This window comes from Mauremys mutica, chromosome 2 (assembly GCF_020497125.1).
Source record: "Mauremys mutica isolate MM-2020 ecotype Southern chromosome 2, ASM2049712v1, whole genome shotgun sequence".
Lineage (NCBI taxonomy): Eukaryota > Metazoa > Chordata > Testudines > Geoemydidae > Mauremys > Mauremys mutica.
In genome coordinates this window covers 24,714,066-24,780,788 of record NC_059073.1, presented here as the reverse complement: position 1 = coordinate 24,780,788, position 66,723 = coordinate 24,714,066, and the positions used below count along the sequence as shown (strand labels likewise).

The window sequence follows — 66,723 nt, the reverse complement described above, 5'->3', positions numbered from 1 at the left end:
TAGCAGTACTGTTATACCGGATGTTGTTAATGGCTTCCATGGAGTCTTCGGTCCAAAGACAATCATGGACCTGGCCAAAGCCAGTGGGTGTGCTAATCACCATTCATTCAGGGTAAATTGAAGGAACAATTAAGCTCTTTCATGTAGTGAGATAGCTGAAACAATACAGGGTACTGCCCAAGTCACTGAGCAGCATGGTGAGGCCTGAGCAAAGCTGAGCTTTGTAGTCTGAATTGAAGCTGTGTGTGTCTGTGTGTTAGAAGCAGAGAGCTAGCAGAAAGAAAGAAGAAGCAGTTGTGAGCATGACTCCAAGAACAGAGATACACAGTTTCTTGGGCTTTGGCTACACTTACACTTCAAAGCGCTGCCGCGGCAGCGCTTTGAAGCACTAAGTGTAGTCAAAGCGCCAGCGCTGGGAGAAAGCTCTCCCAGCGCTGTCCGTACTCCACCTCCCTGTGGGGAATAACGGACAGCGCTGGGAGCACGGAGCGCGGCGGCTTTGACCACACTGGCGCTTTGCAGCGCCGCAATTTGCAGCGCTGGAGAGGGTGTGGTTTCACACCCTGCTGCAGCGCTGCAAATTTGTAAGTGTAGCCAAGCCCTTGGGCACAGAACTCACTAAAGAGACAGGCTTAGGGATTTCTGAGCAAGGAAAATGCCTGCTGCTGTTTGTTTCTACTGTATTTAGAGGAACATGACTATGTATGATTTTTTTGTTAATTAACAGGATTGTACCAAAGAATATATTTGACACGTGTAATCAATTTCTCCTCCTAATGGAAACAACCTTGCAAGGCCCTGAATATTGGCTAACTGCACAGGCAAAATGATCAACATTAGCATGACAGTGGCATAGAGTTTCCAAGGACAGAAATTGTGAGCTGGTATTCCTGTTCAACCCTGGAGGAAAAAATAATGGAGGTGCTTGCAGAAATCAAAGACGGCCAAAATGATTTTAAACAAGAGATGGAGACTTTGCAAGAGGAATGAAAACATAATCTGGAAACTCCCCGGAAGGGACTGGGAGATGTTCTATGGTGGGAGAGAAAATCTTTGTTGGGAAGCAGCTACAAATTCTCCTGGTGGATTGGGAATTCCCAGTCTGGGCTGGCAAGATGGATCAATGAGGTGACCAACAACCTGATGTCATGCATTAGAAGATTTTTCAGGAAATAGAGGAGGAAATAGAGGAGACAAGAAAACTTTGGCCCACTTGGAACTTGCTAGTAGAAATGAGCTGCAGCAAGGGCTTATGGAGCTAAAAATTCTGCTTGAGAAGGAATTCAGAGGATTTCAGATTACAGTGGAAGTCAGCTGTTTCCATGGGGAATTAGGCCAGCTAGAGAACTTGGGTAAATTAGGACATTTACAACACTTTTCTACCCTGTTTGTAACCCATAGAGGCCCAGAGGGAAGAGGTTGGATTGTCCCAGCTCAGGTAATACAAAAAGCCATTATCTTTGAGGGAAAAACTCCATGGGAGGCTTATTTGGCTTAATATAACATCATAGCCCTAATGAACTATGGTTGGAGAGATGAACAGAGATGTGAGTTTCCAGCAGTCATCTTGAGTGGCCCAGCTCTGGTGGTGCTGTATAGCTTACCCCCAGAAAAGAGACTGAGTTATCCCCACGTGGGACTAGGTCTTGATATATGGTTTGGAGACAGCCATCAATCTGAGCAGGCCAGCAAATAGCTAAGGACTAAAAGGAGAGGGAAAAAAGAGACACCACCTGAATTGTCAGAGGACCCATGGAGACTTGTGTTCCTGGCATATCCCTATACCAATGAGCACTTCCAGTAAAAATTAGCAGTGGACCAGTTTATAGATACTTAGCTAGACTTGGACTTGCTGGTCAAGATCAGTCGCATATCCCTATGCCAATGACACTTCAGGAAGCTGTGAAATTTGCCACAGAACTTGAATCCTTTCTTGCAGTTACATAGCAGAGAAAGAAACAGCTGCTAGTGAAAAACATGAAGCTGATCGCCAGGAGCCCTGTCAGTACAGCTTTGTGTCTTGTATGCATGATGGAAAAGAGGATTCAGTGTGGTTCATGGCATTTTTGAATGATTGGAGAAATTGTTAAATTTGGTTTGTAAAACAAGAGAGATTGGCAATCATACAAAAATTAGGGGAAGCCGTTAAGTTAAATGCTGATACTGTGGGGAAAATGGCTAGAACAAGGATTGTTATACATTTAAAGTAGATAGACCATCACAAGTGCCTAGTGAAGACAGGCAGTTTGGGAAATGGGGGGGATCCCAAGCGGAAGGCTCAGAGCTTGGAGGTACAAGAATCAGCTCCACTGTTTTTGTTTAGATCTGGCTAAATAGATCCAGATATACAACAATTATGGTAGTTTGGCTATTAAATGTGTAATCAAAGCTGTGAAATTCACAGGAATACTGTCTCAGACATATCAGTTGGTAGACCAGACATGCTAATAATTAGGGCTGTCAAACGATTAAAAAAAACTCATCACAATTAATTGTGAGATTAAAAAAATAGCGTTAATTGCTTGGGTTAACTGTGATTAATTGACAGCCCTACTAATAGTGCTAGGGAATAGGGGATCCAAAACTAAACTGGCTAGTTGGTCTCAATGGAGACAGTGACTGGGGATCACATACCCATCCGAAAAGTGGGTTTGAAAATTGGACCTCTGGAATTTGAGAAAAACTCTGGGTAGTTTAGATAGCGGATGATGGGTTGGCTTTCATTTTGGCTAATGACTGTATAATAAATACCAGGAAAGGTGTCTTACAAATTTAGTCTGTAGAAATTCCTTCAAAAGGTGTGGCCCAGGAGAAACAAATGGTTATACACAATTGATTTGCAAGTGAACAGGCTGTTCTATCTCCTAGGGCAGAATCCATAATAATAGCTATATGCTATGCTAGCTTTCCAGCAAGGAAAAACTGGGGAGTGACTGATAGTGATTTTGAGACCGAAGGTCTTGGGGAAATTTTATCTGTTAAAGTTCTTGCAGAGCTGAAACAGGAGCAGATTCCTGTTTATTTTCTCAATATTTTAGCAAACAGCCAATAGTAAAAAAGGGAACCACAGTTGCAAATGTGAACAAACAGATCTAATAAGTGTCAATATAAAAGGAAACTACAGGGGAGAAAGGGGTGATGGCGAGATCCCAGCATTTCTGCTGGAGCAGTTCCAAAAAAATTGATAAAACACATTGGGCACGCAATCAGTGAGGAGGAAGTTTCCACTGAGAAAAAGAAAATTGAGGCTGTCTAGCACTGGCCGACTCCTCAGACACTCACAGATGTACAGAGTTTTGTAGAGCTCAGGTCCTGCTATAGAAAGTTTATTTGTGTGTTTGTCAAAATTGTGAATTCATTGGACAAGTTGGACAAGAAAAGGAAACAATTTCAGTGATCGACAGAAAATTATTTAGCATTTTCAGAGTTGAAAAGTGCCTGTCATAAACAGATAGTTAAGGGTTAAGGTCTCTTTTACCTGTAAAGGGTTAACAAGCTCAGTAAACCTGACGGACACCTGACCAGAGGACCAATCAAGGGACAAGATAATTTCAAATCTCTGTGGAGGGAAGTCTTTGTTTGTGTTCTTTGTTTTGGGGGCTGTTCTCTCTTTGGATCTAAGAGGGACCAGACGTATATCCAGGCTCTCCAAGCTTCCTGAAGTATTTTCTTCTATTCAGTCTAGTGAGTATTAGAAAGGCGGATTAGTCTTCTAATTAATTTCTGTATTTGCAAATGTGTGTTTGCTGGAACCCTATTTTATTTTTGGTTGCTGTATTTGTACTGATGCTAGCTTTTTAGTTTCATAAGCTGTACCCTGTAAACTTCCATCCGGATTTTACAGAGCTAAATTTTACCTTTTCTTTTTTTCTTTAATTAAAAGCTTTTTCTTTTTAAGAACCTGTTTAATTTTTCCCTTGTTTGAAACCTCAGGGGATTAGTTTGACTCACCAGGGACAGGTTGGGGGAGGTGAATCCCTCTTTGTTTAGATTCAAGGAGTTGAATCAAGGTAATCTCTCCCAACGACTAGGGGAGGGGGAAGAAGGTGGGGGAATGGTTTATTTTCCTTTGTGTTAAGATCCAAAGAGTTTGGATCTGTGTTCCCCAGGGAAAGGTTTGGGGGAACAGAGAGTGTGCCAGACACTGAAACCTGGCTGGTGGCAGCAAGAACCAGATCTAAGCTAGGATTTAAGCTTAGAAGGATCCATGCAGGTCCCCATCTTTTGGACGCTAAAGTTCAAAGTGGGGAATAAACCTATGACAGGGCCCTAGTGACAGCTCCTGTCTTAGCTTACATGTTTCAACCCCCTTTCACGCCCCCCAATCATATTAGATATAGATGCTAGTGCTTACAGACTGGGGGCAGTATTAACATAGGAACATCAGGACTGCCTGAGAAGGTACCAGAGGGACATAATCTCAGCTTGGCTGCCCCCAGAACCTGAGAATGTAGCTGTGGAAGCTCAGGCTGAAAGAATTGTGACAGTGATGAACTCAACAGAGCAGAATGGATGAGGACTCTCCCATCTAGCAGACTCCACAGAATCAATGCACTCTCTTCAGGAGCTCACTGAAAGCAGCCACTCCCAGTTGGAAAGGAAATTGGACAGGGAATAGAAAGCTCCAAGATATGGATGAGAGTAAAATTGATTTGGTTTGGCGATATGAAAGTGTCCTGACAGAAAATCATTATGTAAATAGTTAAGTGTACATAATTTTTAACTTTTTAAATTACTTATTTTCTTTCTGTCTGGGATGTTACTCAGGGTATCAACATTTTAAACTCCATTGGGATGATGGGGCAGGGCTGAGATGCAGGGTTTTATGCTGAAAGTTGTTAATGGCTGCCATGAAGTGAGTCTTTGATTCAAAGGAAACTTGCACAACACTTTCAAAAGACGAGTTTGGGATATTAAATTCATAACTTTGCTAGACACTTAAAATCATGGTTTTAATAAAGACCCTGGGTGTATGGCTCATTATAACAACCTGTAACCCACTAACCCCACATTTTGTCCTATGACTACAGGGGTGTTAACGGGCCACTCTGCCTTGATTGATCCCTAGGAATATGCACTAACTACTTATGCAAAAATATCTGTTTGTTCTTGTATTTAGCTGTGACACTCTTAGTATCTTTCCCAGAGATGAAGAAGAGCTCCATGTAGCTCAAGAGCTTGTCTCTCAACAACAGAAGTTAGTCTAATATAAGATATTACCTCCCACCATGTCTCTTTGATGCAAAGACAAGCACGGACCTGATTAAAGCTGGTGGGTGTACTAAATACTCTTCTTTCTGAATAAATTGAAAGACCAGTTAAGCCCTTCCATGTAGAAACAATAGAGGGTCCCACTGCAGCAGGGGTGAAAAGTAAGGCGGTACGGGCCGGTATGGCGTACCGGTAAAAAGTGGCCGCCGGTACCAGCCCCTACCACCTTACTTTAAAGTGCTGCCGCTTTTGTGCCCCCCTGGCTGCCAATGGGGGGGCAAAAGGAGCAGCTGCCTCGGGGCTGGTGATTTAAAAGGGTCTAGGGCTCTGGCCGCTGCTGTGATAGCGGCAGCAGCGGCTGGAGCCCCAGGCCCTTTAAATTGCTGCTGGAGCCCCGGGCAGCGCAGGCCAGGCAGCCTGGAAGGGCTGGCTGGGGATGCTGATGCCCCGCCCCTTCTGCCCGAGCCCCCACCCCTTCCGGAGGGGCCAGAGCCAGCCCCTGTACCGGTAAATTTTCAATTTTACTTTCACCTCTACACTCCAGACAATATGCTGCATGTTGAGGCGTGAGGAGAGGTGAACTGTGTGGTTGGAAACAGAAGGGCTAGGATACTGATGGCAGTGTGTGTGTTTGTCACTTGTTCCTGATGCAGTCTCTCTAGGGATTCCAGCTTTTTCCTAATGATCCCCTTCAATTCATCTGCAGTTAGGCTAGTCCATAAACTCTTAGACTCAATTTAAGTTATCAGCCCTTAAACTCCAGGGCTTACCATCTTCTTTTGTTTCCTTACTGGTTTCTCAGAGGCAACCTGGAGTAGGGCTGTTGAGCTCTGCTATCCCAGGCCTTTCTGCTTCCCTTTCCCTCTCTGTTCTCCCTCTTTTAATGAGCTCCTTCTTTTCCTATCACATATTTAGTGGGGTTTGTCTTTAACCCGGCTTCCCTCAGTGATCAGAGAACGGCAGTGACTTTATCCAGAGTGGAATCTCAATCCTTGCTATAGATAATGACATTGTCCAAGTATGCCACCGTGTATTGATTATGCTGTTGGAGTAATCAGTCTATCAAATGTTGAAAAGTAGCCATGGCCCCATGTAACTCAAAGGGCATTGTCTTAAAATGAAATAGGCCGAGTGTAGGGATGTAAATATCCATTAAAAAAATTAACCGTTTATGTCATGTTATTGATTTGAACTGGGACAATATAGAACATGGTTGCAACCAAAGTCCTATAGTGGCACCAAATCTTGTATAAAGGGGGTCAAATAGGGTATCTAAGGCAAGGTTATGGGTTGCTGGTTATGATTATGCTATCTGTATGCATATATAATTTTTGTATTTAAAGTTATAAGTATTGGCTCTATACTGTCTGTATTTCAAAATTGTGCTGTGTTTCTGGGTGACACCCCAGACAAGTTGGTGTTAGCTCTGCCTAGCCTGCTTGATGGCCCATTAAGGAACAACAGCTATACAATTGACCCATTGAAGGAAGGCAGATACGCCTTGTAACTCAGCAAAGTATGCAGAAACTTGCCCATGCGACTCCAGACTCCATTTTTGCTGTAATTTTCCACAGTAAGAACAAAGAGGTGTTCTTACACCTGGAAAAGACTATAAAAGGCTGATGCTTCATCTTCATCTTGTCTTCAATCCTGCTTCTTACCTCTGGAGGGACTTTGCTACAAAGGGAAGCTCTACACAAAGGACTGAATGACCCATCCCAGCTGTGGATGTACTCCAGAGATTTGATTTGAACCTGCAGTTTATTCTATCACTGCTACAAGCCTGAACCAAGACTTTGCCATTACTGTATGTAATTGATTCCATTTATCCAATTCTGGCTCTCATCTATATATTTTCCTTTTATGAATAAACCTTTAGATTTTAGATTCTAAAGGACTGGCAACAGCGTGATTTGTGGGTAAGATCTGATGTGTATATTGACCTGGGTCTGGGGCTTGGCCCTTTGGGATCGAGAGAACCTTTTTTCTTTTACTGGGGTATTGGTTTTCATAACCATTTGTCCACATAACTAGTGGCACTGGTGGTGATACTGGGAAATGGGAGTGTATAAGGGAATTGCTTGCGTGACTTGTGGTTAGCCAGTGGGGTAAAACCAAAGTCCTCCCTCTCTGGCTGGTTTGATTTGCCTTAGAGGTGGAAACCCCCCAGCCTTGGGCTGTAACTGCCCTGCTCTAAGCAATTTGTCCTGCATTGACTCTCTCAGTTGTGTCCCGCCAGAACCAGCATCGTTACAGTTTAAATGATTAAAATTATGTCATTTAATCAGTTAACCAATTAAAGGGAGGGGGCTGGGACTGCTGTGGCTGAGGCTGCTTTGGCTGGCTGGCATGGCTGGAGTTGGCAGGTGGCCCAGGGCTGGGGTTGGTGGGCTGGTGCGGCTGCAGCTGCTCTGGCTGGAGCCTCCCCTGGTCTATTATACCCATGGCCCATGAGCACAATAGGACTCCTCCAGTCACCTTGGGATTCCTCCATTACCCTGAGTTCTAACATGGTCCTTTTTCAACCGTCCCCCTCAATTAGTTGGGCATTGGTCACAGCCCTTCCTTTGTTACTTTACCAGGTTCCATATCAATTTGATGGTGGGCCAGGGACATCTTCCCAGGGAGAGCTGAGAATACCTTTGGAAAATACCAGTTGGAATTCCTGTTCCTTTTGTTTCTGGTTTAGGTTCTCTCTGAGGGGCACTAAGCTTTCTTTCAGGCAGTTGTTAATTTGAGGCCCCAATTCTAGTTCCTCAGGATACGGCATGACAAAGTTTTCCCTTGTTTTCAGAACTCCAGCAAATGTATGTGGTAAATTTGTTGTTCCTTTCCCCCCGGCAGTTGTCTGATTAAGCAGTCCATGGTACCTACTTTCTTAACCACTTCATAAGGTCCTTGCCACTTGGCCATTAGCTTTGATTCAGAGTATGGAAGAAGTAGGAGAACCTGTCACCTGGCTGAAAGATGCACATTCATGCCCCTTTATTATAATGTCGTTGTTGTTGTTCCAGTGCTTCTTTGATATTTTCCTCCCATGTACCCCTTCATAGTCTCTAGTCTCCCACGTAACTTTAAAACATATTGTACTGTTTTCAGCTTTTGGCTCCTAGCTTTCCCATGTTTCCCATACCAGCTCTGGTATGTCTCTTGGCTGTCGCTCGCTCGTATAGCAGTTTGAATGATGAAAACCCCGTTGATGCTTGTGGTACTTCCCTGATGCGAAGAGAAGGGTTGGGAGTAGTTGGTCTTAATATTGAGGGTCCTGGGTAGTGAATTTCTTGATCATTCTCTTGAGTGTCTGATTGAATCTTTCCATTAGGCCATCCAGACAGTACACATATGTAAGTAATACTTTGACTTTCAATAGCTCAGACTTCTCTCATCAGCCAGGATGTGAAATTTGTCTCCTAGTCTGTCAGGATTTTTGGGAATTCCTACCCATATGAAGACTTTCAGCAGCTCATTAGCAATAGTCCTGGCATTTGCTGACTGGAGTGCCATGGCTTCCAGGTATCAGGTGGCACAGTCCACGATAACAAGTATATGCTCATGTCCAGATGCGCTCTTCTCTTAGGGGGCTTATAAGGTCGATTCCTATTCATTCAAAGGGGATCTCTGCCTAGGGAAGGGGTACTAGTGGGCCCCACAAAACCCCCATAGGGGCCACTAATTGGCATGCAGGTCATGATGCACAGAAATTCTCAGCTTTTTAAAGGACCCCGGCCAAAAGTGTCAGGCCAGGATCTTTGACTGTGTTTTGTCCTTCCCAACATGTCCAGCATGTGGAGCTGCATGTGCTAGATGCAGGAGCTTGCAATGATATAGCCAGAATACTAGTAGTTATGTCCATGTGTCCTGTGTCTGCTTGTCCTGGTCTATGTGATATAACAAGTCCATGTTAAGGGCAAAATGAGGGCGCTGCCATGCTCTCGGGAGCTGCCATGCTTTGTCATCTATCACTGCTACTTGTTCAAAGAATCTAATGAATGCTAAGACATCTTTCATATGGTACAATCCAAAAAGTGTGAAGACAAAACAGAAATAATATGCTACAAGAATGCTGAATTCTTGGTCTCAAGAAGAGCAAACAGATGATTACTGGATGGCTTAAATTACCTACTTGCAACAAGCTGAATAACAAGGTCACAAGGCACAACATCACATCTGTAGACAGTAAAACAGAGAAATGAGGAGCACAGCTGGGCAGAGAAAGGTAATTCTGTTTTGAAGAGGGTCTCCACAATTTTTAAATTCTCTGTGAAAGACAATGCAACCCTGGCTCCACGGCACCTGACGGGGCTGCCCTGGAGCTGTGGACCCTGGAAGCTCCAAGTCAGAGGCAGGCTGGCAGATGGGCAGCCAAAGAGCCGGGTTCTGATGGAACTTCATCAAAATCTAAACCTCTCGCAGAGACGATTTGATTTCAACAAATTGGTAAATGTTGACAAAAAATGTTTCATCGGAATTTTCCGACCAGCTCTAATATGTCTCCAGCCTGGCCTTCACATGGGGACTATGGCGGCACCGCCTTCCCTAAGGCCAGCCTGGCTTCAGCCCCGCTGGAAGTGTAACCCGTTCTGCAATGAGAGGTGATGTTCGTCTTTGCTGAGGGAAGCTTCACTTTCATGTATAAAGGTTAAAGTGACATGGTAGCCATTTTGCTGAGCCTGTGGCTGCAGTCTCCTTCACAGTCATGGGAGATGGCGGCCATTTAGGATAAAACCTTATAAGCTGTAAGGCAGAAATCAGAAAGTCAAGAGAACTGAAAACTCTCTTCAAAAACTCCAAATATTGTGTGACTCATGATAAAATTACAAGAGTTTTACAACACTGTCAAATTATTTATTCTTCTTCTGAGGGTCTCTAAGCTATAGCTGCTCCTGCTGTCTTGAGTCTTTGGCTCCACTATGAGTTTCCATTACCTCCCTCAAGCTCACATGGCTGGGAAAGGGATGGGACCACCTGAGGCCTGCTACCCCAAAAGAGTGTGTGTCTGAGGTGTGGGGGGGAGTGAATCTCACAGTTTCTGCATTGGGCCCAAGCAGAGGGCAGGGCCCTCCCTACCCATACGCAAAGTAATCTGCTGCGTAGGGCACCAGGAAATTTGGGGCACCAAATTTCCCGGTGCCCTATGTGTGCTGCTCCAGCCCCTGCTCTGCCTCTTCCCCATGGCTCCTGCCCCTGCTCCGCCTCTTCCCGTCCCTGCTCCACCCCATCCCCGCCCCCACTCCCCTGAGGACTGCAGCAGGGGGCGGGCCTGCACTCATGGGGCAGCGGTAAGTGGACCGACCCAGCCCCAGCCTGCTCTGTGCCACTGGTGAGTGTTGGGGGGCGGTTCCCCCCTGCCCCTCAGTCCCAAGGCTGGGAGCCAGGGGAGCAGAGTGGAGCGGGCTGGGGCCGGGTCACTCCACTTCCTGCCACCACATGCGTGCGGGGTTAGGCCTATCCTGCACTCACGGGGCGGCAGAAAGTGGAGCGACCTGGCCCAACCCGCTTCACTGGCTCGTGCTGGGGGGCAGTTTCCCCTCCTCCGCGGAGGCCTGGGCCCCACAAAGCCCCCCTATGGGGGGGGGCTGTGTAGGGCACCAAAATTGCCCTACACAGGTAATATTTTTACATGTGATAAAACATCTCAGTTACTCCACATTTAAAATATATATCTAACAAATCAAACAAAGTGCAGTATCATTAGGAGAAGTTATTTTAATGGGAGAAAACTTAGGCTGTATATGAGTAATATGTTCCAGACAATGAGATTGATCAGGCTATGGAATAGGCAAGAGAAGAAAAGTGATAGAACCCATGCTTGAGTCATTTAAAATTGGACTGGTCAAACCATTATTTATTCTTATGTATATTGCAGGAGCAGCTACAAGGTAGGATTGAGAGCCTACAAAATATCCAGCTGTGCTAGGTGCTATGCAAACACACATACAAATACAGAGGCCCTGACTAGAGGGGCTTACAGTCTAAGAAGACAAGTGACATTCACAGGTCTGGAGAAAGGGATACAATGATATAATTTGCATTTTAGAAAGTATAAATAGCTATAAGCATCAAATTTGCGCAGTGAAGCACAAGTAGAGAGGGGATTGTTCTGTTAGGTATGCTGTTATGGCAAGCTTGTGTAATTCACAAGGAAAATAGTTGTAAAAGTTAGTGTTGTCCAAAGAAACATAAATTTACCTTTGACACTCCCTCAGAGGGGTCATGCATGCACACCCAGGGAGGAGCAAGCCAACAGTAGTTCAGCAACATAGCAGGCTGTGCTGTCAAAGCTGAGGGAGAAGATTGGAAACATGTAGGCATATACCCTGTAGGCCTGATCCTTGGAAGTGCTGAGCATCTGGAACTCCCAACATGTCTGCTTCTGAACTCATATTGTTTTTACACATCTGATTTACATCTGTGTAACTAAAATTAGTGTGACGTTGCAGTTTATATAATTGTATAAACATATGCTAATGAGTTAATATAATATAACTAGAATATACTTCGTGCAAAAGGTCTCTTGTAAGGTATCATTACAAAGCTTATAATCTACTGAGTGTGATCACGCTATTTGTATAAATGTGTCACTCTTGTATCTGAAACTAGAAATATGAAATATAACTCTGAGGCCTTATTGTAATTATGCAAAGTGTGGGCCATTAATGGTGGTTTGGAATCTTGATGACTCCCATTAACCAGGACAATTCTCTGCAGATGGCTGTGTTTACCTGTAAGTCTTCCTGTATACTTGTGTGTTGGCAAGTGGGCAATGAAGTCTTGCAGTGACATGTGATCATGTCACCTGAACTGGAATCCATCTTTAACCTGGTGTCTTTCCATTGAGAAGGAGAGGGTGGGAACCCAGAGAGAGACAAAGGATTCCCACCTTATGCAAAAGATATATAAAGGGGTGGAACAGAATAAAGGAGAGGAGCCATCATGAAGAATCCCCTAGCTACCACCTGAGCTAGAACAAGAGCTGTACCAGGGGAAAGAATTGTGCCCAGGCCTGGAAGGTGTCCAGTCTGAGGAAAAAACTTACTGAAGCATCTCTGAGGGTGAGATTATCTGTTTTCAGTTTGATTAGACATAGATTTGCACATTTTATTTTGCTTGGTGACTTACTTTGTTCTGTCTGTTACTACTTGGAACCACTTAAATCCTACTTTCTGTATTTAATAAAATCACTTTTTACTTATTAACTCAGAGTATGTATTAATACCTGGGGGAGCAAACAACTGTGCATATCTCTCTATCAGTGTTATAGAGGGCGAACAATTTATGAGTTTACCCTGCATAAGCTTTATACAGAGTAAAACGGATTTATTTGGGTTTAGACCCCATTGGGAGTTGGGCATCTGAGTGTTATAGACAAGCACACTTCAGTTAACCTCTTTCAGGTAAACCTGCAGCTTTGGGGCAAGTAATTCAGACCCTGGGTCTGTGTTGGAGCAGATGGGAGTGTCTGGCTCAGCAAGACAGGGTGCTGGGGCTCCGAGCTGGCAGAGTAGGCAGGGGTGGAAGTAGTTTTGGTACATCAGGTGGCAGCTCCCAAGGGGGTTTCTGTGATCCAACCCATCACAATTAGAATCAGGGCTGATTGACTTCAATCTGAGCTGAAGGAATTCAGCATGTTTGAAAATCAGACAACTTTTATTTAGGAACCTAATTTTAGGCTCCCATCTCCATCAGGGTATCAAAGTCCATGATAGAAGCTGGTTCCTACAGCTTAAAAAGATCCCGTAGGAAGCAAGCAGCTCCCAAGCAAGATACATATATTTGCAATAACTGCCAAAGATCATGCAAATCTCGGATTGGACTATTCAGTCACATGACACATTGCAAACCATCTACATCAGAGGCTGCAGTTCCCACCGTCTCTCATAGATGAAAGGATACCAACAACTGTTTGAAAACCTTGACCAAAAATATTAAACAGCTAAATGATTCAATTTCTTTATATAATGCTTTATTCTTGCAACAGGTTAAAATCTCATTTATGTTCAAGTAAATCCATTTTTGGATTCTAATCATGGCTTTGATAGCCCAAAAACACTTTTCAGAGTAAAGCTTGAAAATTAGTCCCAATCAATGGAACACAAGGCTTCTAAGCAATCTAAGGGCCAGTCTACACTGGCAATGCTAAAGCCACCTCCATGGCACTGGTGCACTGTCTACTCTGGAAACTTGCTGTGCTCAGGAGGGTGTTTAACACCCGAGTGAGAAAGCTGCAGTGCTGTGAAGTGCCAGTGTAGACAAGCCCTAAGAGGTTTTTGTACTGTGCCCACTGTTGTGATGTCTGAGTGCTTGAGCTTCTAGCTTGCTGATTTTGCAGTCTGTGTCTTACTAGTTATTTTCAAAGGAATAACTCACTGATGTTGATTCGCTAACATGAGAATTTGGCCCCAAATCAAAAGCTTAAAATTGCCATGCCCTATCAATAGGTGTGGCCTATTGCTGTTATCAATAGCAAACAGACAGTACCAGCTTAAGACTTGTACCAGGTGATGATTTATATAGCAGGCAAGATATAAAGGGTTTCAGACGAATTACTTTTCATAGTTTACTTATATACTATATAAGGGTGTGATAGGATATGACACATTGAAAAATGATAGCCTCGATTACAAGCTTTGAAGAATTGCTTTGGAAGGATGAGTGTGTATAAATGAATTTATTGTAGGGACAAGGCAAGAAAGCAAGCCAATAAGGTGTTGAGTTTCTTTCTACTGTTATGGCTTTCATTTTCTTGCCAATATTATCATTGACCGAATATTATTATTCATGTGAGACAATAGACACATTAAATTGAACAAGTAATCAGGCGTTCACTTTCTTTCAGCAGGTATTACTTTCATGTTCTGATTGCTCGTGACATTTCAAACAGCAATCTCTTAAATATATTTTAGTAGTAATATAGTGCAGCTAAAGCAAAAATTAAATAACCCTATACTTTTATTTTCAAGAAGTTCAAAATAAGAGTAAAGGGCTATTTAAACAATGTGCAACCCGCTTGAGAAAAATACTACTGAATAGAAAGTTGGTGTCAGTCTCAATATCAGTATCTATAAAATTCTAAAGGACTGACAAAACCTTACATCTAAACCAGATGCAATGCAGCAGTTAAGAGTTTTATTTCAATTGACTTCCATATTTTCACTGATCCAGTGGCTCACTCTGTGTGACAATGCACAATGGAATGCTCACCAACATCAGTGGGTTTGTATAGAGATTAACAGGAGAATATTCTGGTTTTATGGATTAACTACGGGGTTAGTTATCAGTCATTATTTGTTCAGTGCCCTGTTGTCAGACAGACAGATGAATGGCCTTTAGGCCATGATTATTTCTGCCCTTTTTCCTTTCTCTCCCATTTCAGTCTTTGTGAGTCTCTTGTTTTCCCCCCCTGCAATTATCAGCCCATTGGGACTTCACTTCCACCCTCCCCAGCCATTCCATCCATTCCAATGGTCCGTGATTAAATAGTTAATGCTGACACTCCAATCAGAGAGACCAATGAGATACCATCAGTTGATTTTAAAGTTGACACTCCAATCAGATTAATAGCATACTGGAAATTTCCCATTGCCGAGTCATTGTTTTAAGCTATCTGCAGACTCAGGCAGACATTTTGATTACAAATCTTTCACGTTTGGAAAGTTAGGCTTTGTCTACACTGTACTTTCATCAGTAAAACTTTTGTCGTTCAAAGGTGTGAAAAAAACACCCCCCTGAACAACTAAAGTTGATGCAAATGCTGGTGTGAACAGCGCTTTGTCAGCACGAGAGCTCTCCCGACAAAGCTACTGCCTCTCATTGGGGGTGGAATTTTTTTGTCGGTGGGAGAACTCTCTCCTGCTGATATAGAACAACTACACTGCACACTTTTTAGCAGCACAGCTGTGTCGTTAAAAGGTGCATAGTGCAGACATAGCTTTATTTTGGCAGCCATGAGGCTGCCAAACTTTTTTTTTTTTTTAAAGATAGCTTAAGTTATGGAGAATCTGAATACATCACACAGGACATATGGTTGACACCCCTAATTTATACCAAATGTAAGCTTATGCTCAAATAAATGTGTTAGTCTCTATGGTGCCACAAGTACTCCTGTTCTTTTTACTGGAGGACCTGTACACTCTTCACAACTACAACTCAATTCAAATAATGGAGACCCCTCCAGAGTCCTGTGGGAGTGGGCAGCTGGGGGCAGCGACAGGAGGCACCTGCACAGAGAGGGAGCTGAGACTTAACCTGAGGCATTGGAGGGCGGGGCTCGGGACTCAGTTCTGCAGCACTATTGGGGAGGGGGGGGCGGCAGGGCTGTAGGCTGGAGCCCAGGAGCATTTGGGGGGAGGGGTGGCTGGAGGGTCAGGCTCAGGGAGGCACGACGGAGACTGAGGACAGGCTCAGGCTGACGCTGTTTGGGGCAGGGGACCAGGGAGCGCAGCCGCGCGGGGGCTGGGCAGGAAGGGGCCGGAGGCTGGTGGAGCGGAGTCTGGTCTCGGCCCTAACCACTGCGCCAGTGGCTCCGTGCCTCGGCGGCGCTCTGCACCGGCCCTGCGCGGCCAGGAGGCGGCGCCCAGGCACCAGGCCGCAGCCAGAGGCAAACGCTCGGAGAGCCGCGGGGACGAGGCTGGCGCAGGCGCCTGAGCGCTTACAGACAGGGCAAGGGAGGGGACTCAACGGAAACGCCCCCGGTCTGCGTCACACACTGCGTGCGCATCCGCAGCCCCTCCCCCCTAAGGGGCCAGTCCCGCCTTTCCCACTGTGCACGAGCCCTGTGAGGCAGCCGGGCGCCCGTGGAACTGTCGGAGCGTTCAAGCCCAGCTGCCGGAAGTGACGTAGGGGCCGGGTGTCGCTTCCGGGGGGGCGTAACGCGGAAGTGGATTGGGGTGGGGGGAGCGAGGCGGCGGCGGTGGTGGAGGCTGCGCGGCGGGAGGGAGGGAGGAGCCCGTGCTGCAGCGCCCCCCTGCGTTGGGGCTGTGCGGAGCGGGTGGCCGTAGCCCGTCCCGGCCCCTCGCCATGAACATAGACGTGGAGTTCCACATCCGCCACAACTACCCCTGGGCCCGCCTGCCTGCCAGCGTCCGACAGGTACCGGCGTGGCGGGGGAGGGGCACCGGGCCAGTACCAACCCCCTCCCGCCAGCGCCCCACGGGCCGGGGGGGGCGGCTGGGTGGGTACCAACCCCCCTCTTGCCAGGGGTGGGCAGGGCAGCCGGGCCGGTACCAGCTCCCGGTACTCGTCTGGGCCGGTACCGTCCCCCTCCCGTCAGCGTCTGACCGACACCGGGCTGGGGGGAGGGGTGGCTGTACCAAAGCCCCTCCCCCAGCATCAGCCCGTGACCAGACACCAGCCTCCTTGTGCCCACAGTGTTGGACAGGTGCCATGGACAGCGCTGATCCCTCCCCTGCCCGTGCTACACAGCGACTGGCACGGCGGGGATCGTCAGCCACCCGCTGGGCTGCCGGTGTCAGCTAGAGACGGGAGAGGTGAAAGCATCGTCCTGCCTCCCGGTGCCGGGCGGGGCTTCTGGGGCAACACCGTTCCCTTCTCTCGGGTCTCCGCTGCCCCTTCCAGTGACTCTCTCATTCCCATTATCAGGCCCTCTCGCTACACCTGCAACTGGGGGGCTTACCGACCTCCGTGCTCCACCTATCTTCATCTTCCCCATGAAGGGGGCGCCTTGTGCCACAATCACCTTCTTTTGCCCCTTCATCTCTCTTATTGGTATCTGTCTTTTGTCGCCTGTGCCATCTTACAGAATTAACACATCCTCTCTTCTTCATCACCTCCAGCAGGAGCCTTTATCACCTCTTATCACCCTCAGGTCCTTGGCAAAGGGTAATTGGGGTCCCCATCCTTCTAGGACTATGGGTCTCATCTGCCTCCTGTCTTGACACTGGGGAGTTGTTATCAGACAGACTCCAGAGCGTCATGGAGAAAAAAACTGCTATTTAAGCATGTGATCTTAGTGCTGTAAGTGTCCTGTGTGCTTCTAAAACATCTCAGCTTTCAGTAAGTGAACAGAGAGAGACTGGCCTGTCCCCATCCCATGTGGTGCTTGATCACTAGGTGCTCCTGGAAACAATCATAACATGGAAGTGTGGTTCATAGTGAAGCTTTAAACGACTAGGGATTATTTTCTGGGGATGTTCAGATCCAGGGGAGGACTCCCCAGTAAACACTGTACTGCGTACACTAAAGCAGGAGAGGTTTCAAGAATTAAGGATTATGCTGCTCTAGTTTTCAGCAATAAGGTAAATGTCACAATAAGCGTTAATGAAAATGGAAACCCCATGAAATTTTGATGAGTGCCACGTTCAATGGGCTTCTGACAGCCCAAGTGATACATTCTTTAAAGTCAAGAAGGAAAGTCTTTTTTCATCTTAGGAATCGTATGCTACTTCAAAGCAGAAACTGAAAAAAAATTCCTTCCCTTACACAGGAGAAAGGGAGAAAGGGTGTTGGAAGAAAGATGGACATTGACTGTAGATCCTGGTATATGAATTATTGAGCTCTTTAGTGATACTTCAAGAGTTAGGGCAGGTCTACACTATGGGGGAAAATCGATATAAGATACACAACTTCAGCTACGTGAATAACGTAGCTTAGTTTGTAGCAGGAACATAAGTGATTTTATTTCTCTTTGCCTGTAAGCCTGAAAATGCACTGCTAATGCTTATGTAAATCAGCCTAAAATAGTTAATTTAAGTCTTGCTACTAGATAAAACATCTGTTAAATGTAACTCCTACAATGCTTTCCGAAGAACGCTTTAAAAAAAAGGAAGTTTGAGTAAAAGTATCTTTTCCTGTTAGTGAGAGTGGCAGTAGTTACACATTCTCTTCTATCTGGACATCTAACAGGATGTGGAAACTGTCTGCAACATCATCCATTTCTTTTCCAGCAGCTGATGCTTTGAAGCTGAGCGTGAATTTGCCTGCTTTAAGGTTGGATCTGAGCACACTGTGCAATTATATGTTACATTTTATCTAAGGATTTTAAAGCATTATATAAGACAAAAACAACGAGGATTCTGGTGGCACCAAAGTGGGTTTTTTACCCATGAAAGCTTGTGACCAAATAAATCTTTTAGTTTTTAAGGTGCCACTGGACTCCTCATTGTTTTTGTGAATACAGACTAACATGGCTACCCCTCTGATATAAGACTTAAGACTCTAAGTGCCACAGCAAGGTATTACCTGATAATGAAATTTCACTGCTGCACAGCTAAACTGTAGAAGAAAAATAATTGAAGGGTCTCTAGGGCAAACATGTTTAATGCTTGGCCTCAAGTAGTTGAAACAAATGTATTTTTGAAACGACAGTTTATACCGTATTATATCCTCTCTTGAAATGGTTACTTACTGTTGGACTTCACAAAATATTCAGTGAATGAATATTTGAAAGTCAAATTGATTTGACATTAACGTTTCTGTGGCAACACCAGATAAAATTTCTGGTGCCACACATATTGAGACGTGTGTGATATTAGTATCAGGTATTTATTCTGTTCATGCATTAAAATTGTTTGATTAGCTCAGTCAGTTCATGATAATAGCCTTTGAAGACTAGTAAATATACTGTCCCGCAGAAGTAGTGACTGGGCATTATTCTTTCCTTTGAGCTTCAAGTTGTTATACTTAAGACTATTCCTCAGATTGTTCAGTTCTGTTATTAAGGATTATGTAGTTCAGTCTTCAGCAAGACCAGTTATACAACTATAGTGGATGAAGAATTAACTCTTACAGAAAATGGGCTTGAACTGAATAACTTTTCCTAAAATGTAATGTCTGTTCACCTTCTGTAACAGTAGTAAAAGCCTCAAATCATTTTTACCTGTTTTATTTTTTTCTTTTATAAAACTTTTTCTTCTAGTAAAATTATAGATAAAATATCTGAAAATATGCTCACAACAATGTTTTCGTTGTGTGCAGTATTTGGAAGGCAACAATACATCAGTTTAAACTTGGGTCACTTTTGGAAAATTATGTTCAATCATAAGGGATAGAAACGTGGGTCCTGTTTTTTGCAATTGTGTGTGTATGTACATATACCTGTTGCCCAAGCAGTGTCCCATTAAAGTCTTTGGTGTGCCAGACATATAGATTGGATTGCAAGATTGGGACCTTCCTTCCTTCATTAAACAAATTAAGCCTTAATTTTTATTTTTTAATTAATTGGTGCTTTTGTCCTCCAGGCTTGTTAGGAAAAGCTTCTTGTTCACTAATGGCTGGTTGATTTCCCGCCCCCCCCCCCAATGCCCAGACTAGAGTCCATATGAGATTTACTTCTGACATCGGAGTTATTCAAGGAGCCCTATAATGCAGTCTGTAGCTCTTCTCCTTATTAAGTGCTTGCTTCTGCTCAGAGTTGCACTGGTTTAACTTAAGATGTGATTTTTAAAAAATTTCTAAAAATTTTCTTTAAAATCCAGTTTGCAGAGGGTTTTGGGGACACTTATTTTGATTTCACTTAAACCTGTTTCTAATAGCAGATGTAGGCTAAATCAAAATAAGCCACTGTGATAGGGCCACTCACCTCACGTGAGCGCCTCCTATCAGGTGTGTGTGTGCCTGCTCTCTCTCAGCTCTTGCGGTGTTCTCTGTCGGCAGCATTACTTTTCAGGTGGGTTTTCAGTGGCTCAACCCTCTGGCAGAGTCTCATACAGTCCATGTGTGAAACAAAATAGACTTCTTGTGACATAAACAGTCCAGTGGGGCCTATCACAGTACCCTTGTTCATCTTCTGCAGGCCTCCCTGGGCTCAAACCTTCATCAGTCCAAAAAGGCCTATCCCAGTACCATGGTTGGTGTCCACAGCCATTCCAGGGCTAGATCTCAAATAGTTTCTTCTCTGGAATGGGGCAGTGCCCCCAGGCTTCCTCCCTGGAGACTCTTCATTCTGTAGCGAGCCTCTACCGACCCTAGCTCTCCAGCTGAGTTGCTTTTTCAGTTCAGTTCATCCCCCATCTGAGGTATTAAAGTTCAATACATACTGATCCCTTTCGCGTCTTCAGCCCCTTCCCAGGGCGTATGTAAACTCCCTTCTCAAGGCACTTAGTCACTTCCCCTCTGGCTGGTGCTGGGGGACCTGGGCCCACCCACTACACCAGGTCCCAACCCAGGGACCCTGCGAATAGCAGCCACCTGCTGCATCCCTTTAACCTGTTGCTGCTACTGTTCCGTGGGCCACTTCCCCATTGTCCCAGCATGTTCAGCTTCACCCTTACCTTGGGCTGAAGTCTTGCTTGAGTCTCAGCAGCCAGCCAGGAGCATCTTCCTTGCTCCCCCAGTCCCTTCCGGCAACTGCTCTGTCCAGGTCCTGGAACTGCTGCAACGAGCCGGGAGCACCATCCATGCTCTTCTGACTCCAGCCAGCAACTGAATCTACTTAGGCTCAGCAGCTCCTTTCATATGAGTTTGCTAGGCTCTGGTTCCTTCCCTGCAGCCTCTCTGTTCTAATTGACTGCTTCCCAGGCAGTCCTTCTCTCAGCCTCATGGAGGACTCACCTCTTCTTTTTTGGGGCAGGGTGTGGTAGAACTGTGAGGCCTCCAGTAGTGGGCCTTTGGGTTTAGTACATCTCATCACAGCCATTCTTAAATTCTAGTATCTACACTAGACTTTGCACTGGTTTAACTAAGGGCTTGTCTAAACATACAAGTTTTGCACCAGTTTAACTTAAGTTGTGATGTTGAACCAGCTGAGTTAAACTGGTGTAATTTTGGCCATGTCTTTACTAAGGAAAAAAGACATTGGCTAATTCGTTAAAATCCTAATGTGGACAAGGCAAATTGTAGTTTTAATATGTATTAGTTGGTCAAAGTGAAGCCTAAGGGGAAGCCAAGGGTACACTTTAACCAGCTAGCACATGTTAAAACTACAGCCTGGTCTACACTAGGCTTTTTACATATTAGCAAACATAAGTGGAAAAACACACCTCTTTTCTGAGTGTAAACCTTAATGTGGTCATTCTTACATTCAGGTTTAAACCAGGCTTATAAACTACGTCTGTACCCAAAGTTGCATTAGTTTAACTAAATCAGTTTGATATCACACTTTAGTAAACCCTATGCGACTTTGTGTAGATATGGCCTAAGAAGTTGATCCTGCAAGGTGCTGACCACCCTTCACTCAAGCACTCAGCGCTTTATGAGATGCTTGACACTTTGCATGATTGGGTCCTAATGAGTATATGTAGCCCATACAGACTTATTTTCAGGATTTGATTTTTTTTTCTCGTGATCAGTATAGTGGTGTAAGAACACTTAAGCTTGTCTGCATTTAAAACTCATGTTAGCATATAGCTGTTTTGGTCAGGGATGTGAAAAAAACATATCCCTGACTGACTTAGCTATGCCAGCAAAACTCAGTGTAGATTCATCAGTTATGCTTTTGTTTGGGGAGGTAATGTTCTTACACCAACAGAAAGTTTTTCTGCCAGTGTATGCCGGTTTGCAGTGGGGGCTATGCCAGTATAGGTTCTGTAGTGTAGACATAGCCTTAGAAAAGTATGGTTCAAAGGTACCCTGCATTAATTCAGGTAGTAGAATATACCTGTCTGTGGTACAAGTCACACTGATTTAATTAAAGGACTATACAATTCAACTACAATAACGTTTTATATTTCGTTTCATAGGGTCTTGGAAACTCTCAGAGGGAGTATGAAAAGCAGGTTGTACTCTATAGTATCCGCAATCAGCTACGATACCGAAATAACTTAGGTGAGTGTGGAAGACTGATAACTTCAGTTTGATAACTGACTCTACTTATAAAGCCTTCGTTTGAGTGTACTGTGATCTTTAATAGCTTACAAAAGTATGTCACTGAAATTACTACAAACCTGTCAGAACCAACTCAGTCCTCCAAATTTCCACCAAAAAAGACCCCAGCAAAACCCCCTTTTAATGCTAGAACCCCAAAAGTAAATTAACTTTGAAATCCACTTAATTGCAGTGGCTTCTTTGTGGAATGCACCCTTCAGACCCTGCAGGTTTCCAGGTGAAGCTTACTGATAGCCGACTTAGTCTCCTGTGTGTCATGTGAGCCTCTCAAACAAGGTTAGGGCTTGTTAATGGAGGACTTAACTAATTTACAGCCATGATGTCAAAGGAAGTGTCCCTCTAGAAGGAGCCCAGACAGGTACAAAGAATGAGACCTTGGGTCCAAGCTGTTTGACATAGAATTCTCATTGGATTCACACTGGTTGTATTCACTTTCTCTTCTGCATTGGACAGAGCTCTCACTGCTTGAAAAGGAGGTTTGCTGGTAACTTCAGGCGTTCTAAATCATGAACATGAGCGTATATTTCATTCTCCTTTCGTGTCTGTTTATGCCAGAATGGCATGTCTCATTTAGTAATGAGATGCATAATAAACCAAACAATAGGATTATTCTATCATTGCTGACAATGCAGGATTGTGCTGTACAATATATTCTTCAGTGCTATGTTCTAGTTAGCTTTAAATTACTCTCATTGATTTTTCACTACACCTCTACCTCGATATAACGCGACCTGATATAACGCAGTAAAGCAGCGCTCTGCGGGGGCGGGGCTGTGCACTCCGGTGGATCAAAGCAAATTCAATATAACGCGGTTTCACCTATAATATGGTAAGATTTTTTGGCTCCCAAGGACAGCGTTATATCGAGGTAGAGGTGTATTTCCTTGGGAGATTATTCAGTAGCTTAATAGCTAATCTTATCATGAGTAATCTTTCTGATTTCCAACCTGATCCTGAGAGGCTCTGAGAACCTGCATCTCCTATAGAAGTTAATAGCAGAAGTTGGTGTTCAACATCTTTGGATCAACTCACCCTTTTATTTCTTAAGTCAATTTCATACCATTTTACTACTAACCTTTTTTGTGTGTTGCCATGCAGTTTAAATGTAAAAATATAATCTCTGCACCATTTTGAGAGAGCAGTGTAACAGAATATTGGCCTGACCTTTTTTTCCCCCCAGTTAAGCATGTCAAGAAAGAAGAACGAAAATACTATGAGGAACTGTTAAAATACAGTAGAGATCATCTCATGCTGTACCCTTACCATTTGTCTGACATCATGGTAAAAGGCCTGAGGATAACACCATTTTCGTATTACACAGGAATAATGGAGGTGAGTTTGGGAACAGAATTAAAACAAAACATGTCATGCTCTGTACTTCTAGAAGTGCTTTTTGTAGCATTGTAATGTCTGCCAGCCAGTCAAATGATTTATTGTTTGCTCTTGGAGAGACTGCTGCTGCTAATGAGCAGCATAAAGAAAAGCTTCTTCAGAATTGTGCTGATAATCACAACTCGGCCTACCCATAAATGCCTCTCTGCAGAGCTAGGGATTGGCAACAGCAGTTGGATGGGAAATGGTTTTCCAGTCCTGAATCAATTGAAAACTGAGAATTTTTTGCAAACCAAAAATCCCAAAAATTTCAGATTGAATCAAAACATTTTATTTCAATTATGACCTTTTAAACTTTTTTTTTTACTACAGATTAACTTGCATTTCAAAACAGTCATGCTGACCTGAAAAAAATGGAACTTTTTCATTCTGAAAATGTCAAAACAGTCCTTTTTGACAACTTTGAAACATCTAAAAAAATGTTCAGAATGAGAAATTTGTCATAACTGACTCTTTTACAGTTTTGGTAAATTGGCATTTTTCATCAAAAGTGCCCAACCAGCTCTGCTGGTAACTTTCTGTCATTTCTCTTGGGTACAGTACATGTAATATTTTGTCATTTTGAGTAAAAGATGCATACAGTTTAATATACAGTAAATTGATAATTGTTACTGTGATTACTATTAGATACTTTCATTAGTGCCTTTTTCTTCCTCTGTTTGGATGAACATCTCCAGTTTTACTACAGACTTTAATGGAAATAGACTTAGACCCTTAGTAATTTGCTTGTCAGGCTTTCTGGGGTTTTTATAATATAACTTTAAGGGAGCTGATCATCATTAATAGTAAGCATATAATTTTTGGTACAGTTCTTGCATCACATTTACACGTTTACAGTAAGCCAGATCTCTCAGAAGTGCTAATTGATTTTGGCAGGCTAGATTTTCTTTGTCAAATTCTTATCTTCAATTTGAGGGGTAGATTTTTATATAGAAAATGTATGCGTTATTTTAGGTTTTAAATGCTCATTGATATCAAAGAAATGTCCTTTTCTCAAATAGTGGACTACATTGGTCCAAAAATGTGTTTCTTGCTACAAATTAAGCTTTTTTTCTTTTCTGTGTGTTGCTTTTTAAAGGATATAATGAACAGTGAAAAAAGCTACGATTCATTGCCTAACTTTACTGCTGCTGACTGTAAGTATTATCTGGCTGCATTCTTCTGTTTAGCGAGGTAGATAAATTCAGCTTCTGAAAACAGTTTGAAGGCTTCAGTTGCATCACAGCTTCTTTTTAAAGGTGTAGAACCTGTAAGTAGTAGTTTTGAAGTAGTGGTGTGTCTTCATGTAGAGTTATCCTGTGCGGTGTCTTAATTGGTACTGCATTCTTGCATTAATAGGACTTCTGGGGACATAATCCATGGTTCTTTGTGCTGCAGTCGTCTGGGCTGCTCTGTGATTTTTCCCAGTGAATTGTGGGAGAACTTGTCCTTCTTTTGGGCACATGGTGTGTGAGAATTGTAGGAAGGAACTGCAGGAGTATCAGCACCCAAGTTAGCTTGTATCCTCACCATAGGCACCGACTTCCCCTCTGCCCAGTGGGTGCTTGACCCCCCTGGCCCCGCCCTTCACCACCTCTTCCAGCCCCTGCACCATCCTCGCCCCACCCCCACTCCACCCCTTTCCCAAAGTCCCTGCCTCATCCCGCCTTTTCCCACCCAGCCACGCCTCCTTCTCACCCCAATTCCACCACCTTCCCCCAAATCCCCACCGCTGCCCTGCCTCTTCTCCACCTCCTCCCCAAGTGTGACCCCTTCCCGCTCCTCTCCCTCCCTCCCTCCCGGAAAGTCCTAAGTGCCACCAAACAGCTGTTAGTTGGTTGGGGGAGGGAAGTACTGGGGGGGAGGGGGAGGAGCGGGGACGTGGTGTGCTTGGGGTGGGGGGAGAAGGAGGCGAGAAGCGGGGAGCTTGGCTGCCGGTGGGAGTGGAGCACCCACAAATTTTTCCCTGTGGGTGCCTATGATCCTCACTGTAAAGTCAGCCCAAGTGAAAGCAGAGCCCAAGCTCTAACCCATACTGCTAGTCTTGCCAGCTAGCCTGGGTTGAAAGCACTAAACTCAGGTGAGAGGTTTTGTGTGTGGATGAGAGAAGGGCTAAGGGCAACACCTGAGTAAGCATCAGACTTAACTCTGCAGTGAACACATACCCTAAGGGTCACATTTTTAGGGAAGGGGAGTGAAATGAAGGGTGATCCTTGGCAGACTAAGGAAAGCCCTGGTGAACAAGACAATTGACGTGTTTTGGGTGCTAAAATCTAACTTGAGAAATTTCCCTACTAGTTTAATTTGCCTTCTTCCCTGTTGTACCTCTATACGTTTCCTCTGTGGGTGGGTGGAGGGGGGAGATTTCACAATTCGATAACACAGTAATAATGGGTGACTTCAACTATCTCATTAACTGCACATATGTCACATAGGGAGATAGTTGAGAGAAGCCATTTTTCAGCGCTACTGAATTGCTTGGAGTTCAAAAACAGAAGTGACTCCTGATTAGTCTCAAACCAACAACTGTGTATTACTTGAGAAACAATTGTAGTTCAGCCACCAAGTGACTAATATGTGATAAAGTTAAATTTCTTCATTGGAGTTTTGTAACAAAAGCTAGCACTGAGACACTAAACTTTAGAAAGACGAATTTAAGAAAAGTGAGAGACCATGGAGGTTACTTAAACATAAACATATTGTATTTGAGGCCCAAAAGGTGTATAGTATGCATATACCTAAATAAAAAGGAAGCCAGAAGGCAAGAAAAATACCAAATATGGTTAAATTGTAAGGTACAAGAAACTATTTGGGTCCACTGGATATCCATTTAAAAAAATCCAAACTGGAAATCCAGCCCTAGCAAAGCCAGTAAATGAGAACATAATTATGGCAGGTAAAATAGAAGATGGCAATTTTGAGGCCTGAGAGAATTTCAAAATCAAATCCAGCCTATATATGCACTTTAGATAAACAAGGGGAGAATGGAGAGGCACACTTGTATGCAGCAAGAGCAGAACATTGACTGGGGCAAACCATGTAGCTGCTGAAATTAAAATATATTTCAAGAAGTATTTACAGAGCATAACGTGTTTTGAAAAAGCAAAATTTTTCAGGAAGTAAATTCTAAGTCACTACCTTCTTGGAATTATTTTTAATTTTTATGTGTTAAATTTTTGTCCTCCTCTGGGACAGGGGAACCCACACTTGAGAGTTAGGGCACTGTTTTGTGGTTATGACACGCTTCAGGAAACCCTGTCCTGTGTGTGGGGAGTGTGCCCGCCTCGTTTAGGGGAAAAAAGGGGGGAGGGGGACATACATATCTTACCTGTATGTGCCTCCCAGCCTGAGTCCATACGCTTGCCCTTAGCAGGGCAGTACGGCCTAGTGGCTGGAGTCCATAAATTCGCCCTTGTCACTGGGCAGTAAGGCCCAGGGGCCAGTGTCCATCAATCCTCCCCTTTTCACAGAGCAGTAAGGCCCAGTGGCCCAAGTCAATAACTTTGCCCCTTTTTGCAGAGCAGTTAAGAATAGACTTTTCCTAAGGAAAATCAAACATTTACTTTTCAGGTCTACGGCTTCTTGGTATAGGAAGAAACCAGTACATTGATCTAATGAACCAGTGTAGGTCATCAAAAGTAAGTTTTGTTTTTAATTTTCTTACCATCTATTCTAAGTGTCGGTCCTGGCTCCATTTTGACAAAACTGTTCTAGATGGGGATAGGATGCCATATGCTTTGTTAGTAAAATTATGATTAATCAAACAATACTACATTAATATATGTATGTTTCTTCAAAGCTATTAAAATATCTTAGTTAACTGTGGTAAAAAGCAAAAAAAAAAAAATTAGAAAAAATTAAAATTTCTCCAGCTTTGTGTTATCTTATTACTACTTATTCAGTGCTACATTTTGTCTAAGGCAGTGGTTCTCAAAGCCGGTCCTCTGCTTGTTCAGGGAAAGCCCCTGCAGGCCGGGTCAGTTTGTTTACCTCCCGCGTCCACAGGTTCCGCCAATCGCAGCTCCCGCTGGCCGCGGTTCGCTGCTCCAGGACAATGGGGGCTGCAGGAAGGGCAGCCAGCACATACCTTGGCCCGCGCCGCTTCCCGCAGCCCCCATTGGCCAGGAGTGCGAACCGTGGCCAGTGGGAACCGCGATTGGCCAAACCTGCGGATGTGGCAGGTAAACAAACCATCCCAGCCCGCCAGGGGCTTTTCCTGACCAGCTTTGAGAACCACTGGTCTAAAGCCATCTCTAGACAAAGACAAGGGGCTAAATTCTCCTTTGACTAGTATGAATCTGAAGTAATTCCATTGGTGTTGGTGGAGTTATTCCATATTTATACTGGTATAATTGAGGGCAGTATTTGCTCTGGTGTATGCCTCCAAAAGCTTATAATCAGAGTAGTTATTGTAAATTCTATTTAGTTTGTATACTACTCATGTTGTTTGAGGATGCAGCGTTGGGTCTGATCATGCAGCTCTTTTTTTGTGTATGATCAGTTTCATTGACGACATTGAGATTAATCTTATTATTGATGTCTGCTTGATCTGGCCCTTTTACAAGCTCAGTTTACAACAATAATTTCCTTTTTAAGAATGTAGTAAGTAATTCATAAGTGCTCTGTCTTCATTACAGCATTGCGCCTTCGGCCAAAGGATTGTGTATCCAAGTTAAAAGAGATTTAGTGTAGGCTAAGGGAAACAAAAAGGATAGGGGCCTGCTTTATAGAATGTGAGAAGAGTAATCTTAACCATATCAATACAACAGTACCCTCTAGCTGTTCTTTCATGAACTGAAGTTTATAGTAGCTCGTAGCATGATGCTCACCTGGAACACAGTGTAATCGCTTGTCGATAGAAATAAACAGAATACGTGTTCTTACAATACATTGCTTATTAATTTTGTAACGAATTCTGCCTACAAAAGCACTCCATTTGATATGTTGTATGCTATCCTGTATCTTCAGGCTCTGCTTTTTTGCTAATAAAATGCTAGTGTGCTTTTAATAGTTCAGGCCTGGACTTCATGCTCACAGACTTGAGTACACAAATGGATTGTTTTCATTTTCCCATTTTTATTTGGTTTGGGGTGGAGAGAGAGTATTTTTTTTTTTAAAAGCAAGTCCATAACCCTGTGTGCTATATACATGTGCATTCAGTGACCTTAGGGGATTAGGAATAAAAACCATCAGCTTTCCCATATCCCAAGGTATCCTGCAGTGTTTGTTTAATGCCTGAGTATGAAGTACTTGGAGCGTTAGCATTTACAAGTAGCTGTTTTTATGGTGTAAAGGAAACTGGTAACATTAACATTTAATATGTTAAATCTCAAATGGACTGTACCACTGCAGAAATTTTTCAGAAGGAAAACTGCTCGTGATCTGCTACCAGTAAAGCCAGTGGAGATTGCTGTAGAGGCCTGGTGGGTGGTGCAGGCTGGCTACATCACAGAGGATGACATAAAGGTATTGTGTGTGTTTAACCAAATTTTGACACTGCTAATTACTGAAAAAATGGGGGAAAATTACAAATCTGTACTGTTTAGCTCTTAAGGTAGTAGAACAGGGATCGGCAACCTTTGGCGCTAAGCTTGCCAGGGAAAGCCCCTGGCGAGCCGGGCCGGTTTGTTTACCTGCAGCATCCACAGGTTCGTCCGACCGCAGCTCTCACTGGCCAAAGTTTGCCGTCCCAGGCCAATGGCGGCAGTGGGTAGGGTGGCCAGCATATCCCTCGGCCTGTGCCGCTTCCCGTAGCCTCCATTGGCCGGGAGTGGTGAACTGTGGCCAGTGGGAGCTGCGATCGGCTGAACCTGTGGATACTGCAGGTAAACAAACTGGCCTGGGCTGCGTGACAAAGATTGCCGATCCCTGTAGTAGAATCTCTTATGGAAATAGTGATAAGGTGGTGGTTGTGGGTTGTTTTTTTTTTTTTTTTTTAATTGGTATACTTTCTCTTTTTTCCTGTGAATTCTGACTTCTGGGTTATGTGGTATTAGGAAACTTATTTCAGCATGACTGCGAAATACATTTTTCCCTGAAGGAATATCCATGAGTTGTATAACGCATATGTCTTAAGAAACAACTATATTATGTTGCTGGTCTCATTTAGATTGTCAGTTGTTCAAAGCAGAAATTGAGTGTTTGGATGGAATCTAGTACATTTGAGATACAGTTTATTTGTATTCCAAAATTCCATAACTATAAATTGATTTAAATAGAGGTGTTGTATTTAGATCTGAAACTTAACCTATTTTAGAACTGTTATAGTTAAATAACTTGTATTGAAAATACACAACCCTACTTAAAAGCTGAGCACTGTAACATCAGTGAATTTTGAAAACTCTATTTTAATCTGAACTTCACTAGCTAAATATTCAGCAAGCAGTAAACTACATACAGCTTCCAGAGGTGTGCGTAATCTTGTGATGAGGTTACTTCTGCAGAGATAAGAGTAACAAACTAGACAACTATGGCAAGCTTAAATCTGTGGTTCATATACTGACTTCCTTGTGTAAAGATACCTTTATTAGTTTTCACTGTCTTAAAGCTGAAAACTTTTCATTCTGAATGATTGTAGGTAAAATGCGTAGACAGATCTTACTAGAAATTAACATGTTTTCTTTTACATAGATTTGTACTACATCTGAGAAATCTGTTATTGATAAGATAATTGATTCAGGTCCTCAGCTTGCTGGATCACTAGACTACAATATAGTTCACAGTAAGTGTCTAACAAATGTGGCATTTCTGTCTACTGTAGAATTTATTGAGGAAAAATTTGAGGACCAGTATTTCAGACTAGGGGTATGTCTACACTACGAAATTAAATAGATTTTATACAGTCGATTGTGTATGTCCCCACTAAGTGCATTAAGTCGATGGAGTGCATCCTCACTACAGTGACTAGCATCGACTTACGGAGCATTGCACTGTGGGTAGCTATCCCACAGTTCCTGCAGTCTCCGCCGCCCATTGGAATTCTGGGTTAAGCTCCCAATGCCTGATGGGGCAAAAAACATTGTTGCGGGTGGTTTTGGGTACATGTCGTCAGTTGTCCCTCCCTCTGTGAAAGCAACAGCAGTCAATCATTTCGCGCCTTTTTTCCTGGGTTACCCATGCAGACGCCATACCACGGCAAACATGGAGCCCACTCAGCTTACTGTCACACACTTTAAAAGCTCGCTGACTCTGTTTGCTGACTAGGTCAGACCTCAGCGCAACCAGCATTCCCATTGTTATTGCTGCTTGCTGTGTGCTCCATAATATCTGTGAGAATAATAGGGAGACATTTATGGCAGGGTGGGAGGTTGAGGCAAATCGCCTGGTGTCCAATTTTGAGCAGCCAGACACCAGGGCGATTAGAAGAGCACAGCAAGGCATGCTGCGCATCAGAGAGGCTTTGAAAACCAGTTTCATGACAGGCCAGGCTACAGTGTGACAGTTGTGTGTGTTTCTCGTTGATGCAAACCCGCCCCCTTTGTTGATTTTAATTCCCTGTAAGCCGGGGTAGGCAACCTATGGCACGCGTGCCGAAGGCGGCATGCAAGCTGATTTTCAGTGGCACTCACACTGCCCAGGTCCAGGCCACTGGTCAGGGGTGCTCTGCATTTTAATTTAATTTTAACGGAAGCTTCTTAAACATTTTAAAAACCTTATTTACTTTACATACTCAAAAGTTTAGTTACATATTATAGACAGAAAAAGAGACCTTCTAAAACGTTAAAATGTATTACTGGCACGCAAAACCTTAAATTAGCGTGAAGACTCGGCACACCACTTCTGAAAGGTTGCCGACTCCTGCTGTAAGCCAACCACTCTCCCTCCTTTGAAATAAAGTAACTATTGTTTTGAAACCATGCATTCTTTCTTTCTTAATTAAAAAAAAAAAAAAGAAGAAAGAGATAACGGACAAGATAGACCGGGTGAGGTGGGGGAGGAGGGAAGGACACAGCCACATGGCTTATTGTAGCCACACTAAAAATCAAACTCTTAGAATGACAGCCTTCTGTTGCTTGGGCCATCCTCTGGAGTGGAGTGGCTGGGTGCCTGGAGCCTCCCCCCTACGTTCTTGGGCTCTTCGTGCTCACTTAATTCCTTCCTGGCCTCTGCCACTGAATGCTTCCGTGCATTAAGCTGTGCCCTATCAGTGCAGGAGGACTGCATGAGCTCGGAAAACATGTCATTGTGAGTGTGTTTTTTCACCTTCTAATCTGCGATAACCTCAGGGATGAAGATGATAGGGGGAGCGTAGAAACATTCTGCGCTCTGTGATTTTGGGGGGACTGCATGGTCACCTGTACTGCTGAGTGCTGCTGAGTTTGCCACGCTGACCAAACAGGAAATTAAATTCAAAAGTTCCTGGAGCTTTTCCTGTGTACCTGGCTAGTGCATCGGAGTTCAAAGTGCTGTCCAGAGCGGTCACATTGGAGCACTCTGGGTAGCTCCTGGAGGCCACTACTGTCGATTGGTGTCCGCACTACCCCAAATTTGACCCAGCAAGGTCGATTTTAGCGCTAATCCCCTCGTCGGGGGAGGAGTACAGAAGTCGATTTTAAGAGCCCTTTAAGTCGATGGAATGGGGTTGGTTGTGTGGACACATTCATTTTAAAATCGACCTAATGCGGCTAAATTCGACCTAACCCCGTAGTGTAGACCAGGCCTAGGAACATAGGAGGCTGAAGCATTTAGTACAGATAAGAGTTGAAGGAAAATATTATGGAATAAAACAAAAGTGGAGGAAATCACCTATAAAGTTTCCTAAATAGTATAACACTGATTCTTAGCGGTATATATTTATTTTGGCAGCTGTCGCTCTATTTCTATTTGAAATGATACAGTGATTTTCCCACAGAGACATCTTAAAAAAAAGTCATACGTATGCAGTTTTTAGACATCAAGGTTGTATTGACCCAAATGAGAGAGACATTGTTTCAATTTGAGAGAGACATTGTTTCAATTTACTATTGTTCGTCAAGTGTATACTATTTGGGGAGGGCAGAGCTTTTAAAATAGTAGTTGATTCTGTTCTGAAGAGCACTATTAGATAGCAAACATGGGACTCTTAAGAATATTATGATCTGGTGAGGACAATCTCTTGTTGATTTCCCAAAGATCTACCACTCTATTGCTGAGAACCTGTGTGTGTGTATGTCTCCATTGTTCTTGTAGAAACAACGATATTTTGAGTCAAGTCATGCCAGCAAAGGAAGCCCAAGCTGACTAACAAACCCTCTTCCCTGGGCTGTCTGTACCCAAATCATTGGTGGCATTCACGCTGCTGATGGGAAACAAGATAGCAAATGAAGCAGATCTGTACTGTATATTCCCCATAAGAAGAGCAGGAAGAAATTAAGTGTTTGCTAAATGGAACAGGACAAAACCTGTAGAAAGAGTGAGGGAGATTAATTTCAAGCTTCTGAGTGGATGTAAGAACAGTAGAGGGTTTAAGAAAAACAAAAAAATATTAAAATGCTTGACAGTGACCCTTCAAGGTATTTAGGGCTAAATGCTGCCTGTACCTGAGGAAAGAAAAGGGTGCAAACTCAATGTACAAATAGCAGTGTGCCCAATGTGGGTGTGCAGAGGGATCCTGCCCTGTCTCATGGGTGGAAAAAGCAGATGTAGACCACCAATGGGATGGGCTTTTATGAGGAAAAGGGTTTGGTTGGCCTAAAATCTGTTGTGTATATGCTGCGTATGGCAGCATATACACAAGTGAGAGCCTGCACCAGCAATGAACATGGCACCTGAAGAAAGGAGTAAAAAGCACGCCACTTTGGGTTATGTCAGCTTGCCATGTGTCTTCCTGGCCTATGACAACAGGCTGTCTTGTACTACATGCGCTTAACAGTCTGTCTGGGTATGTGTTGCTACCTGCTCTGTGCAGGCTTGTCAGTGTGTAGTCCATTATATATTGTGTGTATCTTTATTTTTAGAAGGCAGTGCAATTCCTAACATAGCCAGGAGTCCAGTCTGAACTCAATTAGTTAAGTCTGTATTACTAAAATATGATGTACAGTTGCAACTCAAATCCCTACTGTGCTAAAACTGTATCTTATCAAGCTTGCTTGCCTGGTTGGCTGTTGACTTGGCAATTTACTTGTGAAAATTTATACTGTTTCTCATAATATTTTCAGTGCCAAATAGTTAAGAGTAACTCTTGGAGGTGTTAACTTGTGAGGTAGTTAGCCTCAAATATCCTATCCTGGGCTAAATAAAACACTTTGACACAAGAATATGGAGTTAAATAAAAACACACACACTTAAAAATTGAGTGCTGATAGTGTCATTTCTGCTATACTGAACAGGGAGTAGATAAGCTCTCTGGCCTAAGGTCAGAGATAAACAAAAGGCAATAAATCAGACACCTAATACACTGGGTGATCAAGGGTTGTGCTTTATTTGCGCATGATACAATTCTTAGAGTTAACGGTCAAGGCTGTCAAGTTATGTTGAAATGTACTCTCTGGGTCTTGCCTTTTGAAATCCCTCTCCATAGTTATGTTTATGCTACACAATTAACTGGGTGATTGGCACCAAGATTGAGCACTCAGGTTAGCTTAGTCTTGGTGTGAGGATCCCCACTACAAAGGCATACCTTCATTACTGTGTCCTCAATATTTATTCATGCCCATGTATATTGGGGGCATATGCCATGGCTCTCTGTGCTGAGGGATTGGTTCCCAGTCATTTGTGAGAGAACTTGTCTGTCCTTTAGGTGGGGGTGGATTGTGGGAAGGCACTGGAGTACTATCAGCACTTGAGTGAGTTAAGTCTGCATCTTCACTGTGGGTTCCTGCTCAGTTAAAAGTAGAGCCCAGCCACTAACCCACACCCCCAGCCAGGAAAACCTTGGTCAGAGGTCTTTCTGTGTGGATGATAGAGGGTAAACGCTAAAACTCAAATAAGAGTCCAGATTAACTGTCATATAGATATACCCCAGGTTTCTGCAATAAACCTGGTTACCTCAATTTCTGATCACCCTTCTTTCCATGCCCTGTTACCTTCCTAGTCCCTATCTCTGAAGTAAATATATGCCTGTGGGTCAAATTGTACCTTGTCTTTGTGCTGTGAATAAGTTAGGATTCTGCTTCAGTGTCATGTCTAATTAATGTTCTGTTTAGTCTTCTGGTCTAATCATAGCTGTGTAATTGTATATCATTCAGGAGTGTGGGGTGGGAGAGGTTAAAACTTCCTGAATCAATTGGGAGGAAAAAATATAGCGTCCACTAGTATTAGTATTTGGGTAAACAACTTTCTAAAATGACATACCTTTTTTATTTTTAAAGGTTTATATAACAAAGGATTTATTTACCTTGATGTACCAATATCTGATGACAGTTGTATAGCAGGTGAGTGTATGTTTTAGCAGTAGTAGCTATGTTTTCTTGGGAAGAGATTCATTCCAGATAACTTAGGTTTCCTTTTTTTGAGTGCTGCTTGTCTTTTTCTATTAAAGTGATCTGTTTAAATATAACACCAAGATGGATGAAAACTCTTCTTGTTTATTCAGTGGCTTTCCAACTTGCTGCTAAAAATTTGTCCTTTATCCTTATGCTAGTATTTATTTATTTTCAACTTATATTTCTATCTGAAGTAATAAAGCTGCTTTTAACATATGTGGAGATGAAGACATTGAAGTATAATTTAAACAATTGTCCTTGTTTCAGTGTATCTGCAGTTAACATGGATACTATAAATGTAGAAACTTAACTATATTAAAGTCTTTTTTCTTTGTGATCAGTTAATATTCATAGTACTGATTGCTTATTCACTTCCATCATTCATGCCTCTGTCACCTCAACGTTTGATTACTGTAATGTGCTGTACTTCAGGACCATGTGGAAACTTGAGCTTCTGCAGAATGTGGCTGTCCACTGGATAAAGGGTTCAGCATGTAGGGAGCAATTACTATTATTTTGAGTGCTCCCAAGATATTTGGGATGGAATTTCAAGGGCAAGGTTTAATTGTGTCTGGTTTAAGTGGTTTGGGACCTGGTTACAGTGGGACCACCTCACACTGCTACAGTTTAGACCTGGCAAGACACTTAAGCTGTAGCTGGGTCCTCAACTCTTTACTTCTCTCCTTTTTCCACCACAGTCCAGACATATTAACCATTCAGAAATGCTACAAAGCTAGTCTCTGTCATAGACCTTTTAAGTAGGCTGGGAGTTTTTACAGGTGGATGGGCTGGTGACTGACTGCAGGATGATTTAGGTGGGGGCTTATGATACAGCTGCGCAGAATGGCTTTAGCTATTGTGGGAGACTATATCATTAGAAAATAGCTGAATGCAAATATTTCATAGAATGATTTTAGATTTTTAACTGTGTTTAAGTTTTGGGAGGTGTGTAAAGTTGGAAAGGCACCAGAGAAACCGAATGAATAAATCTGAACTTCGAGGGAAAATATTGTAAATTACCCCGTAGTCTGAACTAGAATAAAGTTTAGTTTAAAAGCAGCAAAGAGTCTTGTGGCACCTTATAGGCTAACAGACGTATTGGAGCATGAGCTTTCGTGAGTGAATACCCACTTTGTCAGATGCATGTAGTGGAAATTTCCAGAGGCAGGTATGAATATGCAAGCAAGAATCAGGCTAGAGATAACGAGGTTAGTTCAATCAGGGAGGATGAAGCCCTCTTCTAGCAGTTGAGGTGTGAACACCAAGCGAGGAGAAACTGCTTTTGTAGTTGGCTAGCCATTCACAGTCTTTGTTTAATCCTGAGCTGATGGTGTCAAATTTGCAGATGAACTGAAGCTCAGCAGTTTCTCTTTGAAGTCTGGTCCTGAAGTTTTTTTTTTTTTTTGCTGCAGGATGGCTATCTTTAAATCTGCTATTGTGTGTCCAGGGAGATTGAAGTGTTCTCCTACAGATTTTTGTATATTGCCATGCCTAATATCTGATTTGTGGCCATTTATCCTTTTACGTAGGGACTGTCCAGTTTGGCCGATGTACATAGCAGAGGGGCATTGCTGGCAAAGTTTAGTTTGGTTATTTAAAAAAAATCTTTCAGCTTTTAAGCAGTCAAAATATTCTGAAAACTTAAAGCTTTTAAACCATAGTATTAAAAATAATTCTTCTTTCCAGTGCCTCCACTTGAAGGTTTTGTAATGAACAGACTGCAAGGTGATTACTTTGAAACTCTTCTCTACAAGATATTTGTTTCAATAGATGAACACACTAATGTGGCAGAGGTAAGTAATGCTTAGCTTGTTTTTGCATCAGGAAGGTGAGGGAAACTGGAAGGGCCAGGAAACAGGCTGGTGAAATACTTGAAAGGTAGATAGGGAGAAATGCATTTCCTATTGTCAGTGTCTATGTCCACAGCCATATGACTGTATGTAGCTTTCCAGAGTCTAGGGATAAGAGTTTTGAAACAATATTCATTGCTTTATGGAATGTACTAGTTGCTTTTGTTTAAAATATTAAAAAGCTCACAATGGTTTTTTCATAAATAGTACTACCTTTCCCCTGGCAAAAAGAGCAGTGCATAGGAACAATATGGGGTGGGAGTTTTAGTGAACAATCCTTGCAAATAGTTAATATTCATAATACTGGTTGCTTATTTACTTTGTTGTCTCTACTTAGAGGTGCATTTTCACTTTGGAAAAGAGATTGCAAAAAGGCATTGTGGGGTTCCTGAGGGCCAAGCTGACTTCTTCAATCTTTTATAATAAAGATTTTGCAGGCCGAATTATGCCCTTAGTTCAGGGCATATTCAACTTCATTTCCTTAAGTGGGTTTGCCCACAGGTAATTTATAGATTAAACCTATGGTTGGAACTTAGTTGATGATGCACAAGAAAAAATAGAACCCAGCTTCCCCCTGTCATAGTTGGATTGATTCTGTTGTGTTAACAGGAGTAAAAAGTATTACATTTTTATCTTTGTCACCAAAGTGAATGGATGGGACAGTGAAAGCCTGGGGAGTAGATTTTGTGAGTAAGTGTCACTTTTACATGGTCCCTTCTCAAAACAGAATCAGGTTGTAAGACTAGGCCTGATTCTCCAATGCTCTGTGTACTCATTTACAGTGTATAGTGGGTGTAAAATGCTTAAATAAATTAATTGAAATGATAACATTTTACATCCACTTTGCATGTAGTCTACCCTGATGTAAATGATTGCACAAGGAGTAACACAGTGGAGTATTTGATCCTGAATCTCTTGCTGCTTAAGGAAGGGAGTATTGGACTGAGGTTTCAGCATTTCTTTTCCTTTCTCTTAACCACTTGTGAAATGACAATAGATTGTACAACTTGAACTAGAAAAGGTGTTCTTGGCTAGTAGCAAATGAGTCCTGGAATCACTTATCAATTATTCTTATTTTGTCTCTTATCTGTTTCCTATTTTTCAGCTTGCAAATGTTCTAGAGATAGACTTATCACTGGTGAAGGTATGTCTGAATAGTACATCCAAAGCATCTAATTGTCCAAAGTGAAAATCCTCCAATGTTTTACTACATGGCTTCTTAAATAGATACTAAAACTACATTGTGGAACTTAGCAGTTTTTTATTGATCTCTTGTGTGTCTTTGTCTCTTCAGAATGCTGTGTCCATGTATTGTCGATTGGGTTTCGCCCACAAAAAAGGCCAAGTAATGAATCTGGAAAATCTTCATTCATCATGGAGGAACATTCCTTCCATAAATCGACTGAAGTAGGTATCTTGCCATGTTTCTTGAGCTACTTGGAAAGTATAGTTTTGACTACAGAGCTGGGAGGTGGTACATTTTAAATTCTACCCTTGATTCTGGCATTGTGATTCCCTTTGTGGTCCTGGCAATAATTTAATTATTTTCCTTCATTTTCTATATAGCAAATGAGAATAACATATATGTAGCTCTTGGGTATATGTGAGGGTTATTGGTGGTAAAATTTGCTGATAGGTGCTGCAAATAATACTTTAAGTGTTGGCATTTTGGTTTAGAATACTCATTCTTGGTTTTGAAACACAGACTATGTACTTGCTTTAATGTTTTATGGCTGTGAATTTGTAATTATTCTGTATTTTGATTTGTGTCTTTAGAACTTTAAGTTTATTTCCTGATTTTAAAAACTAAAAGTAGCCATTTCCATGGTAGTTCCATGACAGCCTATCTCAGTGCAGCTGGTGATGTGTGTACTTGTAATCGGCGGTGCATTTCTGTGGTTGGCAAGACAGCTTGCAGTATTTGGGCATTCTTATTATCAAGAAATAAATAAAACCTGTTTGACCTTTTTTGTAGTCATCAGTTGGAGAATTCAGACGTCTCTGGCTGAGGGATAGTTTGAGGGCAGGAGCTGGATCAACAGATGGGCTTTCTACATTGGTGTGAGATGTTTGATCTGGCTTTGATAGGACTTGCAGTGGTTTTCATAATCTGCCACTGAGCATGCGTGAGGTACCATGAGATTAGCAGGCAGAGCTGCTGCCATGGTGCTACAGTGATGGTAGATACAGACTTTATGTTAATAGGAGTACTTTGGATCCGCAAAAGATGCTGCTTTCATGGGACAGTGGGGAAAACAGGACTCCTGTACAGGAAGCTTGTTCATCAGCTACAGATACTGACACCAACAGTCAAGAAGATCCAGGTTAGCACCCATATTGAATTGATATATTAGCATCAATTAGTTAATGTTTGTAAAATGCCTTGAGGTTATAAATGCTAATTATTCATAGACCCAACCAGAATATGTAGAGAGAGGCATTGAATTATTTTCCCACTTTTTATTCTTGTTGCATCTCCCCACCTTCCCCACCTCAAAAAAGTGCTATTTTAACCAATCTGTATTATGAATGTTAGTAGAATTCTTCCTGAATGAAAATAAAATTACTGCAAAATTAAAATTTGATGAGAGTTATATAGTGTTGCAATATTGGCAAGAAAGTATGTATAAGACTCAGTATGGCATAGTGTGGACTTTATGCTTTATTTGTTTAATTCATACATAGATCTAGTTCTATGATTTTAAGGCTTGCTTAAAGAAAATGTCTTTATTCTTAAATAAAACAAATAAGATTACAAGTTTTTTCTTTGTTTTATTAGCTGACACAGCCAGCGTGAGCAGCTTGAGTCTGTCTAGTGGACACACAAAGCGTATTGCCTTCCTGTTTGATTCAACTCTCACTGCCTTTCTAATGATGGGGAATCTTTCACCAGTATGTCAGATTGTTCAGTTTGTCTATGTGAAGATCAAATGTGTAGAAAACATTTTAAGTCTTGGCTTTTAGTATAATGCAGCTCTGATGATTTTAGAACCTTTTGTTTCAGTTGTTTAGTAACTTTAATGATCATTTGTTTAAGCAAATTTTGTCTTTATTTTACAAAAACATATATGTTAAATCTCCCACTCACAGAGATAAGAATCTGTGAAAGGTAAAACAATCTTATATACAATATATTTGAATTATATTGTTGCAGAACTTGAAAAGTCATGCGGTAACTATGTTTGAAGTTGGAAAATTATCAGATGAGACTCTGGACAGTTTTCTTGTGGAACTTGAAAAGGTAACTCTCTTGTGTACAGTCTAAAGTTTTTCAGAGCTTAAGAGTTTGTTTGTGTGTGTTTTACACTATCAGTATTTGATATGTATTTTTGGTCTTGTGCTTTTGATTTAGGAGCTTCTTGTTACCCCTTGTAATACTGGTAGGAACACATGTCCCATTAAAATGGAGACTATCCTGTATGTCTGTGCCAGTAATGACTTTTTTTTTAAAAGGCTACATTATCAGAAGTGTATGTATAAAAGTGTAATTGCTAAGTGAAGATATGCAAATACACTAAACCTCACAAACCCTGGTGTGCATGCATCTGTAGATACATGTGGACACAACCACTAACTTGTGTGCTAGCATTGTTTTTTTGTGTGCTGGATTTGGGTATCTCAAAAATGTGCATACACTTTTTTGCATGCACATGCTTTTGAAACTTGGTCATTAAAGATTGGAATTTGCAGACCATAATTTTCCAGATCTGTTGTTTTAAAATTTTTTTTTTTAAACCTTTAGATCTTATATCTACCATAATTTTAAACAAACCAACCAATTCCTTAAGATGACTATACAGTTATATACTTGTAATTTTTTTTTCTGTAATTGCTATGACTTTATTATAGCATCCTTTCACAGAAGCCCCCAAAGTGGTAAGTTTTATATTGAACAATGATGATACAGTACAACTGAAGTTGTTTGATATATTTTTGGGGATTCCTCTCCTCCCCCCAGTTTTAATGTCATACTAATATACTTAACATTACAGTATTTGACAAGCTTTGCCAGCTTTCACTTAACCTGATTGTTGCTGTGGATCATTCTTGCTGAAAAACTTCAAGGCAATTGCACCTTTTAAATGCTGACTGTAGAATGTTTGTAATAACTTCTTAATCTAGTATTTGTGGAACTGGTATTTAGAGAAACAGTATACAACTTACACATTCATATTATTTTTTGTTTAGGTTCAAAGCACAGGTGAAGGGGAGGCACAGAGATACTTTGATCATGCACTTACTTTGAGAAACACAATACTGTTTTTGCGGCATAACAAGGACCTAGTGGCACAAGCTGCACAACCTGAACATCCAAATAACGGTACAGTGAAAGTTACTGTTTTGGGAAAACTGTCCAATCTCTCAGAGTTAAGTTTATCATGTGTTCTCTTTAAAAAGAGTTTTTTCACTACGTGCCCTTTCTGAATGGGTGCTTTCCTGAAATTCAGCTTTAGAGTCCACTCCTGCCTGTTTTGAGCCTCCAGTGATCCATCCTTGTCACATTTGACACCACAGTAGATTGGTGTTCGAAACACTAGATTGATTTCACTGCAAAACCAGGGACAAACTGGGCTGGTGTGGGAGGGAGCTGGTTCCAAACCACAAACATTCAAGGATAGTAAAGGAGGAATATTTCTGCATGACTAAATGTACTAAGTGGAGATATTTCAAAGACACAGAGGGGAGTTAGGCACAACTCTCACTGCCTCCACCCCTCACACACACACAGGAGCTGAATGCCTAGTTGTCCTTTATGCCTGTGAAAATCCCCCTCCCCTCAAAAAAATTCCAAACATGCTTCACTGCAAAAATCTATCATCAAGATGAACCCGCAAAACTTTTTTCTTGCTGCTAGTTCAGCTATCTCTGTGGGCCTGAAATATACCTCAGAATTGCAATTCTGTGATGACTAAATCTATCAGTAAGGTTGATTTTTGTTTTTTGTTTTAACAAATAAGAGCTTGATCCTACAAGGTGCTAAGTATTCTCCATGCTAATCATAGTTGGGATATTTTGGTGCTCAGCACCTCCCTGGTTTAGGTCATTGGAAGGCAGAATCATACTATTCAGCTGTATTACTCTATTCTATAGAAAGAATTGTTTGGAAGCAAGTGAACTAAGTACTGCTCTGCTGTCCTGAATCAATGGTATTTCACCAGATTTACACCAATATACTTGGCCCAAGTATATTTTATACTGCGGTATAATGGCAGATAATAGAAAAAGTATAATATGGATTGGTAGCAGACATTTAGTTCTTCTTTGAGTGATTGCAGATGTGTATTCCACTCAGGTGTGTATATGTGTGCACCTAGTGCTCCGAAGCCAGAGAAATTTGCATAGTGGTACCCGTAGGGGCAGAGTTTGCATCCTGTGGCCATTAGCCCATCCCCTGGCTATTTAAGGATAGTGCCACCCGACTCCCTCCATTCCTTCTCACTACCCGCAACTAGAGTTGGAGCATTTCATGTGGTATGTCCCACATGCTGTTTTTTTATCTCAGTCTTTTGAGTTTTTGTTATAAAAAGTTAACTAGTGTTAGCTAAGAATAGTTAGATTAACTTGCCATCCTGATGGGATGCTGTCACCAGGATTCAAACACTGTTCATTATGTGGAGTGGCTATTCCCAATAATGATCCCCACATGCGATGTTTATTGTGGCTAGGAAAAAGGTACATTAGAGAAAGGTGCTCCATCTGCGAGTCTTAAAAAAAGAATGCAGATGGCAATGGACTTGAGACTCACGGAGCACTTGAGTGCCGGCCACGAGGCACACTTTGATACAAGGGACCTCCATAGATCATCCCGGCTCTCAAACAACTTCAGAGCTGGAGTTAGCTTAAGTTCCTCAGCCAGACTCTGATGCCTCTTGCAGGAGAAAGAAGATAATTCTCCTTTCTTGGGTCCTCTGAGAAAAAAGTCTCACAAAATGGACTACAGCTACTCCAGTGCTCTCATCCTTCTCTTCCAGGAGTAGTGTGGACTGATCTACAAGGATGTGAGGTGGAGCTGGGCTATCTGCTCTGTTACCAAGACAGCATCAGTTCGACACTGTACTGTTGACTCCGATGCCATCCATGACGTGCTGGTACCAACAATGTCAGCATCAACTATTTCCCTGCCACTAGAATACCAGGCTTGCTTTGCCTCTCGCTGTTACTGGTTCTCTGATTACTCAGGAGCATTCAGTAGCCCAGAAACCATTGATATGGGCAGTGCTGCCTGGTGAGATGGCAGAGACATCTCAGTTGCTGGCATTGCCTAACGCTTACAGTGGACAATTGAGCACTGCTCTCTTATCAGTACTGAGTGGTCCGTTGGAACTGTTGCCATCTTTGGCACCGATAACGACTGTGGTACAGACCACATCTTTAGAATGAGTACTGACCCTGGTGTCTGTGCTGTCTTCAGAGTTAGTACCAAATGGGAATGCGATATCCTGGCCAGTCCTCAGGGTGCTGACTTCTTTTCCTACCTCAATGCCGATACAGCCAGCATATTGGGTCTCAGTTGAGGCACCATGTTTGTTCACTCCATGCAGGGTGGCTCCCCTGTTATCTTCTGATGACTTAGATGGTTCATCAAACTTAGGGACAGTGCTTGGCATTTTACCTAAAGAGGACAGCCTTTTCGGACGTTTCCTTGACTTTTTATTTCCTGTGCGGATTGAATGAAGGATCAGGTGGTTTCTGTGGAGATTATTTCCAGATGGATAACTTCCTGCTTTACTGCAGCTTACGGAGGAGCTCAGTCTGCATCCCCACAGTCATTATGGGCTCATTTGACGAGAGCCCAAGTGTTATCAGTTGCATTTTTCAGCAATGTTTCAATATTGGATATTTGTTGGGCTGTGATATGGGGTTCTGTACGTACTTTTTACCAAACATTATTTAGTTACTGGAGCATCTCTGTTAGATACAAACTTTGTGAAGGCAGTGCTACAATCATTATTTAAATAGACTCCAAGTCCTACCTCTGATTACTGCTTGTGAGTTGCCTGAGTGGAATACACATCTACAACCACTGACATAAAAAATGGCTACTTTTCAGTTTTGTAATTGTTGTTCTTTGAGTTGTATTTCACAACCCACCCTCCCTTCCCTCTGCATCGAAGTCTCTGCTCTTAACATTTGGTGGGATGGAACTATTGGGGGGTCAGTTGCCAGGGGAGGGGCTAATGGCCATAGGGCACAAGTACCGTCTCTGTGGGTACAGCTAGGCAAAGTTCTTTGGTTTCGGTGCATTGGGCACACACTCACATCTGAGTGGAATACATGTCTGCACCCGTGCCTTGAAGAACAGGTAGCCATTTTTCTTTAATATTAGATATTGAATCTTGTAATTCACTGAGTAGGAAAGTTTTTTCTTCATATGGTCAAGTAGGCAGTGAGGTATAAGTTATTCTTCTCTATCAGAGACCAAGTTGGCATAGATTTGAAATACTGCTTTGTAGTGGTGCTCTGGTTTTCATACAACTGGTAGGTGCTGTGCCCACTTTACCACTGACTTAAGTGGCTGCAAAGCCATTGAAGTCAGTGGAGTGAACATCTCCCTGTATGAACTGTAGGTGCTTTTTATTCTTTAGAAGAGCGTAGAAAATTAAATTTACAGTATAATATAGGAGCAGTTTAATGATTTAAGAACATGTATATTGACCGACAGATTATGTACATTTTAACTCTTCTGCTGGCTGTAGTTAAGTAGTACATCAGTATGTCAGCGTATTCTTGAATACTTCCAGGATTCCAGGTGCTAGACATAATCCTTTCCTGGCCAAAACATTGGCATTGGCCATCTCCGTAACATTGGGTAAAAAGCAAGATAACAGCTAGTTTTTTATGTATTCCATTTTCTCTGGCCTATGTTTTTGCTCCCGAGTAAGCAGAGTAGATGCCAATTTAACTTTATATTTTAATGGTTTGTTATAAAACATCTTCTAGAACATAGTCAAAAATACCTGATTAAGATATTGAGTTAGCTTAAACAGTCAAAAGCCACGCTGCTTAATGTTAAAAGTTCAACTCTGAAAAACAGGTCTGTAAAAATAGTGTATCTCCGTATTCTAATGACAGACTAGACTATTCTACTTTCAGCCTGAAGAACCAACATATCTCAGGGAAAGAACTGGATTATTTTCTGATTCATGTTAGAATTGTTACTGGTTGTGTATGTTCCTTTTCTAGCTGTATTCAAAGTGTCTTTTGATGTTATTAATGTAGGTTTTCCTTTGGATCTCTTACGATGTGAGAGTTTGCTGGGCTTGGATCCTGCAACCTGCAGTAGAGTTCTAAACAAAAACTATACATTACTTGTCTCCATGGCGCCACTCACCAATGAAATTCGACCCATCAGCAGCTGTACCCCCCAGGTGAAAATCCACTGTGAAAGGAATCTGAGTCTGTGATATTATTGCACTTCATTTTTGAAATAATACTTTTAACATAAAGGCAGTTTTCTTTGGCTCTTTTTCATTGAAATTTCATTAGAATTTTTGCTCTAAATGATTTGCACGTAAAACAGTATTATTATATTAATTGTTTCATGAAAATCAGAATTTAGTGAGGTATAATGTGCATATTTATTATTGAGCTGAATTTATTTACTAAATGTCTGCATGGTAATTATCTCTCTAGTTAAAAAGTTCTGTGACAGATGTTCCCTTATATATATTTAATATTTTGAATTCATGTTCTTAGAACTCCCTTACTATGAGCCCTTTGGATATAAAATCTTCTAATCTCTTATCAGTGTAAATGCCAGGAAACAAAATAGATATTTTGCATCTTCCAGAAGAGATACTATTTTAGAACCTACTTCACTCTCCTATACTCATGTTGAGTAGCACATAGTAAGGTACTGCGCCGTAACAGTAAGGGTGGTGTAATAAAGCCCTTAATTTATTCTCTAAAGTACCACACTCTATTCCGGCTGTCCCCTTTATCCCTACCTCCCAGGCATGCACGACCCTTCTGCACGAGCCCCAGCCACCTGGAGCTGTGACAGTATGATCTCATTTAAAAAAGAAAAAGGAAAACAGCTTCGCCTCCATACCCGCACTTCCCTTGGGAGGCCCACCCCATAGTTTGAGAACTGCTGGCTTAGAGCATCTTCATTAAAGTGCTACAGTGTTTTAAGTGTTGACTTGCCCTCACATGATACATTCTGTCAACGTTTCCCAAATGCTGGGGCATGGCCCCCTGAGGGTGCCTGAAGAACTAAGTGCGGGGAAGGTATAAGAAGACTTCTCCTGTGTTCTCCAGGTTATCAGCTTTCATTAAAAATAAATAACTAAAACAATCCTGAGTGGTAAATAAACTAAGATGGATACGCCTTTCACAACATATGCCAGAGCTGTGGGAGAAGGGGTGCCATAGGCTTAATTTTCCAGAAGGGGGATCAGCTTTCAAAAATTTAGGAAAATGATATTATATAATCCTCTGTGAAGCTACTGTTTCTTGCTTCCTGAGTTTGTTTACTTAGTGTATTACTTAGCTTCACATATCAGTCAGAGTTAGAATAGCAAGACATATGGTGCAGTATAAATTAAAAGGGAAAGTAATGTCAACAACTTGGTAACCAAATTCTATAAAACTCTATAAAACAGCCTGTTTACAGCATTCTGTTGAGCAAGTGTCCAATAGCTGTGTATGTACTGTACCTTTAGCAAACTTTAACAAATCTAGCTTTCAAGCAAGAGTGTCCTTCCCATTTCTGTTATACCCAGAGAATGAAGGGACAGGTGAGTTTGAAGCTTAAAAATTGGATTCACCATGTAATAGTGAGGTGTTGCAGCTACTGGCCATGAGGTCAGTCCCATCTGCTTGTAAGGGTTACGGTTTAAGTGTACCAAACTGTAGTAAAAGAACACAGTTCTGCAGTTTTTTCCTAACCTATAATTGTACTTGTAATAGTTGCAATTCAAATGATGATGTTTTTTTATCTTCTGATTAATCTTTTTTCAGCATATTGGACCAGCTATACCAGAAGTTAGCTCAGTTTGGTTCAAATTGTATATTTACCATATTACTGGTCAAGGACCACCATCCCTATTGCTGTCTAAAGGAACAAGGCTTAGAAAACTTCCAGATATTTTTCAGGTACATTTTTATATGCCTTTTATTTTTTTTTCCTTCCAAAATGGAATCTGAATTTTCTCCCAACGAGGGAACTGTTCATTGCAGTTTGTATCAATGCCATTCCAGCAAACTTGATGCTACTTCCCCCAGCTTTAATTTAATGCATCATACTGCAGTTCCTCTTAATATGAAGTAAACACTTTTTAGATGATGGTGGTGGTTGTTCAGGAGTACTGTCTGGACACATAGGAGGCTGCAGTAGCAGAAGACTTATGAGGAGCAAGCATATCTTTGCTGAGAAAGATTAGGCTTCTACCCCAGAGTGCAAAAATTCTACCTTAGGGAATCAGATCTCTCTTCTTCCTTCATTCCCCCAAACAAAAGAAAATACAAATCTCACACACGCACACTTCTCTCAAAGTTTGAGAAGATGGTTAAGATCACCTTTATTCTGGAGACTGTTCGGGTCCTAGAACAGATTTTTTTGAAGCACCTGGAGATGTCTTCTGCAATTAGGATGACTGTGTTCATATTGGTTTGGATTGACTAAGGCAGGTATGGCAGTTTTCTCCTACCATTTTGTCTGTGTTAAAGATGTTAAAAGGAAAACACAATCCTGGTAGTGGAAGTTGCAATGGCCAAGGTAAACTTGGCTAATCTAAAATTATAGCATCTCCTCCTGGTCAAATATCAATTTAAACTGAGGAACAGGACTATATATTCTTTGTCTCCCTTCCCAAAGAGAATTGAGACATTTAAGAAACTGACCTTGTGAGTGAGTGGAGGTAGACAGAAAGATGCATGCATCCGCCGATGTAGCTACAGTAGCAACAGTTTCTGGCATCAGTGTTTGTAGACATCAGGAATGAAAACACAGAGATCTTGTTTTGCTCTGTCTCCCTCATTTTATATCCTATTTTTTGTTTAAAAATTGGTATGAGGAAAAGTCATGTCTCAAAAATAAAGTAATAAAAGGTCAGGTGAGTGTGGATTCCCAGTCCACAAAGAGGTTCTATAATACTAACAAACTGGATCTTGATTCTAGCTGTGAGGCCTAACCCAAAGCTTCAATACTTAGCAAATGTGTGGTGTGATTTTTTTTTTTTTGTTTATATGTAGCTGCCTTGTAAATTTCCTTATGGAATCAGATTTGAGGTTTGCTGACACAGCAGACTTTCCTTGTACCAAAAATTCTCAAGTTCTATACCAATAAATTTTTTCTTGGGATATCTTATCCATCTGCACACCCTTTTTTTGTTACCATGCAAAAATGTTGTTGGTTTTGTTTCCACTATTGCTTGTTGCAGTGTAATTTTGTTAAAAATATACACTTTTTATCAGGAGACATTCCTCGGACTTTTTAATCTTCCGAAACGAGGCTCTGTCACAACCATATCTTTAGAGAAGAGGAAGGTGCTTTCATGTCATTATTTTTCTCTGAAGATATACTTCACGTTGATAGAACACCACTGTCATTCTGAGTACTGCTGGCAAATTTAAAGTTTCTCACCACATATTCTTACCTTCCAAATTTATATGAGAATATTTTAATCTCCCTTTCTCAAGGAACATTGTGGTATCTGCACATTGCTGCAAAGACTTGTGACAGATATATTTTGTTCATATTAGCATGTTAGGAAACCCCAAACCTCTCAATTCTGCCTCCATCACTAGCAGGAGCATGGGAATAAAAGTGATGTTATGACACAATATAAGATGGTATATTACTGAAAATACTGGCAGTAATTTCCTAATTGTAACACTTTACTATTAGCCTAATGATTTAGCTTTTATGTACTTGAACAATCAATTACTATTGCTTTTTATTTTGTTTCTTTCTTTTAGGGTTATGATCGCTTACTAATAACATCTTGGGGTCACGACCCAGGAGTAGTCCTAACTTCGAACGTATTGACAATGTTGAATGATGCTTTAACACATTCTGCCGTTCTAATTCAGGTACTTTATATGAATATGATAAAATGTACTTAATTTCGGTAAAATTTTTTCTTATGTAATGTAAGAGGTGGCTGAATGAAACTGGAAAAAATTGACATTTTTTTCAAAACTCTTTCCATTTTTTTTCAAAATTTTGAACTTAGAAAAATTTTGACTGGCTTTATTGTGTAGTTTGTATATTACTGTGTCACTAAAATGTTGAACCAAAGCCGTTGGGTGATTCATATACAGTTATATGGATTAAAATGTAGTCCATGTATTAAAATGTAGTCAACAAGTATGGGATGCATCACAATTGTACTTTATAGATGCCTGTTTTTTCAAAGTTCTATACTAAATTTTTTTTATTGATTTGAAGTTATTTCTTTCTGATCATATAATCTTTTGATCTTGGTACAATTTTGTACTAACTTTTAGGGTGTTTTTGTACTCTTGCACAACTTTTTGTTCACTGACTTTCCTAAAAACTATATCCCAGACTCTTTGCTTATTATTTTAACTGTATTAACTCTGGAAAGGAGGATAAGTTAAGCAACTTTAACAAAGAAAAGAGGTTTTCAGGTGAGATGGATTTAATGAGGTAGATACATGAAGATTATTCATATGTCAGGAGAGGCATATGAGAAGCACAGGCATGAGAACTAGGGATGCGGCAGGTGCTGCAGCACCCCCAGGTTTCACTGTGAAAAGTTTGTTGGTGCTGTCAGAAGGAAGCTAGCATTATTTCATGATTCTTGAGAATCCCATGTGGTGTGAGTGGGAATTTGTACTTTTTTTCATTGCTTTTGAGCGTACATGGTTTGCAGTTTCGTTAGATGGATTTCAGCACTCCCACTATAAAAAGTGTTCCAGCGTCACTGATGAGAAGGCTTTTGAACCAAGGCTCTTGGACATCTGGGATTTGGGGAGGCCAAAAGAGAGGTGCAGTATTAAAGATGAGAGAAGATGAGGCCATAGACAAGGGTTTTGGCATAAGTGTGGCTAAGAAAGTGATGTACCTGAGCAATATTGCAAAGTGGTGAGATGCAGATTCACAGGTGTAGGGGATGTGAGAAGGCAGTTTCAAGGTGAAGGAAAATACTGAGGTTTATAGGCCAAGATGGTGTGTGATAAGAGGTAGTTCTGTTTGAAAATGTTCTCATCTAAGAAAAGCACCTCTTGAGAGACTACTTGGTGTTTACGTCTTGTATCTAAATCAAAAACAGCTAAACATAATTCACTATTGCTTTTGGTGTGAAGAGCATTTCTATGGCTCTTCATAAACATCTGAAATGAAGGGTTCTTTAATTAAATTATTGACATTAACTACTACATCGGGTTTTTTAAAAAAAAATATAGGTATATCTGTCTTTAACGTTTTAGTAAAATAAATACCATAATATGACATTGTGTATGAATACTTTTTTGTATTTCACTGGTTTAGCTAAAATCTTTGAGATATAGAAAACAACTGAAAGAAAAAGTAATAACTCAAATAAGCGAGTGGTTAGGATTACATTAAGTAACTTTCATATTGTGTATATACCACCAAATGCTTCACCTGTAAGAGCCTCCGTGAAAAAGAAAAGCAATTACTTGAGTATTTCTATGGATGAGGGTCTCCATGCTGTGATGCCATTTTGAAACTAACAATGACGCTAAACTTTGTAGTTATGATTAGTAAAACACAAAACTAACTGTTCCTCTTTTGCTACATTTTAACTTTGAGTTGCTTACATTAATATTTGTTTAAAATTACTAACCACAATCTTCAGTATATAAACATCTTATCTGGTCTACTTGTTTGTTACATTAGCATTACCAATTTGGCCTTTCTTAAACAAAAGAGAACAAATAGAACTGAAAAAGCAGCAAAGAATCCTGTGGCACCTTATAGACTAACAGACGTTTTGCAGCATGCAACTTGCATCTGAAGAAGTGGGTATTCACCCACGAAAGCTCATGCTGCAAAACGTCTGTTAGTCTGTAAGGTGCCACAGGATTCTTTGCTGCTTTTACAGATCCAGACTAACACGGCTATCCCTCTGATACTTGAAATAGAACTGAGAAATCAATGCAAGCTCTAGTAGTATATATGGATTTCTTTCCCTGATTTTAATTTCTTGGTGTTCAGGGACATGGCATGCACGGAATGGGGGAAACTATGCATATTCCTTTCCCATTTGAGGAAGCAGAACAGCAAGGAGGTAACTGTCTTTAATGTGAATTCTGCAACAAAGGGTTCAGTGCTATTGTACAACTATCTTGTATGACGAGGCTAAACTAAATATATTAATGCCTACTTTCTAATAGCAGAGGATTACATTGTTACTAGCTATTGATTAAAGTTGGAAGAGAAAATTGAAGGGATCCTTACATAGTGTCCACAGGGTGCTGCTGTAAATGTAGAGGAAGATAGTCTTATTGTGACCATTACCCCAACTTCCAGTTAATTTACTGGCCCTCTTTCTTTCCCTGCATAAACTTACTGGGACAACACCAGCTTTTATTGCCCATCATTGCTTGTACATGCACCTCCTTGCTGCTCTTTGTGTCGCATGCAAGTTTATTGAAAAAACTTTTAAATTTACCTTATTCTCCACAAGACTCATCACTGCTGTGATGCCTACAGAACACTGCCAAATGAAAACATCTAGGCGGTTAGTGAGCTCCTAATTGTGCATTCAGCTAAACTATCTTGACTATTACTCTGGGGCACGACTGTAATACAGAAAATAAAAAATTGAACACAGTGTTGTTGTTTTTTTTAAAAGCTCCAAGTTAATGATGTCCCCTTTAAATTTCCTAATCTTCACTTTCAAGGTTTGCACAAGCACAATTGCTTTTAGTGAAGCAGAAATTTACTGATTGTGAAATGCTTCTTAAACTTATTTTAGTCAATCATTTTGAAGATTAAAGGGGGTGGAGAGGAAGATGATGGTCATGTACAGTAGAACCTCAAAGATATGAACACCAGAATTACGGACTTTCCAGTCAACCGGATACCCTGTGGAACCAGAAGTAGTCAGACAGACCGCAAACACTTTACTGCCTCGGGGCTTTAGCTCTGGGGCTCAGGGCTTCAGTCTCACAACTCTGTACCCAGCTTCTGCCCCGTGGGGGGTGCCGGGGCTCGGGGCTTCAGCCCCACAGGGAAGTGCTGGTTTGAGCCCCAGCACGCCCCCACCCCTGGCAGAAGCCAGGAACAGAGCCGTGGGGCTGAAGCCCTGGCGTTGCTCCTGGGGCAGAAGCCCCAAACCCTGATGCCCCCTGTGAGGCTGAAACCAGGAGCGGAGCCGCAGGGTTGAAGCCACGAGCCCCCGCGGTCCGTCCAGGTCTAAAGCCCTGAGCCCTGGTGCTCCTGAGGGTCAGAAGCTTTGACACACACCCCTAAGGCTGCAACCCCAATCCCCCACCCCTCCCCGTGGCAGAAGTCCTTAACGTCTTGTTCAGCATTACGGACAACCTCCATTCCCAAGGTGTCTGTAACTCTGAGGTTCTACTGTACTTCCAAGCTGAGCTCTCTCTGTACAAAGTATGAGATTTAACACCTGTAACTGTAAATTGGTGCTGGACAAAATACAAACCAACATAAACCATCCATTAGTTTCCTGATCTGAGTCTAAATCCAGTTTATTTGTTTAGGTTTACAATGAGCTATTTCCTACATTCCTCCTGTTGGTCTTTGGCAAAGTGGCCCACATCCTTTCACCTTGATCCTCAGGTGAAAAGTTTTGAGCTGAAAGTCAGAAGGGTCTTTCTCACTCCGCCCCGCCCCCCATCCTGGCATCAACAGCTGGATGTCAAAACCCAGTAGTTCCTCTGTGACCAGATTCAAAACCTGGGAGCACGGCAGTATTATCTTGTGCTTCATAATGTACAGTACGTCACATAAACTCTGGGCCAAAGTACTGTGGAAGATCCAGATTGTATCTTAGTGGAAGAGATGGACATCAGTGAGGCCCAGCATTGAAATTGCTATACTCTGCCATCTAGCAGATGAAGGGATGTGTGTGGAAAATGGCTCCCACTAATTCTTGCATCCTCTCTTCCCTCCTTGCCACTGTATCTTAAGGTACTATGTTGTTTTTGGAATGGGGAAGAAGAAGCTATCCATTTACCTAGTTTCCCATACCATACCCACCATCATGATATCTGAACCTAGGAGCTACAGAAGGAAGGGAAATCTCCAAATGCCTAAATGAACCGCCATCAGAAGTCTACCCCTGACTTCCTGGATATTAACTATAGTGGTACTATGGTTGCTGTACTACCTTCTTGCAGTGATGCAAAGGCAAACTTGTGTACTTTTTTTTTCTGTGCTAGACTTCTCTCGTGTGAATATGGGCGTTCATAAAGCATTGAGAATATTAAGTGACAAAGTGGATTTGCAGCATTTTTGTGGATATGTTACCATGTTGAATCCTTCCAGTCAACACACAAACAGAAAGCTGAGTGATGCTTCTGATGGAAAAGGTTAGTCAGCAGTGAAGACTATTTGTCTGGTGGCCAATGTTTTTGAATTCATGTGCCCTCTTTTAAACAAAAAGCAAGGTGTATAAATTTATTGTGTAGAATATAGAAATAAGTACAAAACAAAATCTTCTCTTAAAACCATCAACTCTTTAATGTTTTATTTTGAAAACAAAATTGTGTATTTAAGTAGAAGTGATGGAGATCCCTAGTTTCCTTTAAAAGCTGCAAAGAGTCCTGTGGCACCTTATAGACTAACAGACGTATTGGAGCATGAGCTTTCGTGGGTGAATACCCACTTCGTCGGATGCATGTTTTCCTTTAATTATTTTAATGCCAAACCAGATCCAAGTAAAAACACAAGGCTCTTCTTTATTCCTTTATGCCATGCATCTGGATTACTGTCTTTAGGTAAATAGTTTGAGGTACTTTGGGTTCATTGTCAGTACATCACATATGAGTAAAATTTGTATATTCTATACATCAGGAGGTAACTAAGCTAATGTTCAACTAAGTATTATTAAATATCTTAAATTTAGGTGAGCTTGAATTGGCATCAGGATCTGATGTAAATGGGAGCACAGAATCATTTGAAATTGTTATTGAAGACACATCTGTGGATTCTGCAGCTAAGCAAAGCCCTGAAGGTAAGATCTTACAAATGATCTATATTATTAACTGGAAGATAAAATCTCCCTTAGATTTTTTTGTCCAGTCAGAAATCTAGTATTAAAGTATCTAAACACACAATACAAGCATTGCCTAATATCTCCTCTAGTGCTGTCTTTTAAGCAAATAGTACACATTAACAGTGTTGCATTATCTATACATCAATGTGTCAAATACATTTTTTTGTGTTAATGTGTTTTAATGCAGACCTCTTAAATAATCTTTTTTTTGGCTCAGAATTGTTTGTAATATTGTGTAAGTTTTAGAAAGAATGAGAGATAGGAACCTTTTGGTACAGTTTAGCTACTGACTTTCAATTTACTGTTCTCTTCAGTAAACTTTTCAGTCTCTTGTTTATATCTTGCAGTACCCACAACAGAACTGGAATGGGTTCCTCTGGAATTATGCTTTGGAATTCCACTCTTTAGCTCTGAATTAAACCAGAAAGTCTGCAGAAAAATTGCTACCCATGGACTATGTAGAAAAGAAAGGTGAGGTGTCTTTTGCCGCAGCCATTGTGTGCAGAACTTATCTGTGCTTTGGAAATGCAATAAATTAAAGTTGAAACGGTAGTACTATATCATGTTATTACATTGTAGGAGTCACTTTTAGGCTCCAAGATACTTGCTATAATATACATTCCCATAGCTCATTGATCATAGCTCAAGTCCTACGAATATTTGGCTGCTATTGTCAGCGTGGGCATCATACAATAATGTATGGTGTGTGAGCGGAGATTAGAATAATTAAAATCTTGCCTTGCAATTTATCTTTATTGTAGATTACATTTCACATTGCAATTGATTAATATAGCGGAATGTTTTTTGAAAGGAATTTTATTTTAGTTTGGAGACTATAAGAAATTGGATTTCTGATGGTAATTTGTCTAATCTCTTGCTCAATGAGGTCTCTGACAAACAATTTTAGTTGCAACTGTTTCACTGAAATGCAGCACCTTTGATTAGATTATATGTCTTAAATTAATGGTGGCTTCTCTATGTGTGAATAAATACAGGCCTTTGTAGAGGGACAGGGCAGAGGGAAGTAGGCCTAAAGAGCCTTTACACAAGCTTTCCTCTCATCATCAAAATAGTAGCAAAACTCAAATTCTATAAGAGATAATAATGTAGTAGCTTTACTGCATTTGATTTTGGGAAGGCAATTCTTATGCACTTATGGTCGTAAGTGATGGCCACTGATCTTTATTCCTCATTTTGAAGGTGGCTTTTCATTATAGTTCATGTATTCTTTGGCAAAATCTGTCTGATTTAGGGGCACAGTTTTAGAGGCTGTGTTACAGCCATTTGAAAAGGTGGCCCTAATTAGGCCTCTGCAGTGAGGCTCTTACAGGTAAATAGGTTGCTTGTCACCTTTATTAGAGCCTTTGCTGTGTTGCCTTTTAAGAAGTAACTTACACTAAGAACCACTGTATATCATTCCTTTCTAAAATGGTCTAGCATAAGAAGCAAGAATGAAGTTTAATATATTATTCATGCTTTGTGTACGTTATAAATACTGAGTAAAACTTTCAACCACACCTTTGTGTCATAGTAACAAACATAAATAACTTCAGGAAATTGGATATTCACTTGTTGAATGGAACAAAACCCAGGCAGTTAAAAGCAGGGAGTAGGGGGTTGGAGTTTAGTTAGCAATTTACCTCTTATACAATGATAGTATTACATTATTCTGTTTTATTTTAACAAGTGTGTTAAGAACCTCTAGAGCTGCTCTTAAGATCATGAGCCTGGTATTCTAGTCCACTACAGTAACAATATGTATTGACACGTGCACTTTTTTAGACACGTGCTATGTTTTACAGCTTTTTCTTTTTTCATTTTGACAGCCTTCGAAAACTCTTGCATTCCAGTAGAAAGCTGTCCCTACAGGTTCTTAACTTTGTTTATTCATTCCAGGTAAGGAAAAAAAATCAAAATGTTGGAACTTCTGCATGGTCTGTCTTGGTTTTGGCTTTTTTGTTAAATGTGGTGTAGAAGTTTGTGGCTTATTCACTTTTTAAAGGTAGCGCTATTAAGGACATTGTCATATTAAAAATCTCATTATTTTCTGAAATTTTATTGAAATAAGAGGGGAAAAATACCATTGTTTGGTTTTTTCCTTGGTATGTTGTCACCGCTCCATGTATAATCAATGTCCCCTGTTTGTAAGGGATTTCAAAACAAAAGAGAGAGAGAGAGAGAGTTGAAACATGGTTATAACATCCTAAATATTATTAAGGGACTCTAGGCAAGTGTAGCCTCAGGTACTACATAGTAATCTTCTAAACATCAAGTTGACCATATCCCTTTTAAGAGAAATATTTTTATTTAAAACTGTCATTGTTTAGTAATGAAATCTCTTGTCCTAAATTTAGCCAAGTCTGAGTGACAGATGAAAAATGCTGTTAAATTCTAGTTTTATTAGTTGAAGAAGTCTGGTGTGTTTCTTCATGTAAACAATGAAGTGATGAGTTAATGTTAAAGAGAAAATGGGTAAAACTCTTTGCTATGTTTTTGGAAGGCTTTTTGTTTAAGAACATTGATGTAGCATGTTTACCTGGGAATTTCCTCTACAGTGCCGTAGCATTTCTACAGTTGCCATGTAAGCATTCAACCTGTTGAAATTCTATGATATATATGAGGATACACATGTGCATAGTATTTGACAAGTCTTTCTTATGTCTGTTGATACTTGTAAGGCGGTTGCAGCTGTCCCTCCATCCATCTGAGAGAGAGGCCATACCCCCTCGCTCCAAGCCTGCTGGAAGGGCACTGTTTGGGGGGGAATTAGCATTGGGGTCTCCACCACTTTGTGGGGTAATACAGTAGTGAGTCTAGGGGCCGTGGTTCTCTGACTGGACAGGGCACCAAACAATTAGAGGGCTCTAGCCTACAATCAGGGTAGAGAAGCAATGTCTATAAGCCCTGGCCCTCAGGCAGTGCAGGGCAGCAAGGAGGCTCTGGCTGGTATTCAGGACATAGCAGTAACAAGTCTATTAGCTCAGACCCTCAAACAGCAAGTTTAGGAGCCCACGCCCTCAGACAGGGCAGGGCAGCGAAGTCAGGAGGCTCTGGTCTGTAGTCAGGACAGAGCAATAATGAGTCTATACGCCAGGCCCTCAAACAGAGCAGGGTAGCAAAGTCCAGAGGCTCTGGCCTGTATTCAGGACAGAGCAGTAACGAGTCTTAGTCCAGGCCCTCAAACAGGGTGAGGCAGCAAAGTCTGGGAGCCCAGGCCCTCAGGCAGGACAGGGCAGCAAGGTCAGGAGGCTCTGGTTTGTATTCATGACAGAGCAATAAGCGCAAACAGGACGGGGCAGCAAACAGTCGGGGGTCCTGGCTCTGGCGGACCGCCAGTGAATGCAGGCCTTTTGGCCTATGATGGGGAGGCTGCCACCCCAGGGTTATGGTGGCAGGGGTAGGGAGATGCGGGCCCACCCGACTCCACCGTGTCCCAGCCCAAGGCCCTAACAGTGATGGAGTGGTCTGCTGTTAGGTCAGTGGGGAAATCTGGCTGCAACACGCTGGCCAGCTGTCAGTCAGCAACACAACTGAACTATATTTGGCTCCCCTGTGCTACTTCCTAGACTTCTGGGACCTGGGGGTCATCGTCCGTCTCGCTGGGATAAACAGTTAACGGCAGCTCCCAGCAATTCCTTGGTGTCTCCGGTGACCCGCAGCTCTGGCAGTCCATCCAGATCTCGGGTGCTACAGCAGTTGCTGTCAGGTCTGAACTCCAGCAGCGGAGGAGAGATGTCCTTCTTCTCTGGCAGCTCCTCTCCAACTGAGCTGGAGGGCCTGCCTTTTATACTTCCGGTTCCTGTCCCGCCCCTCTACTTCCAGCCTGGTGGGTGTGGGTGTCCCGGCTCAGCTCACCAGGGGGCAGTCGCAGCCGTTCCTCCATCCATTTGGGAGGGAGGCCTTGCCCCCTCACTTCAGTACCACTTGTTCCACACAGGCCCATCTGTCTTAACAAGATTAGGTCTTTTGGAGGATAACATAACCAGATTTTGTATGTGTGCCCAGGCCATTAAAGCTGATCATGCCACTTATAAAAAGGAAACCACCTCCCTTAATATTGTGAATACAGTATGTGTGTCTGTCTCAGACAATTACAAATTATATGTTGGGGGATTGCTGTTCTAAAATTATTTTTGTCCTGATTTGCTCTGACACTGGGCCTCTGAGACACCTTTTAATGATGGCTTTGCCCTTTCCTATAATTTCTGAGACCAATAACTATTTTATACACACCATAAGTGTGGTACAATGTCTCCCTGTTTTGGCAATAGCTGTTGCTAAGAAGCGTTCTGGGTTGTCATAGTCCAGATGCTATTTTGTCCTCTCTTTCTAATAATAACTTGGACAAGGTGTGAAACTACGAAGGAAACCACTACACTCACTTTTTGAAGTGGCCCTGCATATTCCCACTTATGGGTAATGTGTTGAGTTGTGCAGCCTAATGGTAGAATCTTCTCCAAACAGTGCCTGTTAAAGCACATCTGTGCCTCCTCCTACCCCTCCCCTCAGCATCTTTGAACATTCAGAGGGTGGGGCGAAATAAGGGGGCGGTGGGCACACTACTGCCCGAGTTCCTTCCAGCTACTTATGCCAGATAGAAATGAACTGCTCCAGCCCTTTGGATCAGGTTTTTTCCCTCCTATTCTGGTGCCTTAGATAATTGTTGGTGGTAGCTTATACAGTTAGTGTTTGTAGTTTGTAAAAAGCACTGTCTATACAGCTATTTTTAGAGTGCTAGCACAAGCCCTGCTAGCTCAAGTCTATCAACGTGGGCGGGGACACTTGCTGCTGCAGGCTGTGTAAACATGCCCTAAGTCAGGGATTCTGAATCTTTTTCTTTCTGAGCGCCTCTCCCCCCGCCCCCCATGTGCTATAAAAACCTCACGGTAGGGGTGCTGGAACAGGGGGGGCCATGACTCCCCCACTTTTTACTGGCTGTAAGGGCGAGGGATGCGGGAGGGGATGAAGAGGAGCCAACGGGGGGTGAGGTCTTGGGCAGGGAAGAGGAACCACGAGAGCGGGGCTTTGGGGGAAGAGGTAGTGCGGAGGCTCGGGGAGAAGAGGTTGGGTGGGAAGGGGCGGGGCCACGGTTTTGGTGCTGTGGCTCCCCCCATTTTCAGGGCGCTTCCACTGCTCCTGCTCCACAGCCCACCTATGCCATGACAACTGCTTCTTTGCATATAAAAGCCAGAGCTGGCATTAGGGGGTAGCAAGCAGGGCAGTTGCCTGGGGTCCCATGTCACAGCGGCCCCCGCGAAGCTATGATGCTTAAACTTCGGCTTCAGCCTCAGGTAGCAGAGCTCAGGACCCTGGGCATCAGCCCCATGCAGTCGGGCTTTGGCTTTCTGCCTTGGGCCCAGCAGGTCTAATGCTGGCCCTGGTTGATGGACCCAGGTCACCTCCTCAGGGGGCCACAGACCCCTGGCTGAGAACCACTGCCCTAAGTGTCTCGTAGAAAGCCATTCTCCTTCTGGGTCTTCTGTTTGCCAGACTCTTGCAGTCAGGACATGTAAGGAGAGGCATCATAGACTGCAGGTGTTCCTGTTTAAGGAGCCACTTGCTGCTAAACCATCAGGCTCTGGGAGATCGTCTAATCTAAAGGCTAATAGATCTGTTTAATCTCCAACTGCCTCATCTAGTAAGGCATAAGGTGCCTAAAGGATCCAAGTCTTTTGGTTCTGGCTCCTGTTACCATCTCATCAGATCCTCCTGTTAAAGCTGCTAGAGTGTTGAAGGCCCTGTCTGTTCAATTGACAGCTGAGGACCCTATGATTAAGCTGTCTGTTCCGACTGTCGCAGTTCCAAATTAAAAAGGGAAGGAGAAGTCAGTCACTGTCAGCAGTGCCAAATGTTGTGGATCAGATTTATTGGTTCCATCTCATTTGGATATGTCTTCTGCAGTTCAATCTCTGAGACCTAAGTCTGTTCTGCATTTGCCTTCACATTTCAGGATTACAGAGTTGAGCCCCCTCTCCAGATCTGATGATCCCTAAGCCTGTTAGACCAGCACCATTGCCTGAATTAATTCTGGTGCCAATGTCTGATCGGAAGAAGACTATTATTGTGCTGGCATGTTCTCATTATGACATCTGACTGTTCACTGGATCTGAGTGAGAGAATGCTCAGAGAGAGGAGGAGGAAGCCTTCATTGGTTCCGAGACCTAAATCCCTTTCACCTGAAAAAGGTGTAAAATGGAAGATATTGTGAGTGTTTTCACAGAGCCATCTTTGCCTCTCCCTCCTAAGACTCCTTGAGGATTGCCAAAGAGATTCTTCTCAGCTTTTAGGCATCCTCCAGTGCCATTGCTATCTCTGGTGAGATCAGTAGTGGAATAGAGGTTGAATCCATGGTTAGAAGAGAATAGAGAGAGAGTTAAAAGATCTGAATTGTCCATATTCATGCCACCTAAGTATGGATTTCCTCAACCTCTTGGACAGTTTCTGCTGCCTCATCCTATGTATATGTTCCCAGGTCCCAATTATTGGAGACGCTGACAGGACTTATTGGGCTGTGCTGCAAGAGTTCTTGAGTCATCCTCTGTATGGATGAAGTAGTGATATTCCAACTAGTAGTGATATTCAGGTGAAAGGATCTGTCTTCTGGGGAATCGTTGGATCTGATTCCACCGGATCTATCTGCAGCTCACATGGTGGTGCCTGATGCTTTCTGAGTAAGAGAATGAGGAGTTACTTCCTCTTTTCGAGCTTGATTAGGTGGGTAAAGAATTTGAACTGATTTTTTCAGCTGATGAGCATGTGGGTGTTTCTGTGTCTTCTCCTTCTGAGGATGCTTTACTATTCTATGAATTAATACATCATATGGAATCTACCTTGAATTTGCCTTCAGTTGCTGTGGAAGTGGTGTCACATCCCATATTTGATGTTCTTGATGGTCCTTCAAGGAATAGAATGTTTTACCTATGTTGGAAGGTTTCTTGCAACCTGCTGAAGGAGTTTGGGCTACCCCTGCTTCTTGTCAGCTTATCTTTAAGAAAACTGACAAATTCTCTGAAATAATGCATGAGGCATGTTCATATTTTCATACTCACCTGTGTCAAATTCCCTGCTGGTTGCAGCAGCCAGTAATAGATTCAGGTCTGGTTAAGCCTCTTCGACTGCAGATAATAGAGCGGGGGAAAAGGTGAGGTTTTTGTTTTGATTTTTTTGTTTTAGTGATCAGGGTGACTAATTACCTGGCAGTCATGCCTGTTACCAATTTCATCTGGGGAGAAAATTACTTGTTGCAAGAGTTACCAGATGATCAGAGGAGATCATCTCAGGGAGAGCAGAGGTTTCAAAAGCCAGCTCCTAAATGACCAGAGGACTTAGTGAATAGGAGCAGCAAACGGGCGTTTAGAGAGGGAGTATAAGAGGCATCTACATGTAACAAACCTACTATAAATTTAGGCCAATTCTCCCCTCTCTCTGCTCCCTCCCCCCCCAAAAAACAACCAAAAACAAAAACCCTGCAAGAGTAAATATAATGCAGGCAGAAATTCAGCAGCAGAGTGGAGGCTGTCCAGTTTATTGCACTGAATACAGCATGTACAGATATCTGCCTGTGGGCAAGTGCATTAAATTAGCCTCAGTTCAGACACAGATGGCAGCAGTGCAAGTGGTCTTTGAGGTCCTTTGGGAACTTGTAGCACACATGAGAAGATTGATACTGGTGAACTGACTTAATGTGCGGATGAACAAAGGAGAGTTTGATTTTCAGAGCACTGAAATTCCTTTTGTGAAGAAAGCCTATTTGGATTAGATACATGTTTATTAGACTGCAAAGGTATTGAACTCCTACACAAGCCCTGCTTTAAACTCATTAAAAAAGGAAGAGAAGAAGCTTTTTGCTTAATTCAAATGTCCTGTTATATAATTCCAACATACATAGCATTGCAGAAGATAAAATTCGAAAACCAAACATGAAGGATCTTAACATTCAAAATTTTGTATCCAAATGCAAGGAGCACTGGAAACTAGCAAGAACTAGAAGGGGGTACTAAATGATGGAGATTATCTAGTGGTGTAATCAGAAATCGGTGAAATGATCCACATATCTGGCATGTAAAGTACAAGTGATTTTGTATTTATAAAATACATTGCACGTGAAATCATATAAAGGTATAATACATAAGGAGAGAGGTGTGGGGGTGTGCTAGAGAGTTTGGTAATGAAATACTTTTGGGTAAGGATTCCAGGATTGAAAAAGTGGAAGTGAACACACACGCACACGCGCGCACCCCCTCCCCCCAATCCACCTTTTCATGCTAACCAGAGTAAGAGAAATAAATATATCTACACATGCATTGTTATTTAAGTGTCAGCAGTGTGTTTCTTGTACAAGATATCAAGGATGACGTGGTTCCTGCTCTGATGAGTGTATAGTCTTAAATAGCCAATACAAATCAGGTAAAAAGGCACAAAACTGACAGAGGAGGGTTCTGTCTTAGAATGACATGTGATTGATGAGACACGGTGATTTTAATGAAATGGAGCAGCTTTACTAATGGGTTTTGTGGAAATGGTTTAGAGGTGTTTGAGAGAGGGTGATCATCTTTCTTTTGAGGGTGTTCCCAGTGTAGATGGCAGTCTGGAAAAAAAAGAAAGCCTAAGGATAAGAGTAGGAGACTAATATAAAGAGTTTGCCTTGCAGAGGAACAACATACAGAAATCCCAAGAAGTACAGTTTCTTGGACTTTCTTATGTTTCCTTGCAGGTCAGATGGCTCACAAGGGCCTGAAGGTAAGTTTCATGCAAGTTGGGAAGGGAGCACAATTTTGTAAAGATTATTAGACTCTGACACTAGGGCAAACACCAGCTTCAGCTGTGTTTTCAGTGGCTAGTTACTTACTAGTAAATGAAATTCTGACTGAGGTTTTTTTAATTCTACTTTGGATTTTTCCAGAAGCCTTTTTGGACCCAAGGGAGTTTGTATGTAGACATAGCAGAAGAGTCAAGTAACTCCTGACACATTCAGTGGCGCATGCACTTATCTATATAAAAATTCAAAACTTCAGTGGCTGAAAGTAGCATTCATAGACCCTCCAGAATGCAGATGTGTGGCTTAAAAGAGTCAATCGAACTCTAGTTAGTACTAAACCACCCTTGCTGGTCCTTTGTTCCTATTTAAAAACATTGCATTTTTCCCTTTGTCTTTAGGAAGGTATTTCAACACTGGATCTGCTCTCTGACACCAGTTCAAGTTTGTTTTCACAACCTACTTCTGCAGACATGGGTGTTCCACTTCCTGCCAAGAATCTAATGTTCAAAGAAGGCATGTTATCCGAATGGAATGGACAATCCCCATCCCCAGTTCTTATTGCAAACGTACTTAAAGAACAAATCAAATAGTTTGGTTTCACCGTGCATTGCTCACTTAATGCCTTTTTTCTTTGTCTATTACAGTTAATTTATACAGCCGACCAATAAGAAGTGTTTTGCTGCTGCAGCATAACCCATATTAAAGTAGTGTTTTTAAGTGTGTTGTGTTGCAGTACTGGGGAAACACACTGTACACAACTTGTTGCATTTCCTGCTGCAACAGAAAGCTCTTCAGCTATCCGCACTATATTTGTATCTTGAGATAATCGCTATTTCTTTTATAATTCTAAACACACCCTTTTTAGGCTTTCTGATTATTGTTAAATTTCTATTCTGTCACCACAAAATTGCAATAGTCATTTTATATATTCGTTGCTCAGACATAAATCCTGTTTTAGTTTTGTATTTTATTACTGAATTCTGTTTATAGGTAAGAGATTTGGCTCTGGGAAGGCTCAGTAGTGTTCAATGGTGGTATTATGGGGCATTGTTGCCGATGTCTGTATATTATGTAGATCAGCCTGATGAAGGTTTGGTTTGGTAAATCAACATAACAATAATGAATTGATACTTTCTATGAGGTCTTAAGTTTTGAAGACATAAAATCCTGCTGATGCCTCTAGGAAATCTTGGGAAAAGATTGGGTCAATTTCATCCTTGGTGTAACTTCATGAAGAGCAATGGAATTGCACCAGGGATTAATTTGGTTTCCTCTGTTCCTAGAAAGCTGTTTATTTAAGAGTGTATTTCTCCTGTCCACTGTTTTATTGGAGCACTTACATGAAACTAGGATCTTTACACCTTAAGCATGTTTGCTTCTCTCATATGCAGTGTTGTTGGGGTCATGTTGGACCCAGGATGTTAGAGAGATAAGGTGGGTGAGGTAATATCTTTTATTGGAGCAACTTCTGTTGGTGAGAGACACAAGTGTTTGAGCGTACACACAATAGACCTGAAGAAGAGCACTGTGTAAGCTTGAAAGCTTGTGTGTCTCATGAACAAAAGTTGCTCCAATAAGATATTACCTCACCCACCTTGTCTTTGCTTCTGGCACTTATTCCTCACCGGAAGCTGTTCATTTATATTTGTAACATCGCTGTAGAAAAGAGTGTCACAAACCAAAAATTTGAATGGCAGAATAAACAGTTGGAGAAGACTTAACACTAAAAGAACAAAGCTTTTGTTTTTTTGTGGGTGTCCTCAATAAAGAAAAATGAAGAAAAAAGTGCAAAAAATCTTTAGGCAGATATATTTCTTTAAATAATTCTTTTAAGTTTTCCTTAAGCCATCAACTACTCATGACAAATATCAACATTAATCATTTCTAAGTTTAGAAGGCTTCCTCCCTAGAGGTGGGAGGAATTTGTGCAGTGTTATTTCATTTTAGTTTATACTAACTCTGCAAGATGGTTTCCTGCCAGTTTAAATACGTCGTATCCAGTTAAGCACACTAGGAAAACAAGTATGTAAACTATTTTGAAGATTAGTGTCTAAAAATTTCTGACGACTTTTTGTTTACTGGAATTCATTATATACTATCTTTAAAATGAAATTGAACCACATTGTCAGCACCTGCCTGCAGTGTAAGCAATTATTGGACCAAGAACCTGTGTAACATTCAGTGCTGGAAATTGTACATGATAAATGTAGTAATGGTCAGTTTTTGTATTTGTTTGATAAGAGGATAAGAAGAAAATATTTGGTGTGATATATATTTTAAAAGGAGAAAAAAAAAAGCACCCTAATGTGATAGAACAGTGATTTGAATTGGAATGGAATCTTTGGTTATTTCCTTATTTCTCACTTGGTTAACATTCCTATTAAGTGTGAATGTGTCGCTTTCTCTCCGGCTGAAAACTGGAAGTTGTAAGTACTTCAGCATGTTCAGTGCAATGCTCTTCTCACATTTGTCTCTTCCCCCTTTAATAGCAGTTGAACTTGCTTATTCTGCACATATTACAGGGCTTGACTTCATGTGTTGATTAGTGTGTACACTACAGTAAAAAAGGTTGACTTTTTTATTGGAAGTGTACAAATTGTTCATATTTTTAAATTGATACTGGTTGTCTTATTATCTTCAAAGGAAATTAAAAAGAAAAAATAGGTATGTTACATGTTCTTTATGGATATTAGTAAGGGGGGAAATAGCATAGAAAGCAGACCAAAGTCTGATCTGTCCGAGAATTAATATCCTACATGAAGAGATGTTATTCCACAGGCTAACACAGTGGAGGGACCTATACTGAAGGTGATGCTTTACTTTTTCAGTATTGTAGGCATTATTTAAAATACTGTAGTGAGCTTTCATAGGTTAGCTAGCAACATACTTTATATTGGCTGTCACCTGTACATTGTGTATATACAGATATGTACAATTATGGTAGCTCATGTAAAAGTCTGTCATCTGCAACCTCAAAATTAGTGGAATTTTCTTTTAAGATTTGTTTTTAATTGTCCACTATTATTAGCTTGGATGCCTAAAGTTAGGCTTTTAAATAAAAGTAGCCTGATTTGCAGAATTGCTAAATAACCTACAAATCTGAATGTTAACAATCAGAGCTGCAGGTACTTGGCAGCATTTCAGAATCAAGCTGCTCTTATTTAGGTGCTTTAAGATGGATTTAGGAACCTAACTATAAACACACAGGCTTGGAAATTTTACTGAATTGGTGACTACCAAAGAAAGACCTTAAAAGATCATAAACTCAACTGCAACTGTAATACTGGGTATGATCCAGAGGTTTTATTCAAAGTGCAACATTTTGTTTTCAATGCAGTGTGTAAACAACAGCAAGACCTCCATTCAAACCAAAATAATCTTTTTTATATTGTTATTAAGAATAAAGACAATATAATTTTTTTCTTCAAATGATTTATTAATTGTGGAAAATCAAGTTCATAATATTTTAAATTTATTTTAGGCATCTACCTTCCAAGAAGTCTATTAAGTTAAAGAAAAAAGTGGTTTGTTTTGTGCTTTGGCAATAGTTCGGTCAACCTAAGCAGTATTTTAGCTGGATTTATCTTGAGATATAGGAGCCAGCTAACAAGTTTTCATTGTGGTTTCTATCCCGTAGCAGTTCAAAAATTCTCTCTGGCATTGTTCTCAAACCTTTTTTTCCTTTCTTGTTCAGTGTTTCTAACACAGTTTGTACTCTGAAGGTTTTCAGGTACAACTGTAACTCAATTCAGTTAATTTTTTTCTGGTGTGACATTGTTAATAGTATACATTGAAATGTACAGAATCTTGTGTTCAGTTAAATTATTGGCACATGTAACAAATGTTTACAAATAAAATGTGTGGAAGATCAAAACACGGCAAAATGTTTTTCCCTTTCAGGTGTGTTTCTTCTGGACATGGCAGTAAAATGTGGCACTTACAGACTGAAGCACCGTTAACCAATTATGGTAATCTCCATAATATATTATCAGAGTGTCTTCAGCCCTTGAAGTAGCAAAATCTTCAGACATTTAGATTTATCAGAAGACAAGTTCTGTCATTGCAATATCTTTCCTCCTAAACCCTCTTCTCCATTGGTTTTCAGAGAGGTGATCATGGAGCATAGAAATTGCACCCTGTAGCTCCCCATCTAGCCATGATTCTTCCACCAAAAG

The 66,723-nt window shown here is 41.6% G+C and overlaps 1 protein-coding gene across 1 annotated transcript; it reads left to right on the top strand.

Annotated features, from left to right (window-relative positions):
* Positions 1-16,151: 16,151 nt before the first annotated feature.
* FAM91A1 (family with sequence similarity 91 member A1) lies at positions 16,152-66,422 on the top strand. Its single transcript, XM_045004367.1, has 24 exons — positions 16,152-16,299; positions 21,846-21,930; positions 23,171-23,322; positions 24,461-24,518; positions 26,932-26,999; positions 28,714-28,827; positions 29,992-30,082; positions 34,650-34,712; positions 36,450-36,556; positions 37,719-37,757; positions 37,908-38,020; positions 38,819-38,937; positions 39,393-39,505; positions 39,768-39,854; positions 40,802-40,934; positions 44,834-44,982; positions 46,577-46,711; positions 48,536-48,649; positions 50,763-50,835; positions 52,955-53,104; positions 53,641-53,748; positions 54,138-54,261; positions 55,617-55,686; positions 62,947-66,422. Exons 1-24 carry the CDS (start codon positions 16,228-16,230, stop codon positions 63,136-63,138), a joined length of 2,529 nt encoding a protein of 842 aa, XP_044860302.1. The 5' UTR covers positions 16,152-16,227; the 3' UTR covers positions 63,139-66,422.
* Positions 66,423-66,723: the final 301 nt, after the last annotated feature.

Coding starts and splice junctions, on each gene's coding strand:
- FAM91A1 (XM_045004367.1), top strand. CDS start 16,228: ATGAACATAGACGTGGAGTTCCACATCCGCCACAACTACCCCTGGGCC. Junction 16,300..21,845: donor TGCCTGCCAGCGTCCGACAG/GTACCGGCGTGG, acceptor TTCGTTTCATAG/GGTCTTGGAAACTCTCAGAG. Junction 27,000..28,713: donor ACCAGTGTAGGTCATCAAAA/GTAAGTTTTGTT, acceptor GTACCACTGCAG/AAATTTTTCAGAAGGAAAAC.